Consider the following 72,089-nt stretch of genomic DNA (forward strand, 5'->3'; position numbering starts at 1 on the left):
ATTTATCTATCACCTATCTATCTCTCCATCCTATCTATCATCTATCTCTATCCCCATCTATGTATCTATCAACTATGTACCTATCAATCACCTATTTATCACCTATCCATCTCTCCATCCTATCTATCATCTATCTCTATCTCCATCTATGTATCTATCAATTATCTATATATCTATCAATCACCTATTTATCACCTATCTACCTCTCCATCCTATCTATCATCTATCTCTATCTCCATCTATGTATCTATCAATTATCTATATATCAATCACCTATTTATCACCTATCTCTCTTTTCATTCTATCTATCATCTATCTGTCCAGCCTATCTATCTCATCTGTCTATCATCTATCTGTGTATCATCTATCATGCATCTACTGACCTATTTCTCTATCCATCATCTATCCATTTACTTATCATCTATCTAAACAGTGGCTCACAGCATAAGAATAATTCTGCCCTTGCCCCCACCAGGGAACACTTTGCCGTGTTTGAGGTCAGTTTTAACTGTCACTACTGGGAAAGTGTGCTGATGCATCTGGCAAATGGAGCCCAGGGAGGCTGCTCAACATCCTAGAGAGTCCAGCCCCGATGCCACAAATGCCTTGGTGAAAAACTCCAGTAGTAACTTCCATCTAACCGTGGGGAAGGGATCAGGTTGACAAGCACGTCATTCTCAACAGTTCAGCAGGCAGGAGCTGTCTGAGTCCTTTGTCAGCGCATCGCTTGTTAGAACACTGGTAAGACCCTTTCCCATAGGATGGTTCCCTTACCCAGCGCAAGAGCACAGCAGTCCACATGTTTTCACTCATAAGTGGGAGTGGAATAATATGTCCACATGGACACAGAGAGTGGACTAATAGACCTTGGAGATTCAGAAGGGTGAGAGACTGGGAGGATGGTGGGGAATGAGCAGTGACTTAATAGGTTCCATGTACACTATTCAGGGGATGGTGATGCTGAAAGCCCAGACTTCACCACAACTCAGTATATCCATGTAACAAAATTGCACTTGTACCCCATAAATTTATACAAATAAAATAAAGTATATCAATCAATAAAATTTGACATATAAACCTGTTTAATACAAATGCAGAAAAAAATCATGTTGTTTTTTTCCTTTGCATAACATGTAAAAAAATCAATGAATGTGCCTTCCTGAGGCTTACTATGTCCTGCAGATATCTTACAAAGCCCCAGTAGTCATGAGTTAAATTCTTGCACGTAGCCTGTGGGAGGTCAGAGATAGCCTCCACTGTTTATTAACAGCTCTCGGCCCATCTATGAAGTGGAGGTAAAAACACCACCAATACCTGTCCCCAAGGCTGAGCTGATGCAGGGGCAGCCCTCAGCACAGTGCCTGGTACCCACAGACCATGGATCATCCTAGGTATTAATCTAAATCGGGAAGGCCTGGCTGTAGCTTGCATTGATCGCCATTGACAGTTTGGGGAAGAATCTGGTTTCCTTTGCTGTCTCTTTCTGATGGTCACACGAAGGCTCTTCTTCTCCAAGTAAGTTCACTCATTCAACTCATGCACTCATACAGACATACATTCACACATTCATTCACTCATTCAACTCATACAGGCATGCATTCACACCTTCATTCACTCATTCAACTCATACAGGCATGCACTCACACATTCATTCACTCATTCAACCCATACAGGCATGCATTGACACATTCATTCACTCCTTCAACTCATACAGGCATGCACTCACACATTCATTCACTCATTTAACTCATACAGGCATGCATTCACACATTCATTTACTCATTCAACCCATACAGGCATGCACTCACGCATTCATTCACTCATTCAACTAATACAGACATGCACTCACACATTCATTCACTCATTCAACCCATACAGGCATGCATTGACACATTCATTCACTCCTTCAACTCATACAGGCATGCATTCACACATTCATTCACTCATTTAACTCATACAGGCATGCACTCACACATTCATTCACTCATTCAACCCATACAGGCATGCACTCACGCATTCATTCACTCATTCAACTCATACAGGCATGCATTCACACCTTCATTCACTCATTCAACTCATACAGGCATGCACTCACACATTCATTCACTCATTCAACCCATAGAGGCATGCACTCACGCATTCATTCACTCATTCAACTCATACAGGCATGCACTCATGCATTCATTCACTCGTTCAACTCATACAGGCATGCATTCACACATTCATTCACTCACTGAATTCATGCACTCATACATGCATGCATTCCCACATTCGTTCACTCATTCAACTCATGCAGGCATGCATTCACGCATTCATTCACTCATTCAACCCATACAGGCATGCATTCACACATTCATTCACTCATTCAACCCATACGGGCCTGCATTCACACATTCACGTATTCATTCACTTAATTCACTGATGCTCGGATGCATGCATTCACACTTTTACTTATTCATTCATTCGTCCACCATTAACTTGTCCATGCATTCAATTTATTTATTCACTGATGCATAATACATTAATTCATGACATGTATGCAATCTTCACTCATTCAGTCATGTGTGTATGCATTAACACACATGCTAGTTGGTTGAGCTCACTCAGGTACTCATACATATTCATTCACTCACTCATTCATCCACGTATTCACTTGTCATGTATCCTGTTCATGCACTCACACACATTCATTGTTTTATAAATGCATGCCTTCACGTGCTCATTCAATCCTGCATGCATGAATGCATTCACTCACTCACGCAGGCACGCATGAATTCCCTTGTTCACTCGCTCATACATGCACTTGTACATGCGTGAATTTACTGAAGTCACCCATGCACTTAGTCACGCATTAATTCACTCACTTATACACTTGGCTCATGCAGGCGTGAATTCATTTGTTCACTCACTCATCCATTCACTCATGCCCTCGCTCTTGTGTGCATGAACTCACCTTTCACTCGTTCCAGCACTCATACAGGATGAATTCCCTTGTTCACTCACTCATGCAGTCACTCATGCGTCATAAATTCATTCAGTCATTCATGCACTGTCAGTTACGCATGAAATCACTTGTTCAATCACTCGTGCATTCAACTCATTCATTCACTCATTCATAGATTCGTGCCTTCATTCATGCATGTATGCATGCACCTGGTTTTCGGCACAGTCACTCCTCCATTCATGCATATATGTTTGAATTCATTCTTACGTGCATTGGCTCATTCATGCCGTCAACTCCCGCATTCACCTGTGAATGCATTCATTCCCTCCCTGGCGCAGACACTGATGGTTCATCCATTTCCTCGCTCGCTCATTCACGTGTAGTTGTCCATTCACGCCTCACATGCATTCACACACACGCGTCCTCCACTCATCCATGGAAAGACACCGCGTGCAGACAGCCAGTCACTCGCTCGCTATGCATGCAACAGCCGAGGCCTGAACACTCAGTTATTCTTTCATGCACTCATTCATTCATTCAGGCGTGCAAGTATGCACACGTGCGTTTTTCATGCATTCAGTGAGATCGGGTACGAGCCCTGCCTTCTCCCTCCCGGACGCTACCAGAGGAGCGGCCTCCACCCGGGCTGCGCGCTGGCCTTGGGCCCAGGGCCTTAAGCCATCGCAAACATTTACTTCGGGGCCGGCTGATGGAAGGTTAAATGTTCAAACCGGGAAACCGCGGGCTGCATTGGGGGCCGCGGCGGGCGAGGGGCGGGGCGCGGCACGGGGCGCAGCCCCCGGCCGTTCCCGGGTGTCTCTCCCCGGCAGCCCGGGCTGGGCACCAGGCGGCGCGCGGGCTTGTTTGCGGGCGGGGGCTGCAGCCGGGCGGAGACGACCCGCGCCCGCGGGGGTGGGCGGAGGTGGGGCCGGGCTTCCGGACAGAAGCCAATCGATGCCCTCGGAGCCTGTAGCGCCGGCCCAGGGCAGAGGCTGCGGGAGCGCGGAAGAGGTGCCGTGGGCTGCCGGGGGGTGCAGGGGGCCGTGGGTAGCGGAGGAAGCCTGGGTGCAGGGGACGGCCGGGGTGCGCAGAGGCTGCCTCAACACCTAGAGGTCTGGGGTGGGGGGGGTTGGCGTACAGCGGAGTGGCGAGGCCGAGGCTGGGTGCTGGGGGAAGGGCGACGGCTTGGAGTGTAGAGGAGGGGTGAGGGGCGTAGGGCGCTGGAGGTCAGAGGTCTCTCAAGCGCGAAGGAGGGGAGGGTTTTGGAGCTCTTGGGGGTGGGTCCGCCGAATGGGGGCGCCGAGTGCTGGGGAGTACAGGTCCAGGCGCTGCGGGTCGCGGGGACACCGGGGCTGCCCCAGGACTGAGGACAGACGGAGGCGGGGGCGCAGGCTGGGAGGCTGGGGCTTGGGAGCGCGGTCAAAGGCAGAGGCTGTGGTTGCGCGGGGGAAGGGAGACGTGCAGGGCGTGGAACGGATTCGGGGGCTCTCGGGGAGGAGGGCGAGGGGCGCAGGGGTGGGCCGGGGGGGCCTGGAGTGACGGGGGAAGGGGCGTCTGGCCGGTGGGCGCGGGCAGAAGCAGCGCAACCAAGCTCGGAGGAGGTGCAGATCCCGGGGTCCGGGAGCTCAGGGGTGGGCCAGGGAGTGGACGGGGCGGGGTAACCGGGGAGCGCCAGCTGGGGTGGGGAAAGAAGATGCCCAGAACTCCAAGCAGGTGCGCGGGGCGGCGGGGCGGCTGCTCATACCGCAGAGGTCGCTCGGGGTTCCGGGGGCGATGTCGTTGCTGGGCACTTGAGTAATTAAACGCAGCGGGGTCGCAGGTGACAGCGGGGAGGACAGGGGATCAAGGGGACCCTGGCCAGAGGGCAGGAGGCTGACCTTGAGCGCCACGGAGGCAGTGCGGGGAGGGCCGGGGTCCCGTGGGGCGCAGTGACACCGGGTGCGTAGCTGGCCGGGGGTGACGCTGGCGGCGCCTGAGGCTCAGGGTGTCGAGACCGCCACGCGGTCGCCCGCAGGCCTGGAAGTCCACGCCGGTTCCTGGAGACGGCGCCTCTGCTCTGAGGGTTCCGTGGTGGGGAAGTCTACCCACTGCACCCCGGCGCCCACTGCACGCGGCCCGGAGGACCATGTCGGGTGAGTAGCTCAAGCTCCTTCAGTTCGGCCTGCCTGTTCCTGCCGGCTTGGGTGAGATTGGTCTGCGCTGCGGAGAAACCCAGTTTGACCCAGGACTGCCCCAAATCCGAGTCTCCCCTCATTGACTCACCCAGGTCTCTGTGGGTCTGGAGGGACTGGTCCATCCGACGCTGCTGGAAATACCGGTGGGCTTCAGCTGCTGGGAGGGGGTGATTGGTAGCAAGTGAGGGTGGCGTTGGGATTTCACCAGTTCCACTTGTAAGATGTAGTCCTGGAAGTTTCACTGGGCTCGTTTCTTGGGAATAGCATTGAACTGTCTGAGATTCTCACTGCGTGGAAGGCCGATGGTAAGAAGTCTGTTCTCCTAAAATGGCCCTAAAACTCTGGGAAGAGGCGGTCTTCCGGTTCTTGGAGTTCAGGCCATCGGTTTAATTTCCGTGCCCAGCACAGACGCAGGGATGGCCTGGCTTGGTGGCTCGGGCCTGTAACCCCAGCACTGTGGGAAGCTGAGGCAGCAGGATCGCTTGAGGCCAGGAGTTTGAGACCGTCCTGGACAACATAGGCAGACCACATCTCTAGGAAAAATAAAAATAAAAATTAGCTGGGAGTTGTGGCATGTGCCTGTGGTCCCAGCTACTAGGGAAGGTGAGGTGGGAAGGTCCTGAGCCCAGGAGGTCAAGGAGGCACCACTGCACTCCAGCCTGGGTGACAGAGTGAGATCCTGTCTCCAAAACCACCAAGAAACAAAATAGGAACCCAGGTCAATCCTCCTGCAGGCAGCAGGCAGCAGGCAGGAAAGGCCGGAAAGGCCTGCCCCTTGAGGACTGGCGAGCCCCATCTCTCTGCACTTGGTTCTGTGGACATCAGATAGACCGGTTGACTTCAGATGCCTAGATATGAGAAGGTAGATTGTACGTCATCCCATAATAAAGATGCTGGTTCTATTTTTTTATCGTTAAATCATTAAGGCACCTCCTTGTACCAGACCAGACTGGATCATTCCTGAGTGCATTTTATGTATTTCTTTTCAAAAAAAATTTTTTTTAACTTTGTAGAAACAGGGTCTTACTATGCTGCCCAGCTTGTAGGCTCAAGCAGTCCTCCTCCATTGGCCTCTCAAAGTGCTGGGATTATAGGCAGGAGCCACCGCACCTGGCACACACAGAACAGATTACTCTTTTATTCAGAGGAGAGATTCAGTAAATCCCAGAGCTGCTTCCATCCTGTTTTCTCCCACTCTGGACTTAGAGACGAAAATCATCAGGGGAGGGACCTTAAGAGTTGTTTTCATGAGGTGTACTGGCAAACTCTGTCCCAAGGAATGGCAAAAAGGGTCTCTGTTGTAGGGCTGCGTTCGGAGCTCTCTAAAGTGAAAGCCACACGGTTCCCCAAGGCTGCTAGGGTATGTATAATAGCAGCATTCAAGATGGACATTCGGATACATCTTGCTCAGCCTCCTGCCTGAAGAGAAGATTCAGCTGTGCAGAAAACAAAAGCCACCTTTGAGTAGAGAAGGGCTGAGAAGGAAGCTGCTAAGGTGATTTTGATGGGTGATTAGAAGATGCCTTGAGTGCAGAGGGCAGGCGAGGGGTAGAAACAAACGGTTGTCATGGATTCATAAATTCTTAGCCCCTGCCATCTCCAGGCTGGACTTAATTTTGTGACAATAACTCCTTTTTGTGGGCTGGAGTGCAGTGACAGATTTTCTTGCTGTGTTTCTACTCCATGCTGCTGCTGAAAGTGCCCCCTTCAAGGCAGCCGCAGCCGCATTGGAGAACTGTGACTGTTCTCCAGCACCACACCAGGACTTGATCTCCAGTCGTTTCTCTGGGGCAAGGCGATGTGGAAGCTCAGCACCTGTCAATCACTGTTCCTGCCACCAAAGTTCCGGTTATGCAGATGAAGCCTCCAGGTAGAAAGCGTCAGAGAGTATAGTTTGTAAATCAGATTTTAAAAGGTGCCAGACTCTTAGTTAATTATCTTCTGAATCTGATAAAAGGACTGGAAAGTGAAGGAGATTCTCTACAGAATGCAGATTTTTTTCTCCCCACAAAAGACAGCTTTGCAGGACCATTCCAAAAATATGTCGCATAAATATGTTTTGGGGTAAAATACTTGGATTTCTCTCAGGACCTGCTATCTGTCCTGTTGGTTATGGCTACGAAGAGTCTGTTTCATCAGTCTGAAGGTCTCTGTTTTAATGTGAATGCTGGTCAGCCATGCCTGAATTCCAAAGGAAGGTAATGTGAATGCCTGAATTCCAAAGGAAGGAGAACCTAATGATGCATGTCCAACCCCCACTTCCAATTATCGTGTGAACTAGCTTTTCAGGTTTACTTCGGAATGCCTTTGGCTGAGGAGAGGGTCCATTCAGAGGGTTGAATTTTATTATTTTTATTAAGCTATTCAGATGGCATTCTTCTCCGTCTGGCCAAGATTTGCCAATCACAACATCAATGACCACCGAAGTTGAATTTTATTCCATAGCATTGCCAGGATGGCCTGACAGCCTGCTCCCCATCCATCCTGTCCCTTTATGGGACTCCCTCTAGCCAAAGTGAGAGAGTGGGAAGGAAGAAACGAGTCAGGCAGGCAGTGAGCGTGGATCCGCAGTTGAATCCCTTCAAATGAAAGAACAATCTGCAGGCACAGGTAAGGGAACTTGCACAGGGTGGTTGCCCAAGACATGCCCACAGCTACACAGATAAGAAAGGCCACACAGGTGGCTTGCCCAGACATGCCCGCAATGGAAAACTCTGTGCCTTGACACACACGCAGTAAGCAGAATAAAACAATATGGAGTAACTTAAGCTAAGGTGAGAAGTTCAAGACCGGCCTGACCAACACGGCAAAATCACATATCTATTAAAATATATTTAAAAAAAAAATTCGCTGGATGTGGTGGCAGCTCCCTGGAGGCTGAGGCGGGAGGATCACTTTAACCTGGGAGGTAGATGTTGCAGTGAGCCGAAATTGCACTACTCCACTTCAGCCTGGGCAACAGAGCAAGACTCTATCTCAAAGGAAAAGAAAAGAAAAGAAATATATGAAAGCAAATCAAAATACTTTGTCCCCAAATATATTTCTTTCATATATTGGTGAGTAGCCCTGAAATGCTATCTTTACACTTCTCGAAAGAAGACATTCATGTGGCCAAGGAACGTATGAATAAAAGCTCAACACTGCTGATCATTAGAGAAATGCAAACCAAAGCCACCGTGAGACACCATCTCAGATTATTAAAAAGTCAAAAAAAACAACAACAGATGCTGCTGAGGTTGTAGAGAAAAAGGAACAATTTTCCTTGTCGGCGGGAGTGTAAATTGGTTCATCCATCCTGGAAGACAGCATGATGATTACTCAGCGACCTCAAGGCAGAATTACTGTTTGACCCAGCAATCCCATTACAGGGCATATACCTGAAGGAAAAATCATTCTGTTATAAAGATACATGTACGTGTATGCTCTTTGCTGCACGATTCCCAAGAGCAAAGACATAGAATCAACCCAAATGCCCATCAACAAGAGACTGGATAAAGACAATGGGGTACATAGACACCATGGAATACTATACAGCCATAAAAAGGATGCGTTCCTGTCCTTTGCAGGAAGATGGATGGAATCGGAACCTGTTATCCTCAGGAAACCAATGCAGGAACAAAAATCAACCACCCCATGTTCTCACTTATAAGTGGTAACTGAAGGAGAATAACACATGGACACAGGGAGGGGAACAATATTCACTGGGGTCTGTCAGAAGGTTGAGGGAAGGGGGAGGGAGAGCCTCAGGAAGGAAACAGCTAATGGATGCTGGCTTAATGTGTAGGCCACGGGTTGATCTGTGCAGCAAACACCATGGCACATGTTTACCTATGGAGCAAACCTGCACATTCTGCATGTGTGCCCTTGAACTTAAAACAAAATGTAAAGAAAAACAAAGAAGAAAAATAAACTCCATCTTTGTGGGGGAATCTTGCATCAGCAGCTCTGTGGAGTCTGTGGCAATGCAGCCAGCCCTTCTCTTGCACGGCTCTAGAGAGACGAAGTGAATGTTTGACACCTTAAAACTTCTAAAAGGAAACAGGAACCATCTCTTCTCTCTGAGGCCTGCTACCTGTGATGTTACATCTATGTAGCAAGCCCAGGTTTGCCAGGCCAGCCTTTTCCTTTCTCCCTCCCATGACCTGTCTTGCAGCTAAAACCTGTCTTTGGCAGTGCTCTGAGTCAGCATTCTTGTTCATGCTTTTATTTTGTTTTGTTTTGAGGTTTTGTTTTGTTTTGAGGTCTGAGTCGCCCAGGCTGGAGTGCACTGGTGCAATTACATCTCTGTAGTCCCCACCTCCCAGGTTCAAGCAGTCAGCATGCCTGGCTAATTAAGAAAACATTTTGGGGGGACCAGGCACAGTAGCTCATGTCTATAATCCAAGCACTTTGGGAGGCTGAGGCAGGCGGATCACCTGAGGTCAGGAGTTTGAGACTAGCCTGGTTAACTGCTGAAACCCTGTCTCTACTAAAAATACAAAAATTAGCCAGACATAGTGCTGCACGCCTGTAATCCAGCTACTCAGAAGGCTGAGGCAGGAGAATTGCTTGAATGCAGGAGGTGGAGTTTGCAGTGAGCCAAGATCGTGCCACTGCACTCCAGCCTGGGTGGCAAAGCTAGACTCCATCTAAAAAAAAAATAAAATTTTTTTTTTTTTTTTTTTGGTAAAGATGAGGCCTTGGTTAGTTTCCCAGGCAGGTCTTGAACTCCTGGCCCCAAAGCAATTCTCTGGCCTTGACCTCCCAAAGACATTACAGGCGTGAGCCACTTTACCTGGCCTTGGAAAAGGAGAGAAGGTCTGAAAAGCTTTTCTACTCATTGTGCAATGGCCTGTGCAGGTGGCACATTCAAGAAGTCATGAGGTTATCAAGTGGAATTCATGTCTCTTGCAGGAAGGGGTTAGCTACTGTGGGATTGTGGCCTCCTTATTTCTCTTGGGCATATACCTTCTCTTGTCTTGCACTTTATCTCCATGATATGAACTACACTGAGGCCCTCACCAGATCAGCTGGGCATCTTGGGCTTCCCAGCCACCACAAGTGCAAAGTAAAAGTACCCTCTTTTGATTTTTATTTATTTATTTAGAGACAGAGTCTGGTGATGTTGGCTCACTGCAACCTCCTCCTCCTGGGTTCAAGCAAATCTCTGCCTCAGCCTCCTGAGTAGCTGAAATTACAAGTGCTTGCCACCACGCCAAGCTAATTTTTTTGTGTGTGTTTTAGTAGAGTTCAGGTTTCACCATCTTGGCCAGGCTGGTCTTGAACTCATGACCTTGTGATCCACCCACCTCGGTCTCCCGACATGCTGGGATTACAAGCCTAAGCCACCACATCCAGCCATCAACCTCTATTTTTAATGTGACTCAGTGTGTTCTATTCTGTGATAGCCACGCAAAACAGACTAAAACACACCCTTTCTTCCCCTGGTGCTAAACTGCACTGTCCCCTTCTCACAAAGGCCTGATCTGATGCCCTCAGGGAGGGAGGGGTCTCCTCTTTGTTAAATATGGTTGTGATCAGTCCAGATGCTGTGACTTGTATCTGTAATCCCAGCACATTAGGAGGCCAAACCAGGTGGATCACTTGAGGTCAGGATATCGAGACCAGCCTGGCCAACATGGTGAAACCTTGTCTCCACTAAAAGTACAGAAATTAGATGGGCATGGTGGTGCATGCATGTAATCCCAGCTACTCAGAAGGTGGAGGCAGGAGAGTAGTTTGAATCCGAGAGGTGGAGGTTGCAGTGAGCCTAGATCACACCACTGCAGGGCAGCCTGGCAACAGAGCAAGACTCTGTCAAAAAAAAAAAAAAAAAAAAAGACAGAACTAATAGTAGAACTCCCATTTGATCCAGCAATCTCACTACTGAGTGTTTTCTCTTTTCTTCCTAAGTGTTTTTCCTTCTTGCCAGCAGGCCGCCACTGCAGACAGCATGTCTGTAGGGTTTGATCAGCTGCATTTGCTCCCAAGGCACCTGATGAAAGGGGTTTTCCCTCGTCTTTCTGCTAATGCATTTCTTCATCCTTCACGCATTCCTTCCCTCCTTTGCACCTACTGTGTTCTTGTGGTCAGGGAAGTATGTGCAAGGGAGTTCTGGTGGCTGAAGCATTCCAGTTCCTGGAGAAGAGAGGCATCGAAACAGGCAGACAGCATGAAAGGCACCGCCATGCTTGCATCAGGAGAGACGGTTTGCAGGAGTGCTGGTTTCTATGGCGTCCCTCAGATTTCTTTCATTGAAGCCTCCTTGTTCGGCCTTCCCAATTGAAAAGTGCCTCAAATGTAGCTGGGGTTTGAAAAGCTTGAAACCAGAAGGCACCTCTGGCATCATGGTGAATCGTCAGGTCAGTGTGTGGGGCACATGTGGGCTGGGAAAGCCACGTCTTAGACACCCTCTAGCCCACATCTGCTCACAGTAATCTGTTTGCACATCTTAGGGTCTCCCTCACAACAGCTGTTGGGAACATAGGAGGAGAGGATGGTGGGTAAGGGTTCGGCAGGAGACACTTGCCAGCAGGTAGAGCTGGCATTCCAGCCTGGGACTGGTGCACCATTGATTTGTAAATTATTTTTTCCTGTACCCCCCTTTTCTCTCTCTCTGTCTCCCCTCTTTCACCTCTCTCTCACCTCTTTCCTTCTCTGTCTCTTCTCTCTCTCTCCCATCGCTCTCTTCTCCCTCTCTCTTTCTCTGTCTCTCTCTTACCCTCTCTCTTGCTCTTACTCTCTTATTCCCTCTCATACTCATGTTTTACTGTTTTCACCTGAGGGAAGAGTGATGTGAAACTAGGACTTCGCTTTTTCTGGGGTATTTAGGAATGTGGGGCCGTGGGGTTTTCTCCACCTGTTTTAGGTCATTGCTTCCTGATTTCTCAGAGCTTTGCTATTAACAGCTCATTTCCCTCCCTTAGGGGCCGACTTTGACTTTCCTGGTGGAGAAAACAGTGAATAACTTTTCAAAGTCTCCTGTGTTGCTGACCTGGTTATTGTTTTTGAATTATCATTTCTGAGACATCTCTGTGGCATGGTAAGTGGATTGAGTTTGGACAGTGGGAACATAGGATGTATAAGTATTCTTTATTTTTGTTCTTGTTTGATTTTGATTTTTTTTGAGATGGACTTTCACTCTTGTTGCCCAGGCTGTAGTGCAGTGGTACCATCTCGGCTCACTGCAACCTCCACCTCCTGGGTTCAAGCGATTCTCCTGCCTCAGCCTCCCAAGTTGCTGGGATTACAGGCATGCACCCGCACGCCCAGCTAATTTTTGTATTTTTAATAGAGACGGGGTTTCTCGATATTGGTCAGGCTGGTCTTGAACTCCTGACTTTATGATCTGCCTGCCTCAAGCTCCCATGGGGGACATTGTAGTACTTCCTGGTCATACATATACTAGTAGCACTTCCTGGTTCACAGGGACATTGCAACACTTCCTGCTTCATTCGGATAATTGTAGGACTTTTTGAATTGCAGGGACATTGTCATATTTTCTGGTTCATATGGATAATTATAGAACTTCCTGGTTCATAAAGATATTTGCAACCCTCTGATTCATAGGGGTAATTGTAGCACTTCCTGTTTCATAGGGACATTGTAGTACTTCCTGGTTCATACAGATAATTGTTGTACTTCCTGTTTCATAGGGACATTGTAAAACTTCTGGTTTATATGGATAATAGTAGCACTTTCTGGTTCCCAGGGACATTGCAACACTTCCGGTGCATATGGATAATTGTAGCATTTCCTGCTTTGCAGGGAGATGGCAATACTTTTTGGTTCACAGGGAATATGGTATCACTTCCTGTTTCTTAAGGATACTGTAATACTTCCTGGTTCATAGGGAGATTGTAGTACTTCCTGGTTCACAGGGGCATTGCAACAATTCCTAGTTCATTCAGATAATTGTAGACTTCCTGGTTTGCAGGGATATTGTCACACTTTCTGGTTCATAAAGACATTTGCAACTTTCTGGTTCCTAGGGGTAATTGTAGCACTTTCTGTTTCCTAGGGACATTGTAATACTTCCTGGTTCATACGAATAATTGTAGCACCTCCTGGTTCATATGAACGTTGTACTACTTTCTGGTTCATACAGATAATGGTAGTACCTCCTGGTTCACAGGGACATTGCAACAATTCCTAGTTCATTTAGATCATTGTAGACTTCCTGGTTTGCAGGGATATTGTGACACTTTCTGGTTCATATCGATAATTGTAGAACTTTCTGGTTCATAAAGACATTTGCAACCCTCTGGTTCCTAGGGGTAATTGTAGCCCTTCCCGTTTCATCGGGACATTGTAATACTTTCTGGTTCATACGGATACTTGTAGCACTTCCTGGTTCACCTGGATAATATTAGCACTTCCCAGTTCACAGGAACATTGCAACACTTCCAGTTCATACAGATAATTGTAGTGCTTCCTGCTTTGCAGGGACATTGCCATACTTTTTGGTGTTTCCTATGGACATTGTAATACTTCCTGGTTCATAGGGATAGTCATAGCACTTCTTGGTTCATATGGATAATAGTAGGACTTTCTGGTTCACAGGGACATTGCAACACTTCTGAGTTTATTGAGATAATTTTAGAACTTTTCGGTTTGTAGGGACATTGTAACACTCTATGGTTTATGTGGATAATTGTAGAACTCCCGGGTTCATAAAGACATTTACAGTCCTCTGATTCATAGGGTAACTGTAGCACTTTCTGTTTCATAGGGACATTGTAGTACTTCCTGGTTCATACAGATAATGATAGTACTTCCTTGTTCACAGGGACATTGCATTGATTCCTTGTTCATTCAGAGAATTGTAGAACTTTCTGGTTTGCAGGGCCATTGTCACTTTCTGGTTCACATGGATAATTGTAGAATTTCCTGGTTTATAAAGACATTTGCAACCCTGTGCCGATGAATGGATTTAACCAAATATGTTATATCCATACAGACAGAACAATATTTAAAGTACTGACACATGCTACAATGAGGGTGAAACTTACCAACCTACACTGGCCAGGGGCAGTGGCTCACGCCCATAATCCAGAACATTTGTTGGCCAAGGCAGATGAATCACTTGAGGCCTGGAGTTCAGAACCAGCCGGGCCAACATGGTGGAACCCCATCTCTACTAAAAGGAAAATGCAAAAACTAACCAGGTGCACTGGTGCACACCTGTACTCCCAGCTACTTGGGAGGCTGGGGCTTGAGAATTGCTTTAGTCTAGGAGATGGGGATTGTAGTGTGCAGTGAGCCAAAATCATGTCACTGGCCCTCTCAAAAAAAAAATTGGGGAGGCTGAGGCAAGCAGATGACAAGGTCAAGAGATCAAGACCATCCTGGCTAACATGGTGAAACTCCGCTCTACTAAAAATGCAAAAAGTAGTTGGGTTTGGTGGCACATGCCTGTAATTCCAGCTACTTGGGAGGCTGAAGCAGAAGTATTGCTTTAATCCAGAAGTCAGAGGTTGCAGTGAGCTGAGGTCCTGCCATTGCACTCCAGCCTGGGCAACAAGAGCACAACTACATCTCAAAAAAAGGAACACATTAAGACTAATGATGGCTGATGAGCTTTTTAAAAGATTACAATTTTACCCTTCTAAGTCATATTTTGGTGTCATTCCTTGGTCTCCAAAGTCATATTTTGGGTGGTATATCTCATTATGATATACAACATTTTTTAAAGTATTGCCCATTTTCCCAAGGTGGCAGATTCCTGTGGATTCCATCATAAATCAAGGACATGGATGGAGACCATATTCTATTCCCTCTAGTTACGAATAAGCCTGGAAAAGACTCAGGAAGGACCACGTTCCACAGGACTCCCATAGTTCTGAAACATTCTGCTTTTCTTCACAGAGGTGTGTCATGGGACATGCTTGCTTATAACAACCGCTTTCAGTTTAGCAAACCAGGCTAAGCATCTAACTGCCAGGGGTGTTCACTATGTCTCCAGAATAATGTATGCATGCACATTTGTTTCTTCATAGAAGGGATGTAAATATGTATGTATGCTGGGATGTGGGGGACAGGCCAGGCACATTGGCCCACCCCTGTAATCCCAGCTCTTTGCCTGTCCGAGGCAGGTGGATCACAAGTCAGGAGATCGAGATCATTCTGGCCAACACAGTGAATTCCATCTCCACTAAAAATACAACAAATTAGCTGGGTGTAGTGGCTTATACCTGTAGTCCCAGCTACTTGGGAGACTGAGGTAGGAGAATCACTTGAACCTGGGAGGCGGAGGTTGCAGTGAGCCGAGATGGTGCCACTGTACTCACAGCCTGGGTGACAAAAAAAAATTGCAATATTGGTTTTGTAAGTCATATTTCCTAAGTCAAAATATGACTAAGGAAATCAATACTGAGACTCCAGCCCATCTCAAAAATGAAAACATTACCTGTCAATTACATTCTCAACACACTTAACACTTTTAAGAGGCCTGCAAAAACCCAGCAGACTTTCGATGTCCCCCACATCTTTTTTTTTTAGATGGAGTCTAACTCCAGTCACCTAAATACTCTAGTCACCCGGGCTAGAGTATCTCAGCTCAGTGCAACCTCCATCTCCCCAATTCAAGTGATTCTCCTACCTCAGCCTCCCAAGTAGTTTAATTACAGGTGCCCGCCACCACGCCTGGCTAATTTTTGTATTTTTAGTCAAGACGGGGTTTCACCATATTGGCCAGGCTGCTCTCGAACTCCTGCCCCTGTGATATGCCCTCCTTGGCCTCCCAAAGTGCTGGGGTTACAGGCATGAGCCCGGGGAACAAGAGCAAAACTTCTGCAAAAAAAAAAAAAAAAAAAAAAAAAAAAAAAAGGGAGGGAATGTGTTTCTCATATGTTTCTGTGGCCAAGAACCTATGCATGAATGTAACAATGAGAGAAATGTAACATGGCTCACTCCATCTTGCTTCTCCCCTCACAAGCTAACCGCCTTTGCTCATTGCTACAAATAGGTCAAGCTAACCATGAATTCAGTCTACAGCCTAGCTTTAAAGCATGAATGATCATAGTCACTTCCCAAAAAGATTGCCTGAGGGGATCAGGAGGGTGTGCAGAGATGTAGCACACAGATGTCTCTGGTGATGAAAGCTATTTTCTAACGCTGGTGTGGAGAGGAGTCCCCTCCCAGAAGAATCTTTATGTTTGCTGCCTGCAGGAAGAGACAGGTTGGCCAGCCCTTTCTGAAACGACAATTTCTGCAGTGTTTTTGACTCAAAATATGCAGGATACCAATCCGGCATATTTTGAGAAGGCACGTCCTTCACTCCTTCAACAGCACAAATAGGTAATTATATCCTAGGGTATATGTGAGCTACCCTGGTGATGTCTACAAATCCCAATGTCTAGAAGACATGGGAACTCTCTGCAGACTTTAATGTAAAAGGAGAGGTGGGCAAGAGGGAGAGATACAGAGAGACAGAAAGAGAGAGAGAATAAGAAAAATGAGAGACAGTTAGAAAAGAGAGGGAAAACAGGAGGGAGAGAGGAGGAGAAGAGAGAAAGAGAAGGAGAAGAAAAAAGAAGAAAGGAGGAAGAGGAGGAGATGGGGAAGAAAAGGAGGAGAGAGATAAAAGAAAGAGTAAGAAAGATAGAAAGGAGAGAGAGTGGAGAGAGAGAAGAGATAATGAGAAATGCAATGTGAAACAGAGCGAGAAGAGAGAGAGAAGAAAGTAAGGAGAGACAGGAAGACAGGTAGAGAAAAGAGAGTTGAAGGAAGCGGAGTAAAGGAAGAGGGGGTCAAAGTGTATGAGAGAGAGAAGGAAAGAGTGACAAAGAGAAAGAAAAGGAGAGAGAGAAAGAGAGCTCACACAAGCACCTGGGGTAGCTATACTTAAAAAGCCAACAGGCCCAGGACTAGAGGCAGAAAACAAATCCCTGTACTCTATTAGTTTCACATATTTTTCTCTTCCCTAAAACATTATGAATTTTTTCACCCCAACTCATAGGAATGTCAATGAAAAGAGTCAAACTCTATAAAATATTTGAAGAGATTTATTTTGAACAAATATTACAGGAAAGGGGTCCAGGAAACAGACCCCGCATAAGGATTCTTAGATTTGTCACAAGAAATAATTCAGGGCAAGTCTACAGAGTAAAGTGAAAGCAAGTTTATTAGGAAAGTAAAGGAACAAAAGAACAGCTACTCCATAGACAGAGCAGCCCCGAGGGCTGCTGGTTGACCATTTTTATGTTATTTCTTATTGAAATGCTAAACAAGGGGTTGATTATTTCAATATCCTCTTTTTAGACCATATAATTACCTGATGTTGCCAAGGCATTTGCAAAGTGTCATGGCGCCGGTGGGAGTATAGCAGGGAGGACGATCAGACATCACTCTACTCACCATCTTGAGTATCTCAGTCCCATTCACCCCCAAGGCACCATAGAAACTAGAATTCCTCCTCCCCAAGAGGACCACCTTTTCCCCAAAGCCAGGCATAAAACCAAAAATATGACTCAAATTCCCTCCACCCGCCTTTCCTTGTAAAAACTGGCCATAAAGAAATGATCTGAGGGCCAGGCACAGTGGCTTACACCTGTAATTACTGCACTTTGGGAGTCTGGGGTAGGAGGATCCATTGAGTCCACAAGTTCGAGACCAACATGGGAAACTTCCTGTTTCTTCCATGTAAAAGACAAACTTTCTGTTCCTTTCCAGTGCAGAACACACTTCCTGTGTCTCCCCTGTGACGGACACACTTCCTGTCATTCTCCTAAGAGAGATACACTTCCTGTTCCTCCCCTGTGCAGAACACACTTTCTGTTTCTCTTCTGTAAAAAAACTACATTTCTTCTTTTTTCCCTATGCAACACACATTTTCTGTTTCTTGTCAGTGCAGGACGCACTTCTTGTGACTCTCCTTGTGCAGGAGAAATTTCCTGGTTTATACTCTGTGTAAGACACACTTCCTGTTCCTTCCCTGTGCAAGATACACTTCCTATTCCTCCCCCGTGGGACATACGCTTTCTGATATTTCTCTGTGAGGACAGACTTCTTGTAACTCTCCTGAGATAGGCACACTTCCTGTTCTTCCCCTGTACAAGAAGTGTGTCTTACACTTCTTGTGTCTTTTTTGTAAAAAACGCACTTCCTGTTACTGTCCTGAGAGAGACACAGTTCTTATTCCCGTCCTGTACAGAACACACTTCTGTCTCCCTGTGAAGGATACACTTTCTGTTCCTCCTCTGTGCAGAACTCATTTTTATTTCTCTTCTGTGAAGGACACACTTCCTGTTTCTTCTCTGTGCAGGACACACTTCATGTTACTCTCCTTAGAAACACTTCTTGTGTCTCTCCTGTGCAGGACACACTTCCTATTTCTCCCCTGTGAAGGGGATAAACACTTTCTGTTTATCCTTTGTGCAGGACACACTTCCTGAACCTCCCCTGTACAGGACACACATCCTATGTCTACCTATTGCAGGACACACTACTGGTGTCTTTCCTGTGCACAGCACACTTCCTGTTATTCTCCTGAGAGACATACTTTCTGTTCCTTCCTTGTGGAAGACACACTTCCTGTGTCTCCCCTTGTGGAACACACTATCTGTTCCTCCTTTGAGGAGCATACACTTTCTGTTCTTTCCCTGTGCAGTTCAGACTTCTTGTTACTCTCCTGAGACAGACACACTTCCTGTTTCACCCCTGCAGGACACATTTCCTGTGTCTTACCTGTGAAGGACATATTTCCTGTTACTCTCCTGAGAGAGACACAATTCCCGTTTCTGCCTTGTGCAGGACACACTTCCTGTTAATCTTCTTAGACACACTTTCTTTGTCTTTCCTGTGCAGGACACACTTCATGTTTCTCCCCTATGAAAGACACCTCTGTTTATCCTCTGTGCAAGAAACACCTTCTGTTCCTCCTCTGTGCAGAACCCATGCTCTGTTTCTCCCCTGTGCATAACCCATTTTCTGTTTCTCCCTGATGCAACACACACTTTCTCTTCCTTCCTGTCCAGTACACACTTCTTGTTTCTCCCCTGTGCAGCTCACACTTGCTGTTTCTCCTCTGTGCAATACATATAGGACAATATGTCCTATATGTCTCTTTTGCAGGACACATCTTCTGCCCTGTCCAATACACACTTTCTGTTTCTAACCTGGGCATGACACACTTCCTGTTACATTCCTGAGAGAGCCACACTTCATGCTCTTCCCCTGTGCAAGAAACGCTTCCAGTGTTTCCCCATGCATGACACACTTTCTGTTACTTTCCTGTACAGAACACACTTCCTGTATCTCCCCTGTGCATGACAAACTTTCTATTACTCTCCTCAGATAGACACTTTTCCTGCAGTTTTCCCGTGTAGGACACACTTCCTGTTTTTATTCTGTGAAAAACACACCTCCTGCTCTTCCTTTGTGAAAGACACACTTCCTTATCTCCCCTGTGCAGGACACTTTAGGTATCTCCCTTTTGCAGGACACACTTCCTGTTCTTATCCTGCCTGGCACACACTTTCTGTTTCTGTCCTGTGCAAGTCACACTTCTTGTTACTCTTCTGAGACAGACAAACTTCCTGTTCTTCCCCTGGGCATGACACACTTCCTGTGTCTCCACTCTGCATGACATACTTCCAGTTTCTTGCCTGTACAAGACACACTTAATGTTTCTTTCCTGTAAAGAACACAGTTCATGTTCCTTCTCTGCACAGCACACACTTTTTGTTCCTGTCCTGTGCAGGACACACTTCTCATTACTCTCCTGAGACAAACACATTTCCTGTTCTTCCTCTGCATATGACACACTTCCCGTGTCTCCCATGTGCTGGAAATACTTCTTGTTACTCTCATGAGACAGACACACTTTCTGTTCTTCCCTGTGCATGACATACTTCCTGTTTCTTACCAGTGCAAGACACACTTCATGTTTCTCCCCTGTGAAGGACACACTTCATATTCCTACCCTGTGCAGCACACACTTTCTGTTTCTGTCCTGTGTGGGACATAGTTCTTGTCACTCTCTTGACACACATTTCCTGTGTCACCTCTGTGTAAAATACACCTCCTGTGTCTCCCCTGCATTGGATACACTTTCTGTTACTCCCATGAGACAGAAAAACTTTCTGTTCCTCCCCTATACAAGATACACTTCCTGTTTCTCTTCTGTGATAGACATGCTTTTTCTTTCAGCTCTGTGAATGACACACTTTCCATGTCTCCCCTATGCAGCACACACTTTCTGTTCCTCCCCTGGGCAGTACACATGCCCTGTGTCCCTTTTTCACAAGACACATTTTCTGTTTCTGCCCTATCCAATACATACTTTCTGTTTCTATTCTGTCCATGACACACTTCCACTTAGTCTCCTGAGACACTTCCTGCTCTTCCCACTTAGTCTCCTGAGACACTTCCTGCTCTTCCCCTATCCAGGACACACTTTCTGTGTTTACCCTGTGCATGACACACTTCCTATTATACTCCTGAGACAGACACATTTTCTGTTCCTCCCCTGTGCAGTACACACATCCTATGTCTCTCCTTTGCAAAACAGGTTTTCTGTTTCTGCCCTGGCCAGCACACACTTTTTGTTTCCATCCTAGGCATGAGACGCTTCCTGTTACTCTCCTGAGACAACCACACTACCTGCTCTTCCTGTGTGTCAGTCACATTTTTTGTATTTCTCCTGTGCATGACACACTTCCTGTTACTTCGAGAGACAGTCACAGTTCCTGTTCTTCCCCTGTGCATGACACACTTTCTATTACTCTCCTGAAACAGACACCTTTTTAGTTTCTCCCGTGAAGGACACACTTTTTGTATCTTTCCTGTGCATGACAAACTTTCTGTTACTCTCCTCAGACAGAATTTTCTTGTATTTCTCTGTGCAGGACACTCTTCCTGTTTCTCTTGTGAAACATTTCCTGATTTTCCTCTGTGAAAGACACACTTCCTGTTTCTCCCATGTGAAGAGCACACTTCCCGTGCCTCTGCTGCAGGACACACTTCCTGTTTTTATCCCACAGAGCACACGCTTTCTGTTTGTATCATGTGCAAGACATACTTCTTGTTACTCTCCTGAGACAGACACCGTCCTGTTCTTCTCCTGTGCATGACACATTTCTGGTATTTCCCCTGTGCATGACACACTCCTGTCCTATGCAAGACAAACTTCCTCTTTCTTCCCTGTGGAGGACACACTTCCTCATCTCCCCTGTGAAGAACACACTTTCTGTGTCTCCACTTTGCAGTACACACTTCCTGTGTCTCTGCATTGCAGGACACGCTTTCTGTTCCTGTCCTGTGCAAGACACACTCCTTGTCACTCTTCTGAGAAGGACACACTTCCTGCTTTTCCTTTATGCATGACACAGTTCTGGTATCTTTCCCGTGACACAAGAACATATTCCTTGTGTCTCCCCTTGTCAGGGCACACTTCCTGTGTCTCTGCATTGCACTACACACTTTCTGTTCCTGTCCTGTGCAAGACACGCTACTTGTTACTCTTCTGAGAAAGACACGCTCTGTGTTCTTCCCTTGTGCATGACACACTTCTTTTGTCTCTCCTGTGCATTACACACGTCTTGTTCCTGTCCTGTGCAAGACCACTTCTTGCTACTCTCCTGAGAAAGACAAAGTTCCTGTTCTTCCCCTGTGAATAAGACACTTTCTGTGTCTCCCCTGTGCATGACACACTTCCTGTTTTTTGCCTCTGCCGGGCACACTTTCTGTTTCTCCCCTGTGAAAGACATACTTTCTGTTCATACTCTGTGAAGCACACACTTTCTATTCCTGTACTATGCAGGACAGACTTCTTGTAACTGTTCTGAGACAGACACACTTCTTTATGTTGTTGTTGTTTTTAGGTTTCTCTGTCACTCAGGCTGGAGTACAGTGGTGCAATCATGGCTCACTGGAACCTCCACTATCTTGATTCAAGAGATTCTCCTACATCAGCCTCCTGATTAGCTGGGATTACAGGCCTGTACCACCATGCCAAACTAATTTTTGTATTTCAGTAGAGATGGTGTTTCACCATTCGGTTAGACTAGTCTCAAACTCCAAAACTCATGATCTGACTGATTTAGACTCCCAAAGTGTTCAGATTACAGGCGTGAGGCTCCACGCCAGGCCAATACATACTTCTTGTTCTTCCTCCGTACAGGACATACTTTCTGTGTTTCTCCTGTGGAGGACACACTTCCTGTTGCTCTCCTGAGACAGATGTACTTCCTGTTCTTCCTCTGTGCAGGACAAACTTCCAGTGTTTCTCCTGTGCAGGACACACTTCCTGTTGCTCTCCTGAGACAGATGTACTTCCTGTTCTTCCTCTGTGCAGGACACACTTTCTCTGTTTCTCCAGTGCAGGACACACTTACTGTTGCTCTCCAGAGACAGACCTACTTCCTGTTCTTTCTCTGTGCAAGACACACTTCCTGTGTTTCTCCCATGCAGGACACACTTCCTGTGTTTCTCCTGTGCAGGCCACACTTTGTGTTGCTCTTCTCACACAGATCTACTTCCTATTTTTCCTCTGTGCAAGACACACTTCCTGTGTTTCTCCTGAGACAGACCTACTTTCTGTTCTTCTTCTGTGCAGGACACACTTCCAGTGTTTCTTCTGTGAAGGACACACTTCCTGTTGCTCTCCTCACACAGAACTACTTCCTGTCCTTCCTCTGTGCCAGACACACTTCCTGTGTTTCTCCTTTGCAGGACACACTTTCTGTTTCTCTCCTGAGAGAGACCTACTTTCTGTACTTCCAATGTGCAGAAAACACTTCCTGTGTTTCTCCTGTGCAGGACACACTTGCTGTTTCTATGAGACAGATGTACTTCCTGTTCTTACTCTGTGCAGGACACACTTTCTGTGTTTCTTCTGCACAGGACACACTTCCTATGGTTCTCCTGACACAGGCCTACTTCCTGTTCTTCCTCTGTGGAGGACACACTTTCTGTATTTCTCCTGTGCAGGACACACTTCCTCTGTTTCTCCTGTGCAGGACACACTTCCTGTTGCTATCCTGAGATGGACATAACTTCTGTTCTACCTCTGTGCAAGACACACTTCCTGTGCTTCTTTAGTGCAGGACACACTTCCTGTTGCCCTCCTGAGACAGACATACTTCTTCTTCCTCTGTGCAGGACACACTTCCCGTGTTTCTCCTGTGCAGGACACACATCCTTTGGCTCTCCTGAGTCAGACGTACTTTCTGTTATTCCTCTGTGCAAGACACACTTCCTGTGTTTCTCCTGTGCAGGACACACTTCCTGTAACTCTCTTTACTTCCTGTGCAGAGCACACTTCCTGTGTTCTCCTGAGACAGACCTACTTTCTAATCTGCTGTGCAGGATACACTTTCTATGTTTCTCCTGTCAGGACACACATCCTGTGGCTCTCCTGACACATGCCTACTTTCTGTTCTTCCTCTGGGCAGGACACACTTCCTGCATTTCTCCTATGCAGTACAAACTTTCTGTTTCTCTGAGATATACCTACTTCCTGTGTTTCCTCTGTGCAGGTTACACTTTTTTTGTTTCTCCTGTGCATGACACACTTCCTTTGGCTCTCCTGAGAAAGACATACTTTCTGTTCTATGTCTGTGCAGGACACACATCCTGTGTTTCTCCTGTGTAGGACACATTTCCTGTTACCCTCCTGAGACAGACATACTTCCTGTTCTTCCTCTGTGCAGGACACACTTCCTGTGTTTCTTTAGTGCAGGAGACACTTTCTGTTGCTCTCCTCACACAGACCTACTTCCTGTTTTTCCTCTGTGCAAGACACACTTCCTGAGATTCTGCTGTGCAGGGAACACTTCCTGTGCTCTCCTGAGACAGACCTACTTTCTGTTCCTTTTCTGTGCAGGATACACTTTCTGTGTTTTTCCTGTGCAGCACGCACTTCCTGTTGCTCTCATGAGACAGACACACTTCCTGTTTTTCCTCTGGACAGGACACACTTCCAGTGTTTCTTTTGTGCAGGACACACTTCCTCTTGCTCTGCTGAGACAGACGTACTTCCTGTTCTTCCTCTGCTGGACACATTTCCATTGTTTCTCTTGTGCAGGACACACTTCCTATTATTCTTTTCATATAGAGATGCTTCCTGTTCTTCCTCTGTGCCAGACACACTTCCTGTGTTTCTCCTGTGCAGGACACGCTTCCTGTTGCTCTCCTGAGACAGACATACTTACTGTTCTTCCTCTGTGCAGGACACACTTCTTCTGTTTCTCCTGTGCAGGACACACTTCCTGTTGCTCTCCTCACACAGACCTACTTCCTGTTTTTCCTCTTTGCAAGACACACTTCCTGAGATTTTGCTGTGCAGGACACACTTCCTGTGCTCTCCTGAGACAAATCTACTTTCTGTTCTTATGTGCAGGACACACTTCCTATGTTTCTCCTGTGCAGGACACGCTTCCTGTTGCTCTCCTGAGACAGACCTGCTTCCTGTTCTTCCTCTGTGCAGGACACACTTCCTCTGTTTCTCCTGTGCAGGACACACTTCCTGTTTCTCTCCTCACACAGACCTACTTCCTGTTTTTCCTTTTTGCAAGACACAATTCCTGAGATTCTGCTGTGCAGGGCACACTTCCTGTGCTCTCCTTAGACAGACCTACTTTCTGTTCTTCTACTGTGCAGGATACACTTCCTGTGTGTCTCCTGTTCAGGACACACTTCCTGTTGCTCTCATGAGACAGACGTACTTTCTGTTCCTCGTCTGTGCAGGACACACTTCCTGTGTTTTTCCTGTGCAGGACACACTTCCTGTTGCTCTCCTCACACAGAACTACTTCCTGTCTTTTCTCTCTGCAGGACACACTTCCTGTGTTTTTCCTGTGCAGGACACACTTCCTGTTGCTCTCCTAAGACAGACCTATTTCCTGTACTTCCTCTGTGCAGGACAGACTTCCTGTGTTTTTCATGTTGAGGACACACTTCCTGTTGCTCTCCTGAGACAGCCCTACTTTCTGTTTTTCCTCTGTGCAGGGCACACGTTCTGTGTTTCTCCTATGCAGGACATACTTACTGTTGCTCTCCTGAGACAGACATGCTTTTTGTTCTTCCTCTGTGTAGGACACATTTTCTGTGTTTCTCCTGTGCATGACACACATCCTTCCTCTCTCCTAAGATAGATGTACTTCCTGTTCTTCCTCAGTGCAGGACACACTTTCTGTGTTTCTCCTGTGCTGCACACACTTCCTGTGTTTCTCCTGTGCAGGACACACTTTCTGTTTCTCTCCTGAGACAGACCTACTTCCAGTTCTTCCTCTGTGCAGGAAGCGTATCCTGTGTTTCTTCAGTGTAGGACACACTTCCTGTTTCTCTCCTGAGACAGATGTACTTTCTGTCCTTCGTCTGCACAGGACACTGTTACTCGGTACCTCCTGTGCAGGACACACTTTCTGTTACCCTCCTGATACAGACGTAATTCCTGTTCTTCCTCTGTGCAGGACACACTTCCTCTGTTTCTCCTGTGCAGGACAAACTTCCTTTTGTTACCCTGAGACAGACGTACTTCTTGTGTTTCTCCTGTGCACGACACACTTCCTGTGGCTCTCCTGACACAGGCCTACTTTCTATTCTTCCTCTGTTCCAGACACACTTTCTGTGTTTCTCCGGTGCAGGACACACTTCCTGTTGCTCTGATGAGACAGATGTACTTCCTTTTTTTCCTCTGGGCAGGACACATTTCCAGTGTTTCTGTTGTGCAGGACACACTTCCTATTACTCTCCTCACACAGAGATACTTCCTGTTCTTCCTCTTTGCAGGACACACTTCCTGTGTTTCTCCTGTGCAGGACACACTTCCTGTTGGTCTCCTGAAACAGACCTACTTCCTGTTCTTCCTCTATGCAGGACAGACTTCCTGTGTTTCTCCCGTGTAGGACACACTTTCTGTTGCTCTCTTGAGACAGACTTCCTCTTCTTTTTCAGTGCAGGACACACTTCTTGTGTTTCTCCAGTGCAGGACACACTTCCTGCTGCTCTCCAGAGACAGACTTACTTTCTGTACTTCCTCTGTGCAGGACAGACTTCTTGTGTTCCTCCTGTGCAGGACACACTTTCTGTTGCTCTCCTGAGACAGACCTACTTCCTGTTCTTCCTTTGTGCAGGACACAATTCTGGTGATTCTTCCATGTGGAACACACTTCCTGTTTTACTCCTGAGACACATATTTTTCTGTTCTTTCTCTGTGCAGGACACACTTACTGTTGCTCTCCTGAGACCGAGGTACTTTCTGTTCCTCCTCTGTGCAGGGCACACTTCCTGTGTTTCTCCTGTGTAACACACACTTTCTGTGTTTCTTGTTGCTCTCCTGAGACTGGAGACTTCCTGTTGCTCTCCTGGGACAGACCTACTTCCTTTACTTCCTCTGTGCAGGACAGACTTCCTGTGTTTCTCCTGTTCAGGACACACTTTCTGTTGCTCTCCTGAGATAGACCTACTTTCTGTTCTTCCTCTGTGGAAGACACACTTCATGAGTTTCTCCTGTGCAGGACACACTTCCTTCTGCTCTCATGAGACAGATGTGCTTTCCATTTCTCCTCTGTGCAGGACACACTTCCTGTCACTCTCCTGTGCAGGACACACTTTCTGTCACTCTCCTGAAACAGATGTACTTCCTGTTCTATCTCTGTGCAGGACACACTTCCAGTGTTTCTCCTGTGTAGGACACACTTCCTATTGCTCTCCTGAGACAGACCTACTTCCCATAGTTCCTCTGTGAAGGACAGACTTCCTGTGTTTCCCATGTTCAGAACACACTTCCTGTTTCTCTCCTGAGACAGACCTAATTCCTGTTCTTCCTCTCTGCAGGACACACTTCATGTGTTTCTCCTTTGCAGGACACACTTCCTGATGCTCTCATGAGACAGACATACTTCCTGTTCTTCCTCTTTGCAGGACACACTTCCAGTGTTTCTTCTCTCCAGGACACACTTCCTGTTGCTCTCCTCACAAAGAACTACTTTCTGTCTTTCCTCTGTATAGGACACATTTCCTGTGTTTCTCCTGTGCAGGAAACACTTCCTGTTCCTCTCCTGAGACAGACCTTCTTTCTGTACTTCCTCTGTGCAGGACAGACTTCCTGTGTTTCCCATGTTCAGGACACACTTCCTGTCACTCTCTTGAGACAGACCTACTTCCTGTTCTTCCTCTGTGCAGGACACACTTCCTCTGTTTCTCCTGTGCAGAACACACTTCCTGTTTGTCTCCTGAAACAGACGTACTTCCTGTTCTACCTCTGTGCAGGACACACTTCCTGTGTTTCTTTAGTGCAGGACACACTTGCTGTTGATCTTCTGAGACAGACGTACTTTCTGTTTTTCTGCTGTGCAGGACACACTTCCTTTGTTTCTCCTGTGCAGGACACACTTTCTGTGTTTCTCCTGTGCAGGACACACTTCCTGCTGCTCTTCTCACACAGACCTACTTCCTGTTCTTCCTCTGTGTCGGACACACTTCCCGTGATTCTCTTGTACAGGACACACTTGTTGCTCTCCTGAGACAGACCTACTTTTTGTTCTTCCTCTGTGCAGGACACACATATGTTAATTCTCTTATGTGGGACACACTTCCTGATTCTCTCCTGAGACAGACATACTTCCTGTTCTTTCTCTGTGCAGGGCACACTTCCTGTGTTTCTCCTGTGCAAGACATACTTCCTGTGTTTCTTGTTGCTCTCCTGAGACTGGAGACTTCCTGTTGCTCTCCTGAGACATACCTACTTCCTGTTCTTCCTCTATGCAGGACACACTTCCTGTGTTTCTCCTGTGCAGTACACACTTTCTGTTGCTCTCCTGAGACAGACGTACTTCTTTTTCTTCCTCAGTGCAGGACACATTTCCTGGGTCTCTCCTGTGCATGACACACATTCTTTGTCTCTCCTAAGACAGATGTACTTCCTTTTATTTGTCTGTGCAGGACACACTTTCTGTGTTTCTCCTGTGGTAGACACACTTCCTGTCACTCTCCTGAGACAGACAGATTTTCTGTTCCTACCCTGTGCAAGACAGACATATTTCCTATTTCTCACCCGTGCAAGACACACTTTCTGCTTTTCTTCTGTGAAGGACACTCCTCTTCTTTCAGCTGTGTGAATTACACACTTTGTGTGCCTCTCCTATGCAGCACACACTTTCTATTTCCCCTCTGTGCAGGACACACTTCCTGTTTCTTTTCTGTGCAGAACACACTTCTTGTCTCCCCTGTACAGGACACATCTCCCATTTATCCTCTATGCAGGACACAATTTTTGTTCCTACCCTGTGTGAGACATACTTCCTGTGTCTCCTTTTAGCAGGACACACTTATTTTTCTTCCCTTATGAAGCACACACTTTCTGTTCTTCCCCTGTGCAGGCCACATTTCTTGTTACTCTCCTAAAAGGTGGACACACTTCCAGTTCCTCCCCTGTGCAAGACTTATTTCCTGTGTCTCTTCTTTGCAGGACATACTCCCTGTTTCTATCCTGTGCAGCACACACTTTACATTGCTGTTCTGTGCAGGACACACTTTTTATTGCTCTTCTGAGACAGACATACTTCCTTTTTCACCCTTGTCTTTCTTTTTCTTTGTTTTTTCCTCTCTCTGTCCTTTCTATATTTTTCTGCTTTCTTTGTCTCCTTCCTTCCTTCCATTCTTTCTTTCTTTTATTCTCTTTCCTTTTTTTGTTTCTTTCTTTTCTTTGTTTTTTTCTTTTCTCTTCTCCTCCTCCTCCTTCTTTTTCTTCCTCTTGTTCTTCCTCTCTTGTAGAGTCAGGGTCTCACTATGTTGCCCAGGCTGATCTTGAACTCCAGGGCTCAAACAATCCTCCTGACTTGGCCTCCCAAAGTGCTAGCATTATAGGTGTGAGCCAATGTGCCTGGCTCAGCCTTTTTATCAATATTTGTAGCCACAGATAATTATTTCAAAACAAGTAAGTAATATTTCCCTCAAAAAAATCTTTGTCTTTCTTCTCCACCTCCCCAAATATTCACATAGTTTCCTGTTAAGAGCCACTCAGAGTGGTTGGCAACATATTAAGGGAATAATTAGGGAAGTTATAGGATAATTGTCTCAAACCTTTTGGAAGGCAGAAAGATTTTTATTAAATAATGGGACAGGCTGAAGACACCCGGTTCTTATCTTAGAGCATTAGGTTATAGGGTGAAAATTAGAAATAACAGAAACTTCCCCAGTTAAGTCTGTTTACCCAACATTCCTTTGTGACTAACTGTTTACTCATCTCCCTGTTGGGGAGGCCGAAGAGAGATTACCCATTAATGGCCTTTACTTTGGGCCCTAGAACCAAAAGCTTTTATCATTTGTAAAACCACTATTTTAACCATGTTAATTATCCATAAGCATGTTGACTTAGAACCTCTGTTACTAAATCTATACTGAACAAATGCGAGGAGAAACAGCTAGCAAGGGGTTGGATAGCTGCAATCGCCCTCTGGGAACACCTGATGACTTCCCTAGCCCATTTGATCACTGTGCTGTGTGTTTGAGTGTATTTATTCATCCACCACTGAGTCAGGGTTTGCAGAATAGACCTCCACAGGTGGTATCATCATCTCATTTTCCTATGGCATGTGAATTTCCATTGCAATGCTACATTCCCAAATAAATATCTTTTCTTTTACAGAGTCTTTCTCTGTTATTTAGGGTGACACCAGTTTATTTCAACACACTTAAATATTAAACCTTTACACATTTTTGTTTTCCATTGATGGCTTGATTTAAATCAGCATAACCTGTTTGTCAGGAAATCCTGATTAACAACTCTAAAAGTCCATAAAGGTGGTGTTCAAAGTTATTAATAAAGTTAAGAAAATGTCCAAGAATGATTGACTTTTACACACTTTCGTGAAAGAAAACTCTGCAGAAATAAAGTTTTAAGACATTTTGTCGCCTACCTGACGTGCGTGTCTCAATACTGATTTGTTTGCATAATAAAGTTGAATTCTTTTTTTTTTTTGAGATGGATTTTCACTCTTGTTACCCAAGATGGAGTGCAATGGCGCGATCTCGGCTCACCGCAACCTCCGTTTCCTTAGTTCAGGCAATTCTCCTGCCTCCGCCTCCTGAGTAGCTGGGATTACAGGCACGTGCCACTGTGCCCAGCTAATTTTTTGTATCTTTAGTAGAGACGGGGTTTCACCATGTTGACCAGGATGGTCTCGATATCTTGACCTCGTGATCCACCCGTCTTGGCCTTTCAAAGTGCTGGGATTACAGGCGTGAGCCACCGGGCCCGGCCTAAACTTGAATTCTTAACTAATAAAATTGGAGAGAATTATCGTGGGATTTATCAACATACTGTGCTGAGATTTTTTTTCTGTCTTTACAGCATTTATATGAGAAGAGGCTTAAAGAAACCAACAAAAATAAACGTTTCTCTTTTGGAAGTGATTATAGAAAAACCACACCCACCACGATGATGTGATTCAAAGCATTTGGAACCTACAATTCATACTGGATATGTCATTTTTTTAGGATGAGCTTTATGAGCTGGAAAAGAAATGACTTTGATACCAGAGTAAAATACAAAAAATCTAATTAGAAAAGTTTTTAAACAACTTTTATTTCTAGTCTTTGGAGACTAACAGAATGACTTGCATGGATATCCTGTGTAAAATGTTGGATAGCAGAAATGACAGAATCTAAGAGCACATTAGTTAACAGTCTTTACTACTGAAACCCCAGTCTGTGTTGAGAATACAAAATGGTAATCATGTACGCATTTTAGCACTGTTGTTTTCTAACCTCACTCTCAGCGATGCCCAGAGGCTACCCTCATGTCTTTGGGTAGTTTTTTATTCCCATTTTTATTCTTCCCACCCACCCTTAATCTCCTGTTGCCTATGAGAGCAATGGTGGCCAACGTCTTGTACAACATTAGATGCCAGAAGTAGGAAATTGCAAAGCATGTGATGTAACTGTTTTCTGTTTGTCTTTGCATCCACATTTGCACTGTGATCACACAGCAATTTACCTTGATTGTCTGCATAGTATAAGGACCACCTCCGAGCTAACAACGTTCTTTGCTTTATTTTGAATCTGTCTTCACCATCTGTAATTTTTGGCATACTATGGCTATTTCGATTAAGTGGATGCTCCTTTTTGCTATCCTATACCCGTATTTTTCTTCCGCATTTTTCCCATTTATTTTTTGTTTTCTTGGGAGTCTTCTTCTGTCACCAGGCTCACTGTCACATTGTCTTACCAATCTCAGGTTATCCTCCCACTTCCGCCTCCCGAGTATCTGAGACTACAGATGTGTGCCACCATGCCCAGCTAAGTTTTTTGCATTTTCTTGTAGAGATGGTGTTTCACATCTACAAGATGTTTTCCAGGCTGGTCTCAAACTCCTGGGCTCAAGCGATCTTCTTGCCTCAGCCTCTTAAAGTTCTGGGATAACAGGTATGAGCTACCATGCCAGGCCTGCATATTTTCATTCAAGCCCTTTCTTCTATTGAAGTGTCCACCCTACTCGTGTTGTGTTTGTGTGAATGTGTGTGTGTGTGTGTGTGTGTGTTGTACTTCCTGCATAAATGTCTTCTCTCTGAACTTATTCTCCTTTTCTGTCTCTGGTACCTCACTCTTGCCCAAAAAACTTGAATTTCTCCATAGAAGTTACATTTTCCCCATAGAAATTAGAATCTCTTTATTTTTCAAAGGGGATCATAGAATTCAGAATCTCTTTACTTCATGACCAGCCATAAGAGCTGAAAATATTACTGTAGCTCCCCACTGCCTTTCTGGGTAAAAACTAGCTCATCTCCATATTTCGTTTAAACCCAAATGAACTTGGTAGAAGTTGACTCAAGTGCATGGTTACTGTAATATTAATTTGGTAAAATTATGCCTAAGCATTTTCATAGAAACACAACTGATCACAGCAGCAAGTATGCACCTCTCACTCTCCTTAATTACAGTTAGATGTTGCATTTCCATCTTTGTGTATTTGTAGCAAGAAAGTTACACAGATTTGGAATATAAGTGTAGGCTAGGAAGAGGTGTCACCAGTCATTGACTCTGAGAAAGGTCCCTACAGATGCTGCCTGAAAAGCATTTCAATCAAGAGGATGCTGTATCCGGAATTCCAGTGTGAATTCATGCATCCAACACAATCCAGGGGAACAGAGACTCAGAGAGTTTCTCGGAGCTTCTTGGTGGTATCTCAACACTCTTGTGTATCCAGGTAATGCAGGTAGACTATTTCACTGACTAAATTAGGTCCTCTTGTGTCCGATTTCTCTTACTACTAACTCTGTCTATATGAAGCATTTCTTCAAAATTTTTTTGGTCTTCCTCACTTGCACATCAAACATGCAATAAAACAGAATATCAGTGATAATAAAACATGAATTGTTTATAGGAATGGCCTTTCCCTTATTCCTCAAAGAGATGATCACTCATAAGAACATTTGTTTGTCTATCTATCTATCTATTGATCGATCGATCGAGACAGGGGCTCACTCTGTATTCTCTTGCCTCAGCTTCTCAAGTAGCTGAGATTACAGGCGCACACCACCATGCCTGGCTAATTTTTGCATTTTTAGTAGAAACAATGTTTCGCTTTGTTGGCCAGGCTGAACTTGAACTCCTGACCTCAAGTGATCTGCCCATTTCAGCCTCTCAAAGTGGTGGGATTACAGGTGTGAGCCGCCATGCCCAGCCTGCTCATAAGAACATTTTTTGTGTAGGAAATCTCGACTTGATGGTGGCTTCAACCTGTCAAATGGCACATGGATAGAAATAAATGAAACCTAAGGTCAAAGTCAAGATCCAAGTATTCTGATGGTCAGTAGCAGACTCAGAGTTTTCAAAACAAATATAGAGTCAACAGCAGGGGTCTCAAAAGTAAGGAAGCTCACATGCATACCTGCCCCAATTTCGATCCTCTGAGCTGTACTGTAACATAAGGTGGTGAACGCTTTATTCACAAAAATGTTAATAACTTAATTAAGCAAGATATATACAATGTCTGACACACAGTAATTATTTAAACATCATCCTGGCTAAAAAATAATGTTTTCTTTTCAAAAGAAATAATTCAGAATTTTATTTTTTAAAGTTAACTACCTGCTGCATGCTTTCAATTATATGATGTTCTGGAAAGGACAAAACTTTGGAGACAATAAGATCAGTTGTTGATATGGGTTGGTGGAGGAGCGATATAAATAGGTGGAGCACAAAGGATTTTAGAGAACGTTAAACTATACTGTGTGATAGTATAGTGTGGGATGCATGTCATGGATTTGTCAACACTCTCAGAATGCACAACACCAACTGTGAACTTTAACTGTCAACTTTGGGTCATGATGATGTGTCAGTCCCATGAATTGTAGCAAATGCACCACTCTAGTGGGAGATGTTGACTGGTGGAGGCTGTGTCTGTCTGGGGGCATGGAGTATGTGGATACTCTCTGTACTTTCCACTCAATTTTGCTGTGAACCTAAAACTGCTCTAAAAATAAAGGTATATTAAAAATAATAATATGGTGGTTGAGCACGGTGTCTCACGCCTGTAATCCCAGCGCTTTAAGGGGCTGAGGTTAGCCGATCATTTGAGGTCAGGAGTTCAAGATGAGCCTGGCCAACATGACAAAACCCTGTCTCTACTAAAAATAGAAAAAATTACCCAGGAGGGTGGTGTGCGCCTGTAGTCGCAGCTACCTGCGAAGCTGAGGCACGAGAATCACTTGAACCCAGGAGGAATAGGTGGAAGTGAGCGAAGGTCATGCCATTGTACTCCAGTCTGGGTGGCAGAATGACCCTACATCTCAAAATGATAATAATAAAAATATGGCGGAAATATTGCTTGAAGCCTTGGCAAGATGATGAGACCCCATCTCTATATAAAATAGAAAAATTTGCTGGGCATGGTGAAGTGCACCTGTACTCTCAGCTACTCAGGAAGCTGAGGTGGAAGGATTCCTGGAGCTTAGGAGGTTGAGATTTCAACGAGTCATGATCACAACACTACACTCCATCCTGGGAAACAAAGCAAAATCTCATCATGAAAGATAAATTATTACTACTACTACTAATAATAATGAACACCTACATGCTTGATGGAAACTTTGATGTCTATTAAAAATTCTTGACCAGGCATGGTGGCTCACGCCTGTAATCCTGGCACTTTAGGAGGCTTAGGCAGACAGATTGCTTGAGCCCATAAGTTCAAGACCAGCCTGGGCTACATGGCAAAACTTCATCTCTATTGAAAAAAAAAACTTACAAAAAATATTGGTGCGTTGTGGTGGTTGCATGTGCCTGGAGTCTCAGGTACTTGGGAGGCTGAGGTGGGAGGATCAGCTGAGCCTGGGAGGTGGAGCTTGCAGTGATCCAAGATTACACCACTGCCCTCCAACCTGGGTGACAGAGCCAGACCCTGTCTTAAGAAAGATAAAAAATATCAGTGTCTTAAATCATTTGGCAATCAACATCAGGGATTAACACCATTAATTTCAAATTCTTTGTTGATTCTCTCCATACACTCTTGATGTCTATTGTATGATATAACAACTCTAAGTGTAATGAATACAAGATTAAAAAAAACTTCTCAATATTTTCATCTAAAAAAGAAAGCTATAAAGTAAGTCAACACCTCTTTAAGAAAATCACTTAAATGTTTGAGTAAATTGCTATTTGTGCAAATTGAGCTGTGCTGGCAGGTCAGTTTTGACTCACTCGAAGTGATGTGTGTGAAACAAAGCCTTCCTGTATTTGAATGTTCACACTGCAGTCTAACTGGCATGCAGTTGACATTGTGAAACAAAGCCTTCCTGTATTTGAATGTTCACACTGCAGTCTAACTGGCATGCAGTTGACATTGTGAAACAAAGCCTCCCTGTATTTGAATGTGTACACTGCAGTCTGATTGACATGCAGATAATATTGTGAAACAAAGCCTCCCTGTATGTGAATGTGTACACTGCAGTCTGATTGACATGCAGATGACATTGTGAAGAACAGTACCCATCATGTAACAGGGTATCTCAGAGGTGCAGGGAGGCAGGAGGATATGTTGAAGATCGCATGTTCACTGAGCTTTAAAGCTGAGATTAAAGTGCAGGTCTGACTAGCTTGCAAGTCATGTTGTTTGTGCTACCTCAGATATCACCAAACTGTTCTTTTCTCAAGGTTGGGTCAAGGTTGGACAGAAGCAAGCAGAAGTTTTAAAGGTTGGGTCCAGGTTGGACAAGCAGGAGTTTTAATCCTCTGTCTCCATCCTTGTATGCTTTTGTGAGCCAGAAAGGACTGTGCAGAACCCACAGGCCAGGGCCACCTTGAGTAGGACTGAAGTCACACAGAGCATCGATGCAGCCAGCAGACTTGCAATGATGGCTGTCACCTGCTCTCCAGCCTCGTCCCAATCCACAGTGTTGACAGCTTTCACGTTCTTTCTTTAAGATTGAGTGCTAACCTGCAGATGTCTCTTGGATTGGGAGCTCGGGCTGTGACTCCTAGTGCTAAACAGAGCACCTCACTGCTGAGAACGAGGAGGTCTCAGTGTGAGGAATAAGGGAATGAAAATCGAGGGACCCTCTCCTGTATCTGAGAAGGGCTTTGGCTAGCACTGTTTCAGAGGCATATGGAGAATTTAGGGACAATAACTTCTGTTATTTATCCTGTTGTCCAGACCATTTATTCTTTCTATTTCTATGTTTTTATGTATGTATGTATATATGTATCATCTATGTGTGTATGTATGTATCTATCTGTCATCTACGTGTGTATGTATGTATGTATCTATCTATGCATCTCTCTATACATCTCTCCGTATGTCTGTTTTCAGGTTGCTGATAAAGACATACCCGAGACTGGGTAATTTATATGGGAAAGGGGGCTTATTGGACTTACAGTTCCGTGTGGCTGAGAAATCCTCATAATCATGACAGAAGGGAAGGAGGAGCAAGTCCACATCTCATGTCTTACATGAATGGCAGCAGGCAGAGAGAGGGCTTGTGCAGGAAAACTCCCCTTTTTAAAGCCATCAGATCTCATGAGAATTATTGACTATCATGAGAACAGTGCAGGAAAGACCTGCTCCCATAATTCAATCACCTCCCACTAAGTTCCTCCCACAACACATGGGAATTGTGGAACTTACAATTCAAGATGAGATTTGGGTTAGCACACAGCCAAACTATATCACTATCCAGCTAGCTACCAACCCACTGAGCTACCTACCTATCCACCCATCCATCCATTGATTTCATCTATGTATTCCATCTATCTAACCATTCATCCATGTATTCCATCTGCTTATCTCTGTATCTAGCTACCATCTATCTATCCATCCATGTAATCTTTCTCTTCTTTCTTCTATCTACCTATTTTATCTATCTATCCATGTATTTATCTCATCTATCTGTTAATTATCCATTATCCATCTCATCTATCGTCTGTCATTCATTCCTCTGTCCATCTATATGTATCTCTACCTCTCTAATTAGGTATTTCACCTATTTGTCATCTCTATCTATCTCATCTATCTCTATCTATCTATCTCTATCTATGTATCTATCTTTCTTCTCTCTCTGTCTCTCTCTCTCACCACCCCCCCGCCCCCACTCCATATCTGTTGGTAAAATTTTATCACTTTTCTAAGCTACTGTGTGGAAGTGACCACGTGAAACAAAGTAACCACTACATTGTCAACAGAAGGCCCTGTGTAGGATGTATTTGCAATGAGTTCCCCTTTGTCTCACTCCGGGAAGTGATTGAAGCCATTTGGCGTTTAAGTCACCTAAACTGCGATTCCATTTGGACTTAATCAACATTTCCATGTAACTCTGCAAAAACTACAAGTGGCTCTAGAAACTCTGGGATATGCATTAGCTAGAAGCAATGATTAACTTAACATTTGCATGGTATAAATAAAACGTGCCATGGGTCATTGTGTGTTTGTGTGTGTGGATTCCAACTGTAGTTGCATCATTAATTTTTAAAATGACTCTGTCATGCATTTGGGGACGGTTACTCATTCCGTATGATTATGTGATAGCCATCGGTTAAAAGGTTTTCAATATTTAAACAATTTCCCTTAATATTTTAATTCTATAACTGATGATCAGAGAGCTAGAGAATTTGGATTCTGAGTTGATTCCATTGTTTCAAAAGCACCTATTGGAATTATGCTATTTTAAGTGGAAGTTTATTTTTTCATGTGATTGGAATCTCCACATGCTTTGAAAAAATGAGCTGTGATTCATGAGTTTCCCCATAACATATTCCCCAAAATTGAAGCTGGGTGTCCACCAAGTATTTTCAAACCCAAGAAGCCATGATAAAGAAGACTTTATTTAATTTTACCAATAACCAAAATAAGTATAGGTAGATGTTTTTCTTTGTACACCAAATCCTGCACAGCATGAGTAAAAGCATAAGTCTGTCTGCTAACATGTAATGAATGTAAATAAATCAGATTCACATAGCATATGAAACAGGGAGTTTCAAAGAAAAATTTTAAAATCCCTTTCCACTAAGGTTACCTTATATTTTCACCTATTCGTTTACTTCTCATATCAGTGTTTCCCTCCAAATCTGATAATTCTTTCCTTTACAAAAAAAAAGTGCTTCATTTTCTTTTATCTCTGAACCAGTAAGTTTTGTTTTTTCAATGAAAGAAAATCTCAAAAATTACTCTCTGTTCATTTTCCTAGGGTTTCCAACCCAGCTGTTTTTTCCGTTGATGTAGATGTGCACGTGGAATTCTCCTTCAAAAATTATATTTCATGTGCTGCTCCTGAAGCATTACAGGTGTCTGGTGAGCTAGCAGGAGGTAGTAAGATTTTAAGAGCTTTTTACTTTTTCCCTTAATTCATCCAACTCTCGAATCTCACCCATGATAGTTAATTCCCTACTACTTATTCTAAAGATTCATTGAGCAAATCGGGGAAACGTTTATTTTGCTAAAATACTCAGGGTATTTCAGAAATGATAATTATTCCTCCCTTTTCAGCTCTTAAAAACACACAGAAATCCTGTTTACATCACTGAATGCTGGACAAATATGTCCCATGGAAGCTGTAGTAGGTTGAATGGCAACATTTAAAATAAAACTTCACATCTTAACCACAGAACCTTGGAATAGGCCCTTATCTGGGTATTTGCAGATGTAATCAGACGGGATCATCTTGGATTATCTGGGTGGGCCCTAACTCCAATGACCACTGTCCTTCTAAGAGGTATCCTCTTGGGGTCACATGCAAAGCAGACAGCTTGTTCTTGGTGAACACAGCACACTTGTTTTTTTTCTTCCTCATCTTTGGGCTTCTTCTTGGGAGTATAACTTTTATAGCCAAGCATCAAAGTGCCCCGATGGCGGTCAAGCATGGTGACTCGTAACTGTAATCCCACCATTTTGAAAGGCCAGTGTGGGAGGATTACTTGAGGCCAGAAGTTCAAGCCCAGACTGGACAGCACAGCAAGACCCCATCTCTGTTTTTTAAAAAGAGCTCCACTGGGAAAATTCTCTTTTTTCACTTGCTGCCAGCATCTCCCTCTCAGATCTTTGGCACTCTCGGCTGCATAGAATATAAGCATGCTGCCCTCTCTCTCTTGCTGTTTCTCTGTGAGAAGACCCTAGAAACCTCGCTCACACCCAAAGCCTCACGTAGATTGCAATGTGCCATCTCTTTCCTCTCTTCTTGTACCTTGTTATTACTTCCTAAAAGGACTACAGATGCTGATTCAAACACTGACTAACAGTATAACCCCATTCACAGAAAATCTCTACATTGTAGTTTGTTTTGTTTTATTTTTGAGATGGAATTTCTCACTCCATTGCCCAGGCTGGAGTGCAGTGGTGCAATCTCAGCTCACTGCAACCTCTGCCTCCCAGGTCAAGCCATTCTCGTGCCTCAGCCTCCTGAGTAGCTGGAATGACAGGTGTGCACCACTATACCCGGCTAATTTTTCAACCTTTAGTAGAGACAGGGTTTCCCCATGTTGGCCAGGCTGGTCTTGAACTCCTTACCTCAAGTGATCCTCCTTCTTGACTTCTCAAAGTGCTGGGATTACAGGCATAAGCCACTGCGCCCGACCTGGAAGTTACAATTATTAACAAGATAAAATGACAGATAGGTCACAGGTATGAAAATCAAGACAAACTCTTTTTTAGCATCCTCAGGTTTTGGTAGACATGTATTCAACTTTTGGTCAAGCGTGGATGCCTATTTTAAGAAAATATTTACTTGGAGAGGACACAGAGAAGGTAAAGGGGTTGGCGAATGCAGATGGGAAGAATGTTTAATGTCGCTTGGGGAGAGTGGAGGCAAGGCCTGCGATCTAGTCACGGGTTTTATGAGAGCATCATTAAAAGACGGCATCAGAATCCTTATTGCCTGTCTCCACAGATGTTGAAAGCTGGGGAGAGAGGAAGCTGCATTGTCTTATTAGAATGGAGGCAGCTACAGAGGCACATGAGCGATTTCTTCTATGAAAACCAATCAGCAGTGGGATCTCTAGAGCTCTTTGCAAGCTCCCTTCCAACCGTGTATTTCCACAGATGTGCCCCAGGTTATAAAATCAGCTTCAGGACGAGGGTTCCCAATCCCTTGGAGCCCACTTAGACGTGCATTACAGAAAACGACAGTGGTCCTCAACTCTGTCTTTGAAAAATAAATATGGTCCTAATTATACTAATTACCTTTCCAAACCAGGGGTTTTATCCATTTCATCTTTAGGATGTGTCTGGGAAAGGAAAACCCTACATGTGGAAGTCATTTCTCTACAACTTACTAGGTGACCACAGTCTTCATTTCATCAAACCATTTTTCTACAGTAGCCTCATAAAATTCCCAGAGATACCAGGGTGAGGAGTGACTGACCATTTGCTGCTCGGGTCCTTCCTTGGTTGGTTCCATTATAGCCCTTCAAGGATAGAGCCGCCAGGCAGTGGCTCATGCCTGTAATCCCAACACTTTGGGAGGCTGAGGTGGGTGCATCAATTGAAGCAGAAGTTTGAGACCAGACTGGCCAACATGGCAAAACCCCATCCACACAAAACATTGAAAAATCACCTGGACGTGGTGGTGTACACCTGTAATCCCAGCTACCTGGGAGGTTGAAACAGGAGAATTGCTTGAACCCGGGAGGTGAGGTTGCAGTGAGCCAACATCACGTGACTGCACTCCAGCCTGCGTGACAGAGTGAGACTCTGCACTGTAAAAAAAAAAAAAAAAAAAAAAAAGGACAAAGCAAAAGAAGACCTTCATAGTAATCCAACTTCTTTCTCAGAGATGTTGGTCTGAAACAAGAAAACAAGAATGAATCAGTAAAGTTGATTTATTGGAGGCTGTGATATGATTTAATCACACATGATTTAATCTTCCTGTCCTGTGCCTTGATTCTATATAGCTTCTGGATCAGCCTGCATCATTCCAGCTCGCATAATGCCAGGAGCCAAGTGGAAGCTTTCACCATCTCTTACTTTCTTCATTGCAGCATCCTGCTAACTGGTACTGCCTCAGTTCCCAGCCTTATTCTCCTCTAGTGCAAAATCCTCTTGACACTGTGGAAGATGAGACTGTAGACCTGACCGTAGGGAAGAGGAGATTGTAGGCCTGACCTTAGGGAAGAGGAGATGGTAGACGTGATCATAGGGAAGATGAGACTGTAGACCTGACCATAGGGAAGAGGAGATTGTAGACCTGACCCTGCTGTGCTCCGAGTAGAGCCATGTCATGGTTTTCCACTGTTCCTGGAATACAGCACAAGCTTCTGATCTTGGACTATGAGGTCTGAAACGTCCGCTACCTCTCCACCTTCAGCGTCTGCCACCATTTACCTCATTCTGTGTCTCCCAGCCACACAGGGTTTCTTACCACTCTTCAGGGTTGCTTTGCCCATTCTGCTGCTGAGCAATGGACTTGCCCGTAGACATGCATATAAGCCAATGCTAGGACACTGCTTTGGGGGTTTTGGTTTTTGTTGTTGTCAAGACAGGGTCTCACTCTGTCACCCGGGCTGGAGTGCAGTGGCATCATCTTGGCTCACCACAGCTTTTGCCACAGACTCAAGTAATCCTCCTGTCTTAGCCTCCGGAGTAGCTGCGACCACAGGCACACACACCATGCCTGGTTAATCTTTAGATTTTTTGGTAAAGACAGGGTTTTGCTGTTTCCATGTTGGTCTCCAACTCCTGAGTGCAAGCAATCTGCCCGCCTTAGCCTCCAAAGCACTTGGATTACAGCTGGGAGCCACCATGCCGTGCCGTACAGTATGTTTTTTTTTTCTTTTTAGCACTTTATTGTGAGGTCAACTGGCAAGGGGACAGGAGGCAGGGCTGAAATCTGTCTCTCTGATCTGGGGGTTAGCTTAAATGTTTATGGGTTAAGAAGTATGTGACTGGGCACAGTGGCTCATGTCTGTAATGCTAGCACTTTGGGAGGCCAAGGCAGGAGGACTGCTCAAGGCCAGGAGTTCAAGACCAGCCTGGGCAACATGGCAAAACCACATTCTACAAAAAAATGCAAAAGCTAGGCAGGTATGAGGATGTATGCCTGCCATCCCAGCTACTCAGGGGGCTGATGTGGGAGGATCAATTCAGCCTGGGAGGACGAGACTGCAGTGCGCCATGATCACGCCACTGTAATCCAGCCTGGATGAAAGAGCAAGAAACAAAACAGAAAGAAGTATGTGGAAGTGCTGCTGAAGTAAGTTTTAATTAAAGGGCTTTAGAGTCGGCTATTTATAGCAAGGTATGGAATAGTGGATTTCAGCACAAGCTTCTGAATAGGTTTCTGCAACCTGGTTACGGTCACGCCCAGGTGTTTTTGGTTCCACATTGCCCAGGCTGGTCTCCAACTCAGGTGAGCCTCTCACCTCGGCTTCCCGAAGTGCTGAGATTACAGCCATGAGCCACATGCCCACTCAATGAAAGTGTTTCCTATTCCATTTTAAGAGAACGCTCTTTCGTTTAAATGCACTATCTTGCTTTTTTTCCTTTCTTTTGAGATAGGGTCCCACTCTGTCCCCCAGGCTAGAGTATGGTGGTGTATCCATAGCTCACTGTAGCCTCGACCTCCCAGGCTCAAGCCATCTTCCTGCCTCGGCCTTCTGAGTGCTGGGCCCACAGGCATGAGCCAGGGTGACTGACTTTGTTCTTCAAAGAAGTATATACTGGAGCTTTTGTAGCATCAGAGGAGTAAAACAAAAAGCAATGACGACAAAAGAAATGTGTGGGGCCAGACGTGCCTTGAACTAGTATGAGACATAAATTTACATGCTAAAGAAAACCATCCAGCATAGCTGAAGCCTGGAAACCACCCAGTGCAGCTGAAGCCAGGATCCCCGAGTGCCGCTGTCTCACCTCCAGACCAACAGTCTCCTGTCATCCAGCCTTCACCTTCCACTGTCTCTCCGGCATTTCCCCTGAGATAGCTCAGTGGCATCTCCAACGCACGGCTTACAACACATAGCTTCCTCCATCAGATTTCTGCCAGTGGCACCAACATTCTTCTAATAGCTAAAGCAAAAAAAAAAAAAAAAGAGAGAGAGAGGCTCACACCTATGACCTATGGCCCCAGTTACTCTGCAGGCTGAGGCAGGTGAGGTACACCTATAGTCTTAGCTATTTGGGAGGCTGAGGTGGGTGGATCGCTTGAGCCCAGGAGGTTAAGGCTGCAGTGAGCTATGATGGTGCCACTGCCCTCCAGTTTGGGTGATAAAGTGAGAAACTGTCTCTAAAAGAAATAAATAATAAAGATAAATAAGTAAAATAAATTTAACAGAGTTTAATTGAGTAAAGAAGGATTCACAAATTGGATAACCCACTGAACCAGAGCAGGTTCAGAGAGATGCCGGCACTGTCTTATGGTGAGAGGAGGTTTATGGACGAGAAAAGGAAAGTGACAGAAAGAGCCATATTCATTGCAGCTCACCACTGGCCTTGTCTGAGCATGGTTTGGACAGTTGACTTCCTTCGGACAAAGCTTTGTGATTGGTACAAGAGGAGGTTCCTGCTTACACATCCAGTTAGGTTAGAAACTTCTAGGCAAACCTTAAAATATGTCAGGAGGCAGCTTTAGGCTAAGCTTAATTCAACACATCTTTTGGTGCTCAGCTTAAGTAAAGCTCTTACCTTAAACATGACCAGTCGAAGAACAGGGCTGTGCCTGTGTAGTCAGACCTGAAACTTCAGCCGTGTTTTGGAAAACAGTGACATTTGCCCCAAGTTACCGTGAAGCCCGCAGCTGTGGTCTGGGGTGATATTATCCATGTTCAGGGTGACCTTCATGATGCAGGAGCTCCACTGTTGCACAAGGCCCTGTCATCAGAGAGACCAAAATATATGCCCCTTTAGCAACTAAAACAGGCCTGGAGGTTACGGAAAGAAAAGTTAGCTACGGCTAAGAGTTCACAGAGAGACTTGCGTGCTAACTTCCTCAATTCCTATGGCTGTAAGAGAAACCTCACTTCTGCTAAACTCCCTAAGAAGTGGAGCTACCAGGCAAATTATCAGACCCTTCTAACTCTCTTGTTTTAAACAGGGTCTCGCTCTACAGCCCAAGCTGGAGTGCAGTGGTGTGATCATGGCTCACTGCAGCCTCAACCTCCTGAACTCAAGTGATCCTTCCGGGTCAGCCTCCTGAGTACCTGGGACCACAGGTTCATGTCACATGCTCAACTAATTTTTTTGTGTGTATTTTTTGTAGAGATGGAGTTTCACCATGTTGCCCAGGCTGTTCTCAAACTCCTTAATTCAAGCAATTTGCCCGCCTCAGGCTCCCAAAGTGCTGGGATTACAAGCATAATCTACTGTGCCAGACACCTTGTAACGCTTGACAACCCAGACCACTATTCCCACAGGGGACCAGCCTTACACACGTTCTTTCCTGATAAGTAACTGCAGCCCTTACTTCAGGTTCAGCACCGCATAGAGGCTTCACACAAACTGTCTTCACACACGGAGCCAAATTTCTTTTTTCTTTTTGGATATGCAGTTCCACTTTGTCACCCAGGCTGGAGTGCAATGGTGGAGTCACAGCTTATTGCAGCCTCTACCTCCCGGGCTCAACCGATTCACCTACCTCAGCCTCCCAAATAGTTGTTACCACGGGCGCGTGCCACCATGCCCAGCTAATTCTTTTATTTTTATTTGTTGTACAGACGAGGTTTCACCCTGTTGCCCAGTCTGGTCTCAAACACCTGAGCTCAAGTGATCCACCTGCCTTGGCCTCCCAAAGTGCTAGGATTACACAGGCATGAGCCACCATACCCTACCTCATTTTAACGCAAAAACATAGCCCTAAAGTGGACATGGGACATATGTTATGTATATGTTTACCCATCAGGCATGCAGTCAGCTCCCCTCATAAATATGTATAGTTCCCCCCAAACCTGCTGGATATGCATGACTCCATTGTGTAATATGATCCCTATGAGGCATGAGGCCCCAGCCTCTCTTCCCTCTTCAGCGAGAGAGAGAGCACCTTCTGTTTATGCCAGGGACTCTAACTTCACAGTCTGCAACCCAACTTCACCAATGCAACTCTCCTTTCTATTACACTCTTTGGTCATCCTGGTGGTCTTCTGCAAGACAGCTCCAAACTTTGCTTAAGGCTGCTGTAGGAGAGCAGAATAAGTCACCCCAAAAGATATCACTTTGACATAAGGGTTATTTTGAGCTGAAGACAATTGAGAAACAAGATCTGCTAAAAGAAAACTCTCGTAGGGGTTTTTTATACAGATTATTTCATCACCCAGTTGTTATGTTTAGAAACTATGAAAAGGTAATATATACTGGGGGCCCTGGGAACTGCTTAGGGCCAACCTGCCTCTCATTCTATTCAAAGTCACCCCTCTGCTCACTGAGATAGATGCATATGTGATTGCCTCCTTTGGAAAGGCTCATCGGAAACTCATTAGAATGCAACTGTTCCTCTGGGACCTGGAAACCCTCTCCCGGCTTCGAATCTTCCTGTTTTTGCTTGAGTCTCCCAGCCTTTCTAGACCAAACCAATGTACTTCTTACATATATTGATTGATGTCTCATGTCTCCCTAAATGCATAAGACGAAGCTGTGCTGCAACCACCTTGGGAACATGTGGTCAAGACTTCCTGAAGCTGTGTCACGGGCACATCCTCAACCTTTGCAAAACTTTCTAAGTTCACTGAGACCTGTCTCAGATGTTCTGGATTCACATACCCATTAGCTGTTTTCCCTGATGCTCTCCCTCCTCCCACCCTCCACCTTCCCAATGGCCCCGGTGTGTGTTGTTCCCCTCTTCGAGTCCATGCGTTCTTATCATTCAGCTCCCACATATAAGTGAGAACATGCAGTATTTGGTTTTCTGTTCTTGCGCTAGTTTGCTGAGGATAATGGCCTCCAGCTCTATCTGTGTTCTTGCAAAGGACATGATCTCATGCTTTTTTTACTCAACACGATATAAGCAAGTCAGGTAAGGGAGTGGAAAAAAAAAATCCCAAAACTCTCTGCACTCTTCTATTTGCCTAAAAGTAAGCTTAGACTGTTAATTACCAGAGACATAGGCCTAGAGAAATCTACATGTAAGAAAGCTTACTCAATTTCCCATTCATTTCCCTCCTGTATTTATCTTCCCAAAATTTGCAGCTGCTAGAAGCTTAAAAGGCCTTTTTCTTTCTTGACAAAGGTATTCTTGGGTGATTTGTTCTATGCCCTCCAAGCTCTAACCACATTTTTGAGTTACTCGTCACTGAGTTTCACCCCATGTGGATGTGCACGGCATGTCTGAATAAACTCTGTTTTTCTTTTGTTCTTTTGTCAGTTTAATTTCCAGGGCGGTAGCTGGAGAATTGAGAAGGAGAGAGGAAACAGTTGTTATTGTTGTTGTTTTTCCTTCTGCTCTGCTGGCACCCTGTGGAAATTCTTAAACATTTTGGTTAGGAAGAATTAATATCGTGAAAATGGCTATACTGCCCAAAGTAATTTACAGAATCAACGCTATCCCCATCAAGATACCATTGACTTTCTTCACAGAACTGGAAAAAACCACCATGAACTTCATATGGAACCAAAAGAGAGCCCGCATAGCCAAGTCAATTCTAAGCAAGAAGAACACAGCGGCGGGCATCACACTACCAGATTTCAAACTATACTACAAGGCTACAGTAATCAAAACAGCATGGTACTGGTACCAAAACAGAGAAATAGACCAATGGAACAAAACAGAGGCATCGGAGGCAACACAACATATCTACAACCATACAATCTTTGATAAACCTGACAAAAACAAGCAATGGGGAAAGGACTCCCTGTTTAATAAATGGTGTTGGGAAAACTGGCTAGCCATGTGCAGAAAGCAGAAACTGGACCCTTCTTGACACCTTACACTAAAATTAACTCCAGATGGATTAAAGACTTAAACATAAAACCTGGCACCATCAAAACCCTAGAAGAAAATCTAGGCAAAACCATCCAGGACATAGGAGTAGGCAAGGACTTCATGATCAAAACACCAAAAGCATTGGCAACAAAAGCCAAAATAGACAAATGGAACCTAATCAAACTCCACAGCTTCTGTACGGCAAAAGAAACAGTCACTAGAGTGAATTGGCAACCAACAGAATGGGAAAAAATCTTTGCAGTTTACCCATCTGACAAAGGGCTGATATCCAGAATTTACAAAGAACTCAAACAGATTTACAGGAAAAAAACAAACAAGCTCATTCAAAATTGGGCAAAGGATATAAACAGACTCTTTACAAAAGAAGACATATATGAGGCCAACAAACATATGAAAAAATGCTCATCATCACGGGTCATCAGAGAGATGCAAATCAAAACCACATTGAGATACCATCTCATGCCAGTTAGAACGGTGATCATTAAAAAATCTGGAGACAACAGATGCTGGAGAGGATGTGGAGAAATAGGAACACTTTCACACTGTTGGTGGGAGTGTAAATTAGTTCAACCAGTGTGGAAGACAGTGTGGCGATTCCTCAAGGCCTTAGAAATAGAAATTCCATGTGACCCAGCAATCCCATTACTGGGTATATATCCAAAGGACTATAAGTCATTCTACTATAAGGACACATGTACACGAATGTTCATTGCAGCACTGTTTACAATAGCAAAGACCTGGAATCAACCCAAATGCCCATTGATGATAGACTGGATTGGGAAACTGTGGCACATATACACCATGGAATATTATGCAGCAATCAGAAATGATGAGTTTGTGTTGTTTGTAGGGACATGGATGAATCTGGAGAACATCATTCTCAGCAAACTGACACAAGAACAGAAAATGAAATACCGCATATTCTCACTCATAGGTGGGTGATGAAAAATGAGAGCACATGGACACAGGGAGGGGAGTACTGAACACTGGGGTCTATTGGGGGGAAAAGGGGAGGGCCAGTGGGGAGGGGGAGGTGGGGAGGGATAGCCTGGGGAAAAATGACAACTGTGTGAAGGGGAGAAAGGCAGCAAAACACACTGCCATGTGTGTACCTATGCAACTGTCTTGCACGTTCTGCACATGTACCCCAAAACCTAAAATGCAATAACAAAATAAATAATAAATAAAAAAATAATAATAAAAAAAACGGAAACTTGAGACAAATGAAAATTGATGGAGTTTCATTGAGCAAAGAAGAGAAATGATTAAATTGGGCAGCCTCCAGAATCACAGCAGATTTAGAGAGACTCCAGGGGTGCCTCGTGGTCAGAACAAATCCATAAACAAAAAAAGTAAAGTGACGGACAGGAACCAGAAGTGCGGTACAGAAACAGTGAGTTTGCTTCCAGCTTGGCATTGGCACTTGCCTGATTTAAACCTACAGTTCCCAAACCCAGTCTGTATTGTGCATAATTATGGAAAAACTCATTAGTCGCAAATGTGTCCAATTCTGTGTGCTCTACTGTTGGTTATCTCAGATAACATTACATTAACATTCCTAAAGTACTGCATCTTAGAGATTTTCTAGAGCCAAGACACACAGGTAAGGACAAGACTAAGAAATAATTTATATTTTTAAATACTTCAAAAAAATTACCACAATACTTTTAGCAAAACTCACACTGAAATTGAGCCAAGAGAAAATGATCAATGGATGTTAAACCTGGCACTGAAAGTTTGATAAGAACCAAGATATTGGCTTCCTCTCAAAGTATTTCCCATAAAATTGTTAATAATTTCAAATTAATAAGTAATGAGAAAATAAGTAACTTTACAGTGGAGAAAACGGGAAGATACCACTTAATCAAGTGATGATAAGTGTTTAACCAATGTACTGTTGTTCACTATTTTGGTTAATTTTCATACTTTGCCATAATTTAAAATGCCATAATGAACAACTTTTGGCATTAATAATAGTTCATTTTCTCAAGACTCTGTCTCTAAAATATATTCAAACATACACAATAAAATTTATTTTTAAAAACAAAACAAAGTAAGTGGGAGCGTAGCATCAAAAACAATCGATACTGTGGACTACCAGTAGGGGCAAGGGTTGAAAAACTAACTATTGGGTGCTATGTTTAGTGTCTGGATGAAGGGTTTGATCATATCCTAAACCTCAGCATCACACAATACACCCGGGTAACAAATCTGCACATGTAGCCCCTGAATCTAAAATAAGAGTTGAAAATTTGAAAAAGAAGGTCTAATTTGTGGTCTGGCCAGCACTGGAGATGCAGTCAAGTAGACAAAGACCCCAGTTACTAAGCGGATGGCATGCAAAGAAAGGAGAGGAACTGCATATGGTATTTTTCTGACTTTCTCAATTGCTTGTAACTATTAGCTCATTTACGTCTCAGACAAACCGTGTCCCATGGTTATAATTCTCTTCACTTCACAGGTTGACCAAGAGCAGTTTTCAGTGTCCTGTACTATCAGAACACGTTAGTTTCTGTCCACTTAGGTCCTCCAACCTACCCACCATGGAGTCCATCTCTTCCACATTGTCCCCATATAAGCCATGCTTGCTGGTGCCAATGAAATCGTCGGTGGTGGGGAGAGGTACGTGCACGTGAAGAAAGGAGAAGAAGAGGAGGAAAGGTTCCTCACGGTGCCTGAGAAGACATCAATGACACTACTTGTGAATTTTCAACATCTATGAATGTGAAAAACAATGTGTTTTGGCTTCTCACAGACGTGACGTCTTTCCTTCTTCTCCATGCTGCAGAAGATAGAGTGGGTCCACCCAAGGGCTCCATCCTGCATGAAATGGATTCCAAGATCCTCCAGCACCTCAACTGCTCCCCAACCCCTTTGGTGATGCTACTGAAATGGTTTCTATAAACTTCATAAAGTCAATCAGAGAGGAAGGGATGGGGAGAAACAAAATGAACTAAGCTTGCAGTATACTCATCTTTGATCCTGAGGTCAATTTGCTTTCTATGTCTTCCTATTAGTTTGGTAACTGTTTGTCCTAGAATCACATAGACCCTGTTACGGGATGATAACAAAACATTATGAAATGTTAAGTTTTCTATTTGCGGTAACCTCTCAGGTCCTACATACCAGAAAAACTACTGATGTCAGATGCTCTCAAGGACCCTATGACAAGCTGACTTAACAAAGCATGCCATTTCTATATTCTGATTATTTCATTCCCTCTTACCCCAACCTATCAGTGACCCCAAGACCCTCCATGATTTCCCTAAAAAACCCAGCCCAGAACTCTTTGGAAAGATAGATTTGAGACCAGGCACAATGGCACACACATTGTAATCACAGAACTTTGGGAGGCTGAAGCAGGCAGATCACCCGAGGTTAGGAGTTCGAGAGCAGCCCGGCCAACATGGTGAAATCTTGTCTCTACTAAAAGTATAAAAAGTAGCCAGGCATGATGGTGGGCTCCTTTAATCCCAACTACCAGGGGGGCTGAGGTGGGAGAATTGCTGAACCCAGGAGGCAGAAGTTGCAGTGAGCTGAGACTGCACCACTGCACTCCAGCCTGGGCAACAGAGTGACACTCTGCCTCAAAAAAATAAAAATAAAAAAGATGGATTTGAGGTCTCCTCTCATGTTTGCACCGATTGTCCTGAAATTATTAAATTCTTTCTCTGCTGTAAACCCTGCTATCTCAGTGTATTGGTATGTTACTGTGCAGCAGGCATATGAACCTGGTAGTCCTGTGAGACCATCACAGTTCTTTTGATTCTCAGATGACGGGACAGCTGTAGAATATACTGCAAGCCAACACAGACCTCCCATATCATGAAAGTGCAAAAAGTCAAATCTAGCTCTGTTTGGTTGATGTTCTCACTGTTCATGAAGCCTCAAACTATAGTCACACCCTGAAAGATATCAAGAGATAGTGGTATGGAAGTCATTTCTTAGCAAGATCAAGAGTTTCATGAGCCATGAGCCAGGACAAACAGAAATGCCTTGGCATTTGCACACTGTAGGTTCTCACAAAAGGATACAGGGAACTCGGCTGACCCACTTTTACTTCGATAATCCATGTGCATCAATGGTAAGTCCCCAGCTACCCAGGGAAGCACACACCACAAATGCCATTTGTTGGGAAATTTTTGCTCTGATGAAATGTCAAAATATAAAAAAGAAAAATAAATGAATTTAAAAAACAAGACTTGTGTCATGGTGTCTTGAACAGTGACCCCTCAGAATTCATGTTCACTTGAAACCTCAGAATGGGACCTTATTTGGAAACGGGCCCTCTGGAGATTTAATTAGTTAAGAGGTGATCATTCTGGATTAGGATGAATCCCAAATTCAGTTAGGCTGTCCCTCTAAGAGAAGAGGAGACACAAGCACAGAAGAAAAGGCCATGTGGAAATGGAGAAATAAGACCACCAGCCAAATAAGACCTCCAGTGTCTGGAGCCACTAGGAGTGGGAGGAGGCAGAAAGGATCTTTCCCTAGAGCCTCCAGAAGAAACTGGATACCATTGTAGTAGATTGAATGGTAGCCCCCAGAAAGATATGTCCATATATTTAAAGCCAAGAACTTGAAATGAAGTCATTAGTTAGGGATCTGAAGATGAGGTCATCCTGGAATTAGGATGGGTGAAAACAGAACCACCATCCAGGGATGCAGATTCAGCACAAAAATTAAATAGGCCAGGCCACATGGCAAGGGCTGTCCCTGCTTGAAGGTCACGGGACTAAGAATGAAAAGCCCCTTCATTGGGGGTTCTATCCTCCAGACGTGTTGGGCTGGGAAAATTCAACCCTTGAAAACAGATAGCTATAAAAGGCACTGATTTCTGGCCCTGAATCCTAGAATGTTGCTCTTCTGCTTTAAAGGTCAAATTAAAGCCGTCTCATCTGAAGGCTTCTCACATGCTTTGGAATAAATAGAGTGAGAATAGATAAATACAGAAATAAATAAAACATTATCCTGGCAGAGGGCAGATTGTATTCCACATTATCCTCCAGAAGGGCAAATACAATAGAGAGATGAACTTGGTGGACAGTTCTCCTCACATGAGGTTTCATGTGTGCGGTTTTGAACTGGGAGTTTTCACATAAAAACACGGGCGTACTTTCTTACCGTCGGCATTTTCTGTCGGGAGAAATAACTTTTTTCTCGTCTGTCTGCGGTGATGCTGTTGTAGTGCAGGTTTCTATTGGAAAATTCAGCTTATTTTTTGTTTAATTTATAGAAGGGTGTTTGAAATATTCTTTATACTTGGCATATAAAGGACACTTTTAATGTACAGAAAAATTTTAGTGTAAAGAAATGTAAGCAGGGGAGGAGAAATATGAGGGGAAAAAAGAGCGTAAGAAGCAAGATATTGCAGCCAAAAGTCACAGAAAATGTTTAGCGATGGAAACCATTTCCGTTTCAGCTGCCACTGCGTGGAAATGACGGGAAGTAGAAACTTCCTCATTTCTCGTGGTACCCACAGGGCCAGCCGCCGTGGTTGATTTTATGTTCCGAGGCCACGTCAGGAGTGTGGTTGTTTACTGTGACGTTTGGACAGAAACGGAAGCCAAAGGAAGGAGGCGCCTTCAGTGAGGAGAGTCTCGGGGGCGGCCTTGGCTGGGCCGACTCCTCTGTGAGCCTCCGCAGCAATGGCTGGGACTCGGGCTGGGGCCTGGGAAGCACGCGGTCAGCCCGGGTTCGGGGACGCTTCTTGCTGATGAGTGTCAGCGCTGAGATATGTACGAATCAAGTCAGGATGCCCCTTCACGAAGTGTGTGCGTGTGTGTGTGTGTACATCACTAAATATATGTGTGTGTGTTTACCATCACTATATATACCTGTGTGTGTGTACATCCAGACTGCATGTGTGTATCTGTGTATATACATCACTAAATATATGTGTGTACCATCACTATATATACCTGTGTGTATACATCCAGATTACATGTGTGTGCAGTGTATACACATCACTAAATATATGTGTGTATACCATCACTATATATACCTGTGTGTGTATACATCCAGATTACATGTGTGCACAGTGTATATACACCACTAAATATATGTGTGTATACCATCACTATATATACCTGTGTGTATACACCCAGATTACATGTGTGTGCAGTGTATATACATCGCTAAATATATGTGTGTATACCATCACTATATATACCTGTGTGTATACATCCAGATTACATGTGTGTGCAGTGTATATACATCACTAAATATATGTGTGTATACCATCACTATATATACCTGTGTGTGTATACACCCAGATTACATGTGTGCAAAGTGTATATACATCACTAAATATATGTGGGTATACCATCACTATATATATACACATGTGTATACATCCAGATTACATATGTGTGTGTCTGTGTATATACATCACTAAATATATGTGTGTATACCATCACTATATATACCTGTGTGTATACACCCAGATTACATGTGTGTGCAGTGTATATACATCAGTAAATATACGTGTGTATACCATCACTATATATACCTGTGTGTGTATACATCCAGATTACATGTGTGCACAGTGTATATACACCACTAAATATACGTGTGTATACCATCACTATATATACCTGTGTGTATACACCCAGATTACATGTGTGTGCAGTGTATATACATCGCTAAATATATGTGTGTATACCATCACTATATATACCTGTGTGTGTATACATCCAGATTACATGTGTGCACAGTGTATATACACCACTAAATATATGTGTGTATACCATCACTATATATATACACATGTGTATACATCCAGATTACATATGTGTGTGTCTGTGTATATACATCACTAAATATATGTGTGTATACCATCACTATATATACCTGTGTGTATACATCCAGATTACATGTGTGTGCAGTGTATATACACCACTAAATATATGTGTGTATACCATCACTATATATACCTGTGTGTATACACCCAGATTACATGTGTGTGCAGTGTATATACACCACTAAATATACGTGTGTATACCATCACTATACCTGTGTGTATACACCCAGATTACATGTGTGTGCAGTGTATATACATCACTAAATATATGTGTGTATACCATCACTATATATACCTGTGTGTATACAGCCAGATTACATGTGTGTGCAGTGTATATACATCACTAAATATATGTGTGTATACCATCACTATATATACCTGTGTGTATTCATCCAGATTACATGTGTACGCAGTGTATATACACCACTAAATATATGTGTGTATACCATCACTATATATATACACGTGTGTATACATCAAGATTACATATGTGTGTGTCGGTGTATATACATCGCTAAATATATGTGTGTATACCATCACTATATATACCTGTGTGTATACATCCAGATTACATGTGTGTGCAGTGTATATAGACCACTAAATATATGTGTGTATACCATCACTATATATACCTGTGTGTGTATACATCCAGATTACATGTGTGCACAGTGTATATACACCACTAAATATATGTGTGTATACCATCACTATATATACCTGTGCGTATACATCCAGATTACATGTGTGTGCAGTGTATATACATCACTAAATATATGTGTGTATACCATCACTATATATACCTGTGTGTATTCATCCAGATTACATGTGTACGCAGTGTATATACACCACTAAATATATGTGTGTATACCATCACTATATATATACACGTGTGTATACATCCAGATTACATATGTGTGTGTCGGTGTATATACATCGCTAAATATATGTGTGTTTACCATCACTATATATACCTGTGTGTATACATCCAGATTACATGTGTGTGCAGTGTATATACACCACTAAATATATGTGTGTATACCATCACTATATATACCTGTGCGTATACATCCAGATTACATGTGTGTGCAGTGTATATACATCACTAAATATATGTGTGTATACCATCACTATATATACCTGTGTGTATACATCCAGATTACATGTGTGTGCAGTGTATATACATCACTAAATATATGTGTGTATACCATCACTATATATACCTGTGTGTATACACCCAGATTACATGTGTGCACAGTGTATATACACCACTAAATATATGTGTGTATACCATCACTATATATATACACATGTGTATACATCCAGATTACATATGTGTGTGTCTGTGTATATACATCACTTAATATATGTGTGTATACCATCACTATATATACCTGTGTGTATACAGCCAGATTACATGTGTGTGCAGTGTATATAGACCACTAAATATATGTGTGTATACCATCACTATATATACCTGTGTGTGTATACATCCAGATTACATGTGAGCGCAGTGTATATACACCACTAAATATATGTGTGTATACCATCACTATATATACCTGTGCGTATACATCCAGATTACATGTGTGTGCAGTGTATATACATCACTAAATATATGTGCGTATACCATCACTATATATACCTGTGTGTATACATCCAGATTACATGTGTGTGCAGAGTATATACATCACTAAATATATGTGTGTATACCATCACTATATATACCTGTGTGTGTATACATCCAGATTACATGTGTGCACAGTGTATATACACCACTAAATATATGTGTGTATACCATCACTATATATATACACGTGTGTATACATCCAGATTACATATGTGTGTGTCTGTGTATATACATCACTTAATATATGTGTGTATACCATCACTATATATACCTGTGTATGTATACATCCAGATTGCATGTGTGTGCAGTGTATATACATCACTAAATATATGTGTGTCTACCATCACTATATATACCTGTGTGTGAGTATATATCGGGACTGTATGAGTGTGTGTCTATATACATCACTAAATATGTGTGTGTATATCATCAGTATATATATGTGTGTGTGTGTATGTATACCATCACTATATATACTTGTCTGTGTGTATACATCCAGATTGCATATGTGTGTGCAGTGTATATACATCACTAAATATATGTGTGTATACCATCACTATATATACAAGTGTGTATGTATGCATCCAGATTGTATGTGTGTGCAGAGTATATACATCACTAAATATATGTGTATATACCATGACTATATATATATGTGTGTGTATGTGTATAAATCCAGACTGCATGTGTGAGTGTGCACATGTTTGAGATATAGCATATATAAGAAGTGCACATTCATGTTAAATGCAGAGACACATAGAGCTAGATACACGAATAAGTGGATATAGACATAGGCACATGAATGCATAGACACATAATATAGATAAATGGAGTGATAAAGAGATCCAAGTAGATACATGGGTATATGATTGATACATAAATAGATATAGATACATGTATCAATATATAGATAGAAGTGGATTCATGGCTAAATAAATCATGGATAGAGGTAGATACATGGATGAATAGGCAGACAGATACGTAAGTCGGGGGATGGATGGATGGATGGAGATAGACCGACAGATACACAGACAGGTACATAGATTGAGAGAGAGAGAGTAGACAAATGGATAGGTAGGTGGTTGGATTACAGATATGGACAGATAGATTGATGATAGATATAGATAAATAAAATAGATGCATGAGTAGATAGATACAGAGATCAGACAGAGACACAAATACATGGCAATACAAGTGCTATGGCTCAGTCCTGTAATCCCAGCATATTGGGAGGCCAAGGCAAATGAATTGCTTGAGCCCAGGAATTTGAAACTAGCCTGGGCAACATAGCAAGATCCTATCTCTACAAAAAATTTCAAAACCAGCAGGACATGGTGGTGTACACCTATGGTCACTACTATTCGGGAGGCTGAGGCAGGAGAATCGCTTGAACCCGGGAGGTGGAGGCTGCAGTGAGAGACTCCAGCCTGGTGCCTGGCAACAGAGAGAGAGTCTGTCTAAAAAAAAGAAAAAAAAAAAAAGATGGGACCAGTGGGGGGGCGGGGGCGACACAGAGACAGAGACAGAGACAGAGAGAGGGTGTGCGTGTTTGAAGCTAAGACAGGATTTCTTGGCCTCAGCCTTGTGGACATTTGAGTCTGAATCATTCTCTGAGGTGAGGCCATCCTGGGCACTGCCTGGGAGGCCTTTGAGGCCATGGGAATATGCTCAGGGCTGCAGTCAGTAACAGATCCCCCACTACAGCCTCTAGGAGGAGCCCACCCTGCCCACACCTTGATGTCAGACTTCTGCTTCCAAAACTGCCACAGCAGGAATCCCACTTTTAAGCCACCTATGGCATCCCTGGGAAACGGAGACAGGCGGGTGCAACGCGTTCAAATGTGCTTTCCAGCAAAGCCAGTCTGAGTGCTGTTCTTGATGATGTGCTGCCTGCACCCGCCTTTTCCTCCTCCTCCTCCTCCTCCTCCTCCTCCTCCTGCTCCTCCTCCTCCTTCTTCTTCTTCTTCCTCTTCTTCTTCTTCTTATTATTATACTTTTAAGTTCTAGGGTACATGTGCGGCTTGTGCAGGTGTGTTACATAGGTATACATGCACCAGGGTGGTGGTTTGCTGCACACATCCCCCATCATTTATGTAAGGTATTTCTCCACATGCTCTCCCTCCACAATCCCCCAATGCTCTATTATCCCTCCCCAATCCCCCACCCCCTGCTCTCCCTCCCCAGTTCCCCACCCCCTGCTATCCCTCCCCAATCCCCACCCCCTGCTCTCTATCCCCAATCCCCAACCCTCTGCTCTCCCTCCCCAATGCCCTACCCCATGCTCTCCCTCTCTAATCCCCAACCCCTGGCTCTCTCTCCCCAATCGCCCACCCCCTGCTTTCCCTCCCAATCCCCCACCCCCTGCTCTCCATCCCAACCCCCCATCCCCTGCTCTCCATCCCAACCCCCCAACCACTGCTCTCCATCCCAATCCCCCACTCTCTGCTCTCCCTCCCCAATCTTCCACCCCCTTCTCTTTCTCCCCAATCCTCACCCCCTACTCTCCCTCCCCAATCCCCACCCCCTTCTCTCCCTCCCCATCCCCCAATGCCCTATTATCCCTCCTCAATCCCCCACCCCCGCTCTCACTCCCCAATCCCCCACTTCTTGCTCTCCCTTCCCAATCCCCACCCCCTGCTCTCCCTCCCCAATCCCCACCCCCTGTTCTCCCTCCCCAATCCCCTACCCACTGCTCTCCCTCCCAATCCCCCACCCCCTGCTCTCCATCCCAATCCCCCACCCTCTGCTTTCCCTCCCAGTCCTTCACCCCCTGCTCTCCCTCCCCATCCCCCAATGCCCTATTATCCCTCCTCAATCCCCCACCCCCCGCTCTCACTCCCCAGTCCCCCACCCCTTGCTCTCCCTTCCCAATCCCCACCCCCTGCTCTGCCTCCCCAATCCCCATGCCCTGTTCTCCCTCCCCAATCCTTTACCCCCTGCTCTCCCTCTCCAATCCCTCACCCCCTGCTCTCCCTCCCAATCCCCCACCCCCTGCTCTTCATCCCAATCCCCCACCACCCCACTCTCCCTCCCAATCCCCCACCCCCTTCTCTCTCTCCCCAATCCCCCACTCCACAACAGGCTGCAGTGTGTGATGTTCCCCTTCTTGTGTCCATGTGTTCTCATTGTTCAACTCACACTTGCAAGTGAGAACATGCGGTGTTCAGTTTTCTGTTCTTGTGTTAGTTTGCTGAGAATGATGGTTTCCAGCTCGGGGTGGAACTGCCCTCTTTCTTAATCACATTTCCTAAGTGTAAGCAGCACAATACGGTTCTAAATAATTTTAAATGAAAAAAAGAAGGAGAATTTATTGAAAGGACATTTGGGCACAGGCAGGATTTCTAGGACTGCTTGTCTGGAGCACAGACCCTGAATCATTTATACCCTGTCTTCGGAGTGACTTGTTTCTAGCCCTGAGGCTACAGAAAAGGAGAATGGCTATCACGCCTGTGATTACAGAACATGATGTAATATGATGCACCATCAATGAATGTGTACCCTCAAAATTGCTATGTGCATAGATAGGAATGATTTATCTGACAGAGAGAGAGGAATTATCTATCACTTCCAAAGTGATGGTGTCAGGAGGTGGAGTTTTTGGGAAGAGATGAGGTCGTGAGGTGAAGCCTCATGAATGGGATCAGTGCCTTCATAATAGGGACCCCAGAGAGCTCCCTCTCCCCTTCAACCAAGTGAGGACACAGGCAGAAGGCACTGACTACAAACCAGGAAGCCCTCACCAGACACCAAATCTGCCCCACCTTGACCTTGAACTTCCAGCCTCTTGCACTGTGAGGAGTAAGTGTCTGCTGTTTATAAGCTTCCAAGACTATGGCGTTCTGCTATAGCAGCCTGAAGTGATTTGAGAAAACATAGTTTTGTTAGCAAAAACACCCTAGTCTCTTTCTCTTCCACCCTGCTCCCCTCTTTCTTGCTAGCACTGAAGAAACAACCTTCCATGAATAAGTGATCAGCTTGTAGAAGTTCACACAAAAACTCTGGAGCTGAGGACTGTCTCCAGCAAGAAACTAAAGCCTCACTCCTGCATCTGCAAAAAAACCCTAAAGCCTCACTCCTGCATCTGCAAAAAACCCTAAAGCCTCACTCCTGCAACTGCAAAAAAACCCCTAAAGGCTCACTCCTGCATCTGCAAAAAACCCTAAAGCCTCACACCTCATCTGCAAAAAAACCCTAAAGCCTTACTCCTGCATCTGCAAAAAACCCCTAAAGCCTCACTCCTGCATCTGCAAAAAACCCTAAAGCCTCACTCCTCATTTGCAAAAAAAACCCTAAAGGCTCACTCCTGCATCTGCAAAAAAACCCTGAAGCCTTACTCCTCATCTGCAAAAAACCCTAAAGCCTCACTCCTCATTTGCAAAAAAAACCCTAAAGCCTCACTCCTGCATCTGCAAAAAAACCCTAAAGCCTCACTCCTTCATCTGCAAAAGACCCTAAAGCCTCACTCCTGCATCTGCAAAAAAAAAAACCCTAAAGCCTCACATCTCATCTGGAAAAAAAACCCTAAAGCCTCACTCCTGAAGTTGCAAAAGACAAACAAACAAAACAAAACACACACACACAACTAAAATACAAAATTTCCTTCAACAATCTCAAGAAGTTTGGAAATGGGTCTCACCCGAGTTGAGCCTCTGATGAGATTGCAACTGAGACCCTGACACAGAGCACCCAGATAAGCCATGCTTGGGCTGTTGGCCCACAGAGACAGCAATCCATCAGTCAATCCATCAGTCAGTCAATGCACAACATTTTCAAGATGCTATGTTTGTTGCAATGCACTACGCATCAATAGAAAAATAACACAGCTGAAGGACCAGGCTTGAGATTTTGCGGCCAAGCTCTAAAATCAAACCTGATTTCAGAGAATAATAAGAATCATCTGCAAGGACACCTGTCTGGTGACTGCTAAGCATGATCATGTGTTCCTCACACACCAGCTCCACTCAGTACCCTGGGAACTCAGTGCTGCTGTGCCGTCTCTACCTCCAGAGAGACTTCTCCCAGTCACTACTCAGTACCCCGGGAACTCAGTCCTGCTGTGCCGTCTGCACCTCCAGAGAGACTTCTCCCAGTCACTACTCAGTACCCTGGGAAGTCAGTGCTGCTGTGCTGTCTGCACCTCCAGAGAGACTTCTCCCAGTCACTACTCAGTACCCCGGGAACTCAGCACTGCTGTGACATCTCCACCTCCAGAGAGACTTCTCCCAGTCACTACTCAGTACCCCGGGAACTCAGCGCTGCTGTGAAATCTCCACCTCCAGAGAGACTTCTCCCAGTCACTACTCAGTACCCTGGGAACTCAGCGCTGCTGTGACATCTCCACCTCCAGAGAGACTTCTCCCAGTCATCACTACTCTGTACCCCGGGAACTCAGTGTTGCGCCATCTCCATCTCCAGAGAGACTTCTCCCAGTCACTACTTAGTACCCCAGGAACTCAGTGCTACTGTGCTGCCTCCGTCTCCAGAGAGACTTCTCCCAGTCACTACTCAACTATGGCCTGACCTCCCCATGGAAAGCCTGGGGGAGGAACATCTGGGTACCGATGTCTGATGTCAGGGCTTCCCCCTGGCTACTAGGGAATCTGACTCTCAAATATATGATGTTGTTTCTACACCCGGATCCCTAGAGCATAGGATGTCCCCTACAGGGAAAGATTGTTCAGATATTCTGCAACTCAACCTGAGCAGGTGGCTTTGTAAGTCCATTCAAACTGCCATAGCAAAACACCATGAAAAGTGCATCCTGCATACAGCAGATGGTCAAGGTGTGGTGGATTCAGTGTCTGCTGAGGGTTTCCTACTGCATAAATGGTGCCTTCTGGCTGAGTCCTTATGAGGAGGAAGGGGTGAGGGACCAGCTTTCTGGGGCCCCTTTGAGAAGAGCACTGATTCCATTCATGAGGCTCCACCCTCATGATCACGCACCTTCCAAAGGCCCCACCTCCTAGCGCCCTCGCTTTGCGGGTTAGGGTTTCCACACAGAAATTTAGGAGAAACAACCACTTGGCTTATTGTGATCAAGGAGAAAGCCCTTTAACAACATTGGGGATTTATTGCTCATGGTCCTGGAGGCTGGAAGCTCAAGACAGTGTCTGGTGGAGACCCACCTCCTGGTTCATACACGATGCCTTCTGGCTGTGACTTCACATGGTGGAAGGGGTGCGGGAGCTCTCTGGGGCCCCTTTTATAAGGGCACTCATCCCATTCATTAGGCCCCACCCTTGTGACCTCATCACCTCCCAAAGCTCCCACCTCTGAACACCATCACCTGGGAGGTGAGGACATCAAAACAGAAATTTTGGGGAGATAAAACATTGAGAGCACAGTGGACTTTACATGCTACTTCGTAAAAGCCTTACAATCACTATATTTGAGGGAAGAAAAAGATCGCTGAATTCCCATGAAATTCTTTGTCTGTCAGCCCTTTGACTTGGGCATGTAATCTGTTTTCTAATATTTCCTTTAAAATAAGAAAGAGATTTGCATGTTTTCAGTCATAAGTGGGTGTTGAACAATGAAAACACATGGACACAGGGAGGGAACATCACACTGGGGCCTGTCGGGGGTTTTGGTGGCGGGATAGGGGAGGAATCCCCCACCAATAGCATTAGGAGAAATACCTAATGTGGCTGATGGGTTGATGGGTGCAGCAACCACCATGGCATGTGTATACCTACGTAACACGCCTGCACGTCCTGCACACATACCCCAGAACTTAAAGTATGATTAGAAAGGGGAAAAAAGTCAAATAGAAATTTTGTCACCTCCTGGGACCACACGTTCTTCCTTTCCAGTGTTTTGACAGGTAAGAAGTCAGGAAACATTGGTTAATAACCATGCATGGAGAATAAATACTGTGACTCAAGTCATCTCTCTCATTTGCCTTTAAAATGGCCTTTTCTTTCTTGCTGCACCCTCTGCTGAAAACATTTAGAGGTGTATCACACAAAAATGTTTGAACCAATTAATGACTTTATAAATTCATATTAGAAAAGATAACTTTTACTCAAGGTGAATTAAAATATCTAACATGTATGTTAACTTCTCTTTTCTAAAGGGACATTAAGTTTTAAAAGTGTATCCTCACACTGCTCACACTGGGATGAGACACCCAACATCTGGAAGACATTGGTTCTCATCCATTACATAATACATCATGTGTCCTTCATACCTCATGGGAGGCAATTTGGGAACCAAAGAAATCCCACAAGGTGGGCACATGTCTGCCTATTGCTCTCCTTGGAAGAAAACACTTGCAAAGTCGGGGGAAATTTCAGATTTTATTTACTTCTTGTGATGAACGAACATGAGCAAAAGCAATGAAACATGCTCAACTTTCTCTTCCTCTCTCTCTGTTTTTTGATATTTGAAATTCTTCCTTCATGAGAACATGGAAACCGCAGGTAGAGAACATATAACAGAAAGGAGAACACCGGGGGTAGCGCCCAATGAAATGAGAGTAACAAGGAATGGAAAAGCCATTTGTTTCTCCCCAAGGAAGGTAACTCTGCCATTTTATTTTATTTATGTATGTTTTTTTTTTTTTTTTTTTGAGACGGAGTTCCGCTCTCGTTGCCCAGGCTGCAGTGAAATGGCGTAATCTCAGCTCACCGCAAACTCCACCTCCCGGGTTCAAGTGATTCTCCTGCCTCAGCCTCCCAAGCAGCTGGGATTGCCGATGCCTGTCAGCATGTATGGCTAATTTTTTTGTATTTTTAGTAGAGACAGGGTTTCTCCACATTGGCCAGGCTGGTCTCGAACTCCTGACCTCAGGTGATCCTCCCTCCTTGGCCTCCCAAAGTGCTGGGATCACAGGCGTGATCCACCGCGCCTGGCCGGCTCTGCCATTTTTAACATTTTATCTCATTTTCCTAACCTCCCTGCTATGGACCCTATTCAGATCCTCATCAGCCTGGGCTCTTCCACCATCTTCTCAGCACTGCTCTTCAAGGTATGCATTCTGGATCAGCAGCATCAGCACCCCTGGGTGCTGACTGGAGAGGCAGAATCTCAGGCTGTGTGCCCCAGGCCTATTCCATCAGAGTCTGCATTTCAGCCAGATTCCCCAGTGATTCCTGCACCCAGAATAGACTAGGAATCCTGAGAGTCAGCCTGCTGCTGTGGAGTCCAAAGTTCCTGACGCTCACTGAGTAACAGCCAATCACTCGAGAGACAAGAAGTTGGACCAAGAAAAGCATCTTTATGGCCAGGCGCAGTGGCTCATGCCTGTAATTCCAGCACTCTGGGAGGCCGAGGCAGGTGGATCACCTGAGGTCAGGAGTTTGAGACCAGCCTGGCTAACATGGAGAAACCCCATCTCTGCTAAAAATACAAAATTAGCTGGGCATAGTGGCAGGTGCCTGTAATCCCAGCTACTCGGGAGACTGAGGCAGGAGAATCGCTTGAACCCAGGGGACAGAGGTTTCAATGAGCACAGATTGTGCCACTGCACTCCAGCCTGAGATGACAGAGTGAGAGGCTGTGTCAAAAAGAAAAAAAGAAAAGAAAAGAAAAACATGTTTACTTGGAGAGCCAGCAAGCCAAGAAGATAGCAGGCCCATGTGCTAAGGAACCATCTTTAAAGTCACGAATCTCAAGTGTTTGTTTTTAACATTGAGAAGGGGGATGAGGGAGGAGAATGAGGGGAGGGAAGACTGGTGACCACAGACACTCGGGTATCAGCAGGGGCCCAAGGAGATTGCAAAACTTCTCTGTCCTTGGTCAGGTCACAGTGCTCTACAAATCTTCAACATAACACTGTTGGTTGTGTGCGGACCCTTCTTATCGCCTCGGGGGTTAGTTTAGGAAAGGAACTATCATCCTTGCTTTCCAGTTAAACTGAAATCTAAGTTCTTTCCATGACTAACGTGGAGGGTGTACAGAAGTGCCTGAGGGCAGTTAGCTTGAGGAGTCAGAAGCAAGATGGAGTCAGCTAAGTTAGATGTCTCTCCCTCCTACAGTGGCAACCCATTCTATCCTCTTCTGAGAGGCTATTTCAAGATGTGCGCATCTCTGTGGCTTTCAGGATAAAATCTAGATGCTCAGGATAAAGTCTAGATGCCTTTAGAACTAAGCAGGGTGCGGCTGTCTGCTCAGAACCCTGCATCTGCCTATCACGATATTCTCACTCTCTCCTTATAATAAAGGCACAAAAAAAACCCTAAAACTGTGTTTCTCCTCCTCTTTCCTCTCACACAAGAAAGCAAACAAAATACACACAAGTTAGCAAAGTAGAAAGAGAGAGAGAGAAAAAAGAGAGAAAGAAAGAAAAAAGAAAGGAAGGAAGAATAAGGAAGAAAAAAAGAAGTAAGGAAATGAAAGAATGAGAAAGAAGGAAGGAAAGAAGAAAGAAAGAAAGAAAGAAAGAAAGAGAGAAAGAGAGAAAGAGAGAGAGAGAGAAGTCAGAGAGGAAGGAAGAAAAAAAGAAAACTATTACCAGCACAGGGCACCTGGCCCTTTCTGTTTTTTCAAATCCTATCACCCAAGAAAACATCCCATCCACATAATTCCTAAGACATAAAAGTCCATTTTCAAATCATGAAATAAGTAAGTGTTTCTACAGGAAAGGCTTAGTTCTTCCTTCTTCTGTAAACATGGGAGCTGAAATATGTATTTATCTTTCTCAGGAAAGAATCCTTGTCTTACAGCCTGGCCCAGTGAAGGCTCTCCTCCTGGGTGAACTCTGTGGGACTTTGTTTCTTTGCTTTGGGACCTCTAAGAAGCAAACACATCCTGCAGTGAATTTACAAAAGAAGCAGATAAAACACACCCACGCTGTCTCCCAGCCCTGTCCCCTTCCAGCTGCCTGCTTTGGGAGCAGAGCTGACTCTGCAGATCACTGGGCTCAGGCATTTTCCAGTGGGTTTTTGCATTTGCCAGTTGCTTTTGTTTTAGGCTTCTTGGCTGATGTTTCCTTCTGCTGTTCTCTAAACTTGCCTTAGACCAAGGATGAGGCAGTGAAGTTGAGGCTGTTGTCTTGTGGCTGTTTTAAAAACTATCCTTGGAAGAAAACACTTGCAAAGTTGGGGGGACATTTCAGACTATATTCGCTTATTGTGATGACCAGACATAATATGCAAAAGCAAGCAAACATGATCAACTCTCTCTCTCTCTCTTTACATCTGCGATTCTTCCAGAGCTGGAAAGTCTTAGATCAGCTGGCGAGTTTGTATCTTCAAAGCTACGTGCCATTGCAATGGATCATTTTAAGACATAGCACAAAAGAGTAACTGCAGAAATAAAAGTAGGCTGTGTGTGTGTTTACTGTATCTGTGTGTAGCCTAAGCCAGTCAGTGTTGACGAAGCTTTTCTTTTCATCAATACAACATCACGTTTGAAATATGTAGCCATTGTGGGATGGCTAACTACAAGTAACATATTAGCTACATACTCATGGTTTTCTGTTTGTTCATTTGTTTTGAGACCGAGTCTCGCTCTGTCACCCAGGCTAGAGTGCAGTGGGGCGATCTGGTTCACCGCAACCTCTGCCTCCCAGGTTCAAGCGTTTCCCCTGCCTCAGCTTCCTCAGTAGCTGGGATTACAGGTATGTGCCACCACGCCTGGCATATTTTGGTATTTTTAGTAGAGACGGGGTTTCACCATGTTGCTCAGGCTGGTCTCGAACACCTGACCTCATGATCAGCCCGCCTCAGCCTCCCAAAGTGCTGGATTACAAACGTGAGCCATTGTGCCCAGCCAGAGCCTGTTATAATCATTTTAATGGGCAGTGCATCCATCACTACTGAAGTATGAAGTAGGAGAGTCCACCAGCCAGGATGTGCTCTGTGCCATCATTATCCATCTGTATTATGTGAGCTCCCACAGCAGGCACCATGGCGGGTGAGGAAAATCACACACGCAGTCCCCCAAGCACTTGAGTCTCCTTGTCCATCTGCTGCCCTATCTCACTTGAGTGGCATTTCCCTGAACCGGCAAGAGGAAAAAACACCTCATTGTCCACCAGAGATAAAAAAGAATCCCCAGTCAGGTGCGGTGGCTCGTGCCTATAATCCCAGCACTTTGGGAAGTCAAGGCAGGTGGATCTCTTGAGGTCAGGAGTTCAAGACTAGCCTGGCCAACATGGTGAAAGCCCTTCTTGACCAAAAATACAAAACTTTGCTGGGTTTGGTGGCAGGCACCTATAATCCCAGCTACTCGGGAGGCTGAGGCAGGAGAATTGCTTGAACCTGGGAGGCAGAGGTTGCAGTCAGCTGAGATCGTGCCATTACACTCTCTGTGCATAGTTAAGTGACATCCCCGTGGACCAGCAAGAGGAAAATACACTTTGTTGTCCACCAGAGATAAAAGCCAGGTGTGGTGGCTCATTCCTATAATCCCAGCATTTTGGGAGGTCAAGGCAGGCAAATAACCTGAGGTCAGGAGTTTGAGACCAGCCTGACCAACATGGAGAAACCCCATCTCTACTAAGAATACAAAACTTAGCTGGGGATAGTGACAAGTGCCTGAAATCCCAGTTACTCAGGAGACTGAGGCAGGAGCATTCCTTGAACCCTGGAGGTGGAGATTGCAGTGAGCCGAGATCGTACCACCACACTCCAGCCTGGGTGACAGAGCAAGACTCTGTCTCAAAAAGATGAGAGAGAGAGAAAGAGGGGGATGGTGGGGAGATGGGCGTGGGGGTTTCCTTGAGGAAACCAGTATCACTAGTTAGTTCTTACATTGCTATAAAGAAATTACTAGGAGTGGATAATATATAAAGAAAAAAGGGGCCGGGCCCGGTGGCTAAAACCTGTAATCCCAGTACTTTGGGAGGCCGAGGCGGGTGGATCACGAGGTTAAGAGATGGAGACCATCCAGGTCAACATGATGAAACCCCGTCTCTACTAAAGATACAAAAAATTAGCTGGGCATGGTGGCGCGTGTCTGTAATCCCAGCTACTCGGGACGCTGAGGCAGGAGAATTGCCTGAACTCTGGAGGCGGAGGTTGCGGTGAGCCGAGATCCCGCCATTGCACTTTAGCCTGGGTAACAAGAGCAAAACTCCATCTCAAAAAAAAAAAAAAAAAGACTCTGTCTCAGAAAAATAAATAAATAAATAAGAAAGAGGAAAAAGAGGCCAAAGGGCCTCAGGAGATCCAGGGGTTGGATCTTCTGGGCAAGGAAATTGATGCCTCACTATCCCAATTCTTCTTATCCCAGACCATCTTCTTATCAGCAACCAACTTAGCTTCTCCCGGGAACCCTTCGGAAATCAGCTGGTCATGATCCCCAGTGCCAAATGCCTGGCTCCTCAGAGGTCTATGAAGACCCGGATTCCCCTTTTCATGGGGGAGACATTTCAGTCCACCCAGTGGACAGCACAGACAGCTCCTAGCACCAGAACCGCAGGGCAAGGGTAAGAGCCTGCCCAGTGGCAGGAGGTGGTGGGAGGAGGGAATGTATAAATGTGTTTGTAGACAGGATGTAAAAGACAAAGAATTTTTTGAAAAAATGGCATGCGGTCGCCTCTGCAAAGCCGATTCCCACTCAGGAGACAGTGCCTACTCAGTATGCCCGGAACAGCCATCCCCGTGTCAGGAGGTCACTGCCGCCGGCAGGGGCAGCTCACTTGGCAGAGATGAGAGGGTGGAATAAAGAGTAAAGGCATTTCCAGTGTGGGCTCCCATAAAGGACTTCCACAGATGAACCCTGAGGCCAATCTTGGGTCTGGAGTGCAGGTCAAAGGGGGAGAGGGGAGGCAGGAAGGGGTTCCCTGGGAGGCTTGGTGGATGACAGACAAACACACACAGAGACAAGGAAAAGCCTTGAAGCCACAGTTTGAAAAACAAGGTTGCAGATTTGGTGGTCACACAGGACAGGAAGCAGGCAGGGTTTCATATATCTACACTTCTCTTTGCATTCACCTTTGCATTTATCTACATACCTAACCACATCCATCCACCCATCTATCCATCTATGCACTTATCCACCCATCCATGAAGGTATTTATGCATGCATGCATCCATCAATTCAAGTATCCACTTATCCACCTATCCATCTATCCATCTATCCACCTACTCACCTACTCATCTACCTAACCATCGATCCATCCCTTCAAGCATTCTTCCATTGATCTATTCAAGCGTTCTTCCATCCATCCATTCAATCATCTACTTAACCATCCATCCATTCATCAATCCATCCATCCACCTATTCATGTACTCATCCATGTAACCATCCATCCATTCATTCAAGCATCCATCCAGCCACCCAGCCATCCATTCAATCATCCACTTATCCCTCCATCTATCCATCCATCAATCCATCCATCCACCTACTCACGTACTCATCCACATAACCATCCATCCGTCTATTCAAGCATCTATCCATCCATCTATCTGGCCATCCATTCACTCATCCACCAAACCATTCATCTACCCATCCAGCCATCCATCCATTCCATCATCCATCCATCCATCCATCTATCCAGCCATCCATTCACTCATCCACCAAACCATTCATCCACCCTCCCATCTACATACCCAGCTATTCATCAACACATCTATTCACTGATCCTTCCATCCACCCACCTACCCATCCAGCTAACCATCCACACACCCACCCATCCACCTAACCATCCACACACCCATTCAAACACCCACTCATCCCTCCATTCATCCATTCATCTACTCATCCACCAAGCCACTCATCCATCCTTCCATCTATCCACCCACCTATTCATCAACACATCTATTCACTGGTTCATCTGTCCATCTCCCTATCTATCCATCAATCTGTCTATCTATCTACCTTTCCACCTATACATCCACCCAAACACCTGTGCATCCATGTATGCATCTACTCATCCATCTCTCCATCCATGCACCTGAGTACCCATCTACTCAGCCATTCACTCATCTATCCATCCACGCATCCACCTATCCACCCATCTATACATCTACCCATCCACCCAAATATCCATCCAAACACCCATCTATCCCTCCGTTTCATCTGCCAATTCACCATCCATCCATGCATCTATCCATTTGTCCACCTTTCCATCCATTTATCTATCCATCTATTCACCCGCCCCTCCCTCCCTCCTTCTCACTTTCCCTCAGTTCCTGCAGATGGACACCTAGCCATCTCTAGACATCCGTGGGGCCATGAGCCCATATCAGTCATGCACAGCTTGCTGTTTTGTAGCCAGATAATCATGAATGGGTGGCAGAGTACCTACAGCAGGGTGGGAAACCTAGACCCACTGGAATTGGGCACATTTGTGGGAATGTCCCTGGAGTCCTTCATTTGTGTTTCATTTCTTAGAGGACTCGGATTGCAGCACCTGCATTATTTATCAAGTCTCTCTGATGCTGGCCTCTGCTCAAGGGAGTTAGGATAAACTTCAGCAGTGAGTCTGTGGAAAGCCTTTAACTCAGAGCCACACACAGATTAAGACACTGGTCTTAATTGAGACCTTAAATAATAATTATTATGTGAAAATAGATCAAAGCAATATCTCTGCCCTGCAACATATTGAGAGGTGAAAATTGCATATTATGTTTTCTAAAGATACAAACACTATTTTCCATTGGGCAGAATAAAATCTAGAAAGCAAGACCAATTCTGAGGTCTGTTTGAAGAAGCCAGATAATGATGCAGATTTATGTGCCCAAACCGGGACCCCAGAAACCTTATGTATTCACACTGCTCCCCACTATGCTGGACTAGAATAATTCCAATGTGCTACTTGCTGGGGGTCCAGGAGGGGAAACCGAAGCTGATTCATCCCTAGAATATCAGGGCCGTATATCTAGTTCAAGTCAAGCATAGACTTTGAGGATGAATGTCTTGATATCTGAATTTCACTTCTGCTGTTTATTAGCAGTGCATTGGTGAACATGTCACCAATCTGATTGACAGTTTCTTGTACAATGACAGCGCTCATTCTTACTATGAGGTTGGGGACAGATTTGGTTTTGAGACAGTCTTGCTCTGTCTCTTTCTTCCTGGCTGGAGCACAGAGGCTTGATCTCAGTCCCTGAAACCTCTGCCTCCTGTGCTCAAGCAATTAATTCTCCTGCCTCAGCCTCCTGCGTAGCTGGGATAATAGTAGCCACCCACCACCACGGCTGGCTGATTTTTGTATTTTCAGTAGAGACAGATTTCGCCATGTTGGCCAGGCTGGTCATCTACTCCTGATCTCAGGTGATCCGCCTTCCTTGGCCTCCCAAAGTCCTGAGATTACAAGCGTGAGTCACTGCGCCTGGCTGGCGCAGATTTTTTTATAGTGCCTGCAAAGCACCTTCCACGTGGAAAGGGCTCCACCAAGCAGCATGGCTGTTATTGTAAATTTCATTCCTGCCCCTAAAGAGGGAATTCTTGGCAAGACACCCCAGTCCCTGACTGGTGCACTGAGCCTGCCGATGTCCAGTAAGTGGTGAGAAATAAGACCCGCCACTGGGACCCTGCACTGCACCAAGGTGCTGAGCTGTTGGGGAGATAAAGCCAGAGAAGCCAGATGAGGTCTACTAAGCCAGCTGACTCACCACGAAAAAGATCTACAAAGACCTCTCATGTACCTGGAACTAAATTCTGAACCTATGCAAGAATTAAAAAAAAAAGGTCTAGAGACAACAGATGCTGGAGAGGATGTGGAGAAACAGGAACAAGTTGTCACTGCTGGTGGGAGTGTAAATTAGTTCAGCCATTGTGGAAGACAGTGTGGTGATTCCTCAAGGTCCCTAGAAATAGAAATTCCATTTGACCCAGCGATCCCATTACTGAGTGATGTCTCAGATTCTCATGGGGGATTTTTTCCCGTGCTCTTGGTTTTGCTCAAGACCCAGGACCTGATTTTGGCTGGTGCAAAAGCCACAAGAGTTACCAAGATTAGGAGGAACATGATTCAGAGCTGAAAGGGAACGTAAGAAACCCTGCCCAGAAGCTGAAGAGCCAGCAGGTGTTGATTTAAAACACAGCACATTCTTAGCATCGGGTGATGTGCCTGCAACTGAATAATTGAATGATAGGAAGCTGTGTGTGTTTTCATGTCTTTTTCAATATCTTTTTTTGTTGCTTTTTTTGAGATGGAGTTTCGCTCTTGTTGCCCATGCTGGAGTGCAATGGTTCGATCTCGGCTCACCGCAACCTCCGCATTCTGGATTCAAGCGATTCTCCTGCCTCAGCCTCCTGAGTAGCTGTCATTACAGGTGTGGGCCACCATGCTGGGCCAACTTTGTTTTTAGTAGAGATGGGGTTTCTCCATGTTGATCAGGCCTGTCTTGAACTCCCGACCTCAGGTGAGCTAAACCGCCTCAGACTCCCAAAGTGCTGGGATGACAGGTGTGAGCCACTGCACTGGGCTATCTTTTTTCAATATCCTAATGGCAAAGTCATGGTAGCAAGTGAGAGTGCCCACACAGCAAAACTGTTCCTGTGGGTGGGAAACGCTTCCAGGATGCCTGGGAGCTGAACAGGTGGTGAATGACAATGCTGGCACTGCAGGGAAGTACTCGGTAAGCACTGCAGAGAAGCACACAGTAAGCACTGCAGCGAAATACACAGTAAGCATTCCAGGTGAGAGGAAGGGAACAAGGCCAACCGTGGTGGCTTATGCCTGTCATCCCATTACTTTGGCAGGCCAAGGCAGATGGATCACAAGGCCAATAGTTCAACACCAGCCTGACCAACATGGTGAAACCCCATCTCTACTGAAAATACAAAAATTAGCCAGGCATGGTGGCATGTGCCTGTAATCCCAGCTACTCGGGAAGCTGAAGCAGGAAAATTGCTTAACTCAGGAGGTGGAGGTTGAGGTGAGCCAAGATCACACCATTGCACTCCAGCCTGGGGGACAGAGTGAGATTGTCTAAATAAATAAATAAATAAAAGCTAGGCAGTGTAGTGGTGAGAATAAGCACACGTTCACCCATGTGTGTGAAGCTCTCCTTCTTCAAAGCCAGGTCACCCAGCTTTGAACACTATTGCATGTCCCAGAACCCATCCAGTCCTGGAGATGCACAGATGGGCAAACCATGGCCAGACACTCATTCTCATGTTACTTAGCGTCTAACAGGGAAAGCAGAAATTTAAACAAAACTGTGACCTAAAATCAGTGCTGTGGTCAGAGCAGTGGTGAGCAGGTGAGGCTTCTAGAGGCTTACAATGTGATCAGCTTGCATTAGGCAGGGACACAGATGTGAATCCTTAAGGGGAAGTGACAGGGGAGCTGGCAGCTGAAGAATAATGACAGCAGCACAAAGTGCAGGCAGAAGGAGGTTTGTGTAGCAAGTGTGGCACGTGCAAAGGG

The 72,089-nt window shown here is 44.9% G+C and overlaps 1 long non-coding RNA gene across 2 annotated transcripts; it reads left to right on the forward strand.

Moving 5' to 3' along the window:
• Positions 1-3,926: 3,926 nt before the first annotated feature.
• On the forward strand, positions 3,927-50,519 carry LOC128930755 (uncharacterized). Of its 2 annotated transcripts, none has more exons than XR_013531924.1 (7): positions 3,927-5,076; positions 11,033-11,459; positions 12,024-12,139; positions 14,811-14,966; positions 30,395-31,467; positions 45,813-47,325; positions 48,853-50,519. It is a non-coding gene; the product is annotated as an uncharacterized LOC128930755 (long non-coding RNA). The 2 variants fall into 2 exon arrangements; XR_013531925.1 differs by having other exon boundaries at positions 31,367-31,467.
• Positions 50,520-72,089: the final 21,570 nt, after the last annotated feature.

The sequence above is a fragment of the Callithrix jacchus genome, chromosome Y (assembly GCF_049354715.1).
Source record: "Callithrix jacchus isolate 240 chromosome Y, calJac240_pri, whole genome shotgun sequence".
NCBI lineage: Eukaryota > Metazoa > Chordata > Mammalia > Primates > Cebidae > Callithrix > Callithrix jacchus.